At 47.5% G+C, this 70829-nt stretch overlaps 1 protein-coding gene across 8 annotated transcripts; it reads left to right on the top strand.

The window, feature by feature from the left end:
• Positions 1-17680: 17680 nt before the first annotated feature.
• Positions 17681-57754, top strand: PIGG (phosphatidylinositol glycan anchor biosynthesis class G). Of its 8 annotated transcripts, none has more exons than XM_029950005.1 (14): positions 17681-17970; positions 18784-18989; positions 24283-24492; positions 26085-26273; positions 27189-27330; positions 36074-36286; positions 39833-40050; positions 40418-40699; positions 42139-42596; positions 44787-44978; positions 47867-48176; positions 51943-52106; positions 56685-56845; positions 57500-57754. In XM_029950005.1, the coding sequence occupies exons 1-14, from the start codon at positions 17817-17819 to the stop codon at positions 57619-57621; spliced, it is 3021 nt and encodes a 1006-aa protein (XP_029805865.1). In that variant the 5' UTR covers positions 17681-17816; the 3' UTR covers positions 57622-57754. The 8 variants fall into 8 exon arrangements, with proteins under 8 accessions (XP_029805865.1, XP_029805874.1, XP_029805891.1 ...); XM_029950014.1 differs by having other exon boundaries at positions 56558-56845; positions 57500-57584; XM_029950022.1 differs by lacking the exon at positions 17681-17970 and adding an exon at positions 21722-21833 and having other exon boundaries at positions 18915-18989.
• Positions 57755-70829: the final 13075 nt, after the last annotated feature.

Genomic DNA, 70829 nt, shown 5'->3' with positions numbered 1-70829 from the left:
GCGATTTTAAAAACTTGGGCACAACAGCATCAAAGCCCATGAAGCTGTCGGGAGCCAGAGACCCCGAACCATCCACCTCCTCAGAGGTCACACTTCACTTCCCGTTTGAAATCAAGGGAACAGGAGAGATCTCAGAATTGAGTTCCATCATTCCGTTGTCCTCCATGGACTCAAATAATGTACTTGAAAACACCGCAGCTGTGCTGACAGCTCAGCGCCTGAAGCCTGCTTCAGGTCCTGGCTCCCTCTCTCTCTGCCCCTCCCCCAAGAATAAACATTAAAACAATCGTCACAATAAGACACACACATGTTGCCACTGTGGCTCAAAGGCCTACCCACTTCAGAGGTTGACCTGTCGCAAATGTGGACATCCCACCAAGCGGAAGAGAAAGGGTCACTGGAGGGCTGAGGCAAAAAGAAGAAATACCACTGGGACGTTCGGGCGAGGCCCTTGACAGCTGTGGGTTCAGGCACGGATCCGGGAAGGATCAACTCCTAACCCAGGAGGGCGGCGGCTGCGGCATCCAGTTCATTGTAAGGATTTCCACGACCAGAACAAGAACAATAAACGTTCTGGGGCATTCACGCACAACAATCAGAACTAGAACAACGACCGTTCTAGTCTAAACCAAAAGAGATAGAGAGAGAGAGAGAGAAGAATAACGAAAAGGAAAAAAGGAAAGAAAATAAAGAAAAAAAGAAAATAAAAGTGTTCCAGAAAAAAGAAGAAAAAAGGAGTCTTCCAGAAAAGAAAGAAACACAGAAAAGAAAAGAAAAACAGAATTGCTCTAAAGGAAGAGGCAAGAAAAGAAAAGAAAAAGAAATGTTCCACAAGAAACAAAGAACAGAATAAAAACTCTTCCACAAAAGTAAGAAAACACAGAAAAGAAAAGAAAAAGAATTGTGTTCTAAAGAAAGAGGAAAGAAAAGAAAAAAAAGAAATGTTCCACAAGAAACAAAGAACAGAATAAAAAGTCTTCCACAAAAGTAAGAAAATACAGAAAAGAAAAGAAAAAGAGAATTGTGTTCTAAAGAAAGAGGCAAGAAAAGAAAAGAAAAAGCAATGTTCTACAAGAAACAAAGAAACAAAAAGTCTTCCAGAAAAGTAAGAAAACACAGAAAAGAAAAAAAATTGTTCTAAAGAAGAGGAAAGAACAGTAAAAGAAATGTTCCACATCCAACAAAAAAATTTAAAAAATCTTCCAGAAAAGTAAGAAAACCCAGAAAAAAGAAAAAAATGGTCCAAGGAACGAGGAAAGAAAAGAAAGGAAAATGTTCCACAAGAAACTAAAGAAAAACAATTCTTTTAAAAAGTAACAAAACACAGAAGAGAAAAAAAGAATTGTTCTAAAGAAAGAGGAAAGAAAAGAAAAAGAAATGTTCCACAAGAAACAAAGAAAAGGAAAAAAAAAATTCTTCCAGAAAAGTAAGAAAACACAGAAAAGAAAAAATAATTTTTCTAAAGAAAGAGGAAAGAAAAGAAAAGTGTTCCACAAGAAACAAAGAAAAAAAAATTCTTCCAGAAAAGTAAGAAAACCCAGAAAAGAAAAGAAAAAAGAATTGTTCTAAAGAGGAAAGAAAAGAAAAAGAAATATTCCACAAGAAACAAAGAAAAGGGAAAAAAATTTCTTCCAGAAAAGTAAGAAAACACAGAAAAGAAAAGAAAAAAGAATTGTTCTAAAGAAAGAGGAAAGAAAAGAAAATGTTCCACAAGAAACAGAAAAAGAAAAAAAATTCTTCCAGAAAAGTAAGAAAACACAAAGAAAAAAAGAATTGTTCTAAAGAAAGAGGAAAGAGGGGCGCCTGGGTGGCTCAGTCGGTTAAGCCTCCGGCTTCGGCTCAGGTCAGATCTCACGTTTGTGGGTTCGAGCCCCGCGTCAGGCTCTGTGCTGACAGCTTAGAGCCTGGAGCTGCTTCCAGTTCTGTGTCTCCTTCTCTCTCTGCCCCTCCGCCTCTCATGCTCTGTCTCTCTCTGTATTAAAAATAAATAAAACATTAAAAAAAATTTTTTAAATAAAAAAAAAGAAAGAGGAAAGAAAAAAAAGAAAAAGAAATGTTCCACAAGAAACAACAAAAAAAAAATTCTTCCAGAAAAGTAAGAAAACACAGAAAAGAAAAAAAGAATTATTCTAAAGAGAAAAGAAAAGAAAATGTTCCACAAGAAACAAAGAAAAGAAACAAAAAGGCTTCCAGAAAAGTAAGAAAACCCAAAAAAGAAAAAAATTGTTCTAAAGAAAAGGAAAGAAATGAAAAAAAAATGTTCCACAAGAAACAAAGGAAAAAAAAGTAAGAAAGAAAAGAAGGAAAAGAAGAAAAGGAAAGAAGCAAAGAAACAAAGGAGTGACAGGAAGGAAGGGAGGAAGGAAAGAAAGCAGAAAGGAGGAGAGAAAGCAGCTTCCAGAACCAGGCCCCGGCCCGGGAGCCCAGCGCGGGGACACAGGTGAGCGCTCAGGGCGGGAGGCGGCGGGCTTGGAGGACAGGCCGCTCTCACAGAGTGCCAGGTGGGCTCCCCTGGGCAGTGTCACTGCCACCATCTGTGCTGCCCTCACTGGGGTCTGAGACCCCAGTGCCAACAAGAAAACTGGTCCCCGAAACCGATGGGGAGGGAAGGGACTGGAGGGAGGAGGTGAAGTTTCCAGAGCCCGGAACAGAAGCAGGGCCTCGTCACACCCCCAGGGTGGTCCCTCTCCTGGGCCTGGCCCCCCTGCCGGTGCCCCCACTTCCTGGCTCCCTCCTGGGGGGGCGGGAAGGCCACTCACCCCATGTGCCCGAGGAAGGACGACTCGATGCTGTGCGGTGCGCGGGCCCAGCTCACCCGGACCTTCTGGTCCAGGCAGTGAGGACGCAGCGGTCACCGGGACTCAAGGCCAGCGCACGGCAGTGACAGAGGACAGACTTGCAGGTGAGGGGGACCAGAGTCAGGACCCCTGCCCATGTGCCCCCAGGACTTGTTTCTGGTTCCCCACCAGGTGTTCTCACACACAGGCTGCCTGCACCAAACCCTCGGCCTCCAGCACCCTGGTCACCCTCCTCACCCTCCTCTTCCCTGTGTTCCCGAGGCCACCCAGTCACCAAGTCCTGGTGGTGTTCCTTCAAGAGCCCCTCCCTTGCTGTTCCTACCGATGGCTTCGGGTCCCACCTGGCCTCACCTCCCACTGGCAGCCCCCACCCTCACTGGGCCCCTGGGCGGGGGAAGCAGCGCCTGGCGGAGGGGCTGGAGGGCAGGGAGCTGAGGCCAGTAAAGCGTGGAGAGCAAGCTCAGGCTAGAAGACCTCCCCCTCTCTTCCCACAGCACCCCTCCCCTGCGGCTCGTACCCCGCTTGTCCCTGTCTTACGGGGCCACCCTGATGCCTCCTCACCTGCCTGTCTGCACCCACCGTCCAGGCCATCTTCCTAGGCCCCGCTCCTGAGGCCACCTGCCACCAGTCTGCATGTCTGCGGCACTACTGCTGAACCCACACCCCTGACAGCCTGGCTTGAGGGACCTCTGCCCTGCCCCAGTTGCCTAGCTTGTCACTCACGCACCACGTCCAACAGCATCGCAGGTGCCTGAGTTCCAGCTGGCCGTGTCCCTGTGGCTCCAATACCGAGAAGAAACCAACGTCTCCAGATTTGTCTGGATAATAAATAATAAATAAATAATAAATAAATAGCAGTAGATTTATTTAAGGGTGTGGCTGGGTCTGGGGGTTGGTGTTGGCTGATGCTTCCGCGAGTGTCCCAGGTGTGTGCCGTGTGAGTGGCCTGGCCAAGAGCAGAAAGATGACACATAAAACACACAAACACTGACAGTGAGAGGCACACTCATCCGAGTGAAAATGTGGGTTGGTTTAGAGGAAATGTCAGGAAAGCAGGAGATGTGGGGGTGCTCAGCCCATCTGGGCCTCGGAGGTGGAAACAGAAAGGGGAAAGGACGTCAGGGACACGGTGGACTCCTGCCCGGGCGTGGACGACAGCCCAGCTCCCCATCCAGACACAGACACTGAGGTCTGTAAAGTGTCCCTGCCCTACAACAACACTCTTGGGAAAATAAATTCAAGTTACTCTATTCCTCACCTATGAACATCATTTAAGAGTGTTTTATAGAAGGAAAAACCATACACACTGTTTTAACCATGCAAATGATGTCTGCGGGGTGGCAACAGCTCTGGAAACAGGTCAAGTTCACAGTCTGGTCACAGAAGCCCCTCCCCCCAATAAATAATCCAAATCTATGTTCTGGGACTTGGCCACCAGGGGGAGCCCCGAGGTCTTCCCTGCAATATGGGTGTGCGAATGTGTCTGTGTGGGTGTGAGTGTGCATGTACATGTGTGTGTGCGAGTGTGTGGATGTAAGTGTGCATTTGGGTGTGTGAGTGAGTGCGTGAATGTGTGAGTCTATGTGTTGACGTGGGGGTGGGAATGTGAGCGTGTGAATGTGTGGGTGTGAGTGTGCATGTACCTGTGGGTGGGTGTGAGTGTGGGTGTATCCGTGTGCAAATCTGTGTGGGGGTGGGGTGGAGGTGCGAGTGTGTGAATGTAAGTGTGCATGTGGGTGTGGATTAGGTGTGTGAGTGAATAAATGTGAGTATGCATGTGGACTTGGGGGTGGGGGTGCGACCATGTGAACGTGTCCGTGTGGAGGTGAGTGTGCATGTGCGTGTGGGTCCGTGTGTCCAGCTCGCTCGTGTATGTAGGTGTGTCTCACCATGTGAGTGAGTGCACACATGAGCGTCCATGAGAGAACATGAGAAAGCATGTGTCCACGTGCTTGTGGTCTGGGAGCCACGACTCCCACCAAACCCGGCAGCTGTTCTCACTGTGGAGCAGGGACCCCCCCCTCAGCCTGGGTGGGAATGGCCTTGAGCAGCAGAGGGACCCGACTGCCTGTAGGCTGCTGGCCCCAGGGACCACAATCTTCTCTTTGGCTCTGTGACCCCGGCACACACAGGGACCCCCCCAGCAGCTGGAGGCCGTGTGGCAGCGGCGCCTGGGACTGAGGCACCATCCACGGGCTCTCGGGACTGCTGTGTCCTCACTGAGAGGCTCAGAGAGGCAGGTCCCCACCTGGCTGAGCGCCCCCAAGTCAGAGCTCCCAGGTGGGGGCATGGTGGCCAGGGGGTCCTGGGGGTGAGTGTGGTCGATTGGGCCACCTGCCTCTCTGCCCGCCCACCCCTGGTCTGGGGGTGCCTTGGGAAGACCCCGAGGTGGTCCAGTCTGGGTCCCCGTGTGTGAAACACGAGACAAGCTGGAGGGAGGGGTCTGCCCTGGTCTCTCAAGGCCTCCTTCTGAGGTGTGGCGGGCACACCCCTGATATCACCCCACCTGCTCCCAGGCCGTGTCAGGTCTCAGGGTGGTGTTACAGGCAACGTCACGGGCGTGTGTCGCTTGTTAGACTTAGACTTCCTGGGACCTCACCTCAAAACCAGAGAGGGGGGCTGTCCCTCCATGGTGTATTCTGGGCAGAGGGGTGAAGGTCACGCCTCCCTCATCAGACATGCACCACTGCCAACTGAGTGGCAGTGTGGTGAATACACCCTTGGCTTCAGACCTTGATTTCAAATCCTGCTTCCTGGATGTGAGGCCCTAGACAGTCCCTTCATTTCTGTTCTGTAAAATAGGGGCACAGTTGTACCCCTGCAGGGTGGCTGTGAGGCCTCAGTACAGGACTGTGTGACACGTAGAGTCCACCAGAGAAAGAGCCCTCGAGACAGTGTCACTAAGCCTGGTCCAGTCCACATCCACATGCCCCCTGCTCTGACCACCATGCCTGGAACAGTCCATGCCCACACCCCCACCACATCCACTGTGACTGGTCCACTTATTGTCCACACCTCACCCCGACTACAAGGCCTGGTCCAGAATACATACACATGCACACCCACCTCTGACCCCTATACCTGGTCCACTCCATGTCCACACCACACCCCGACCACTAAGCCTGGTCCAGTCCATGCCCACTCCCCCACCCCAACCACTATGCCTGGTTGAGTTCACATACATCCACACCCCATCCCCATCAGTATGTCTGGTCCCGTCCATGCCCACACCCTGACCCCGACCACTATGCCTGGTCCAGTGCATGTCCACACCCCCATATAGAACTCAATGCCTGGTCCAGTCTATGTAAACAGGCCCCCCACCCGACCACTATGCCTGGTCCATGCATGCCCACATCCACACCTTGACCACTGTGCCTGGTCCAGTCCATGTCCACATCCTCAACCCAACCACTGTGCCTGGCTCAGTCCATGCCCACACCCACACCCCAACCATGATGCCTGGTCCATGCATGTCCACACCCCACCCGACCACTATGCCTGGTCCACGCATGCCAACAACTCCACCCCAACCACCAAGTCTGGTCCAGTCCATGTCCACACCAGACCCCAATCAGTATGCCTGGTCCAGTCGATGTCCACACCCACACCCTGACCACTGTGCCTGGTCCAGTTTATGTCCACACTCCCACCACAACAACTGTGAATGATCCACTCCATGTCTACACCACCACCCATACCACAATGCGTGGAACATTGTGCCAGTCTTCATACACATGCCCCCCCCCCCCCCCCGACCACTATGCCTGGAACAGTCCATGACCACACCCTCACCCCGACCACTATGACTGGATTTTGATGTCTGTGCCCTTCCCCAGATTAGGAAAGCTTTCTTTTTTTAATGTTTACTCATTTTTGAGAGGGAGAGAAAGAGAGGCAGAGTGTGAGCAGGAGGAGGGGGGTGGGGAGAGAGAGAGAGAGAGAGAGAGAGAGAGAGAGAGAGAGAGAGAGAGAGAGTCCCAAGCAGACTCCAGGAATGCCAATGCTGGACTCGAACCCATGAACCATGAGATCATGACCTGAGCCAAAGTCAGACGCTTAACTGACTGAACCACCCAAAAGGTACCTGCTATAATTTGTTGACATAAACCTTCTGCCCCTTTTTCTCTCTCTTCATCTTCTGGGACTCTTATGATTCAGCAGTTATTCCTTTTTAATAAGTCACTGAGTTTTCTAAGTCTTGTATCATGATCTTTTGCCTTTGTTTCCCTCCTTTTTTCTGGTTCATTATTCTCCATAATTTTGTCTTCTGTATCACTGATTCAGGGCCCTGCTTCACCCATCCTGCTGTCACGGTGTCCACTAGAGATCGCATCTCAGTTATTGCTGCAGACTGTGAGTCTGGAGTTCTCTCTTGTCCAGCAATAGAGCGGACACAGAGTTGAAGGAGAGAGGCTAATGTCTGCGAGGAGACAGGAGCACTGAACAGGGGTTTCATCTCTGTATTTATTACAAAATATTACCCATGTGGTGAGCATAAAGAATAAAGATCTTACACACATGAACATGGAGAAAACAATCAGACAGTAATCACTAGCTTGCATGTGTAAGAAGCAAAGGGTACGGGGGTGGAGGCCAAATGGAGTTTGTGATCAAAGTACAATAGTATAAATAGTATATTGGCATCACATGGAGAGAAAGTTCCTGCAGGTGACATGACAAGTTACCCGTGATCCCATCACATATCTCACTAGCTAACCTCAGGCACTTTCTCCCCGTGGTGGAGGACTTCTGCCCTAAGCTCTTTTCTAACTCATTTATGTAAACAGAACCTATCTCCCCACAGCTATTGCGTTCTTTGTTGTTGTTACTATTGCATTCTGAGTTTTGGCCTGACTTAATTCTATTTTTTATCTCAGCAGAAGGGACTCTCTGGGGTCTTCTATGCTTTTTTCAACCCCAGCTAATATTCTTATGATCATGGCTCTAATTTCTAGTTCAGACATCTCACTTGTATCTGTTTTTATTAAGTCTCTGACTGCCATTTCTTCCTGCTCTTTCTTTTGGGGTGAATTCATTCGTTTTGTCATTTTGGAGGAAGAAAAAAATTGATAAGATAAAAAATTAAAATTAAAAATTAAAAACAGAACAAAAAATCTAACAAAGGAAGCTAAATCCTAGATGTGTTTCAGTCTGTTTGTTGAAAGAAGCTTGACAGAACAGAGAAAAAAGAGAAAATAAAGAAAATAAAGTAAGAACATTTTTTAAAATTATAAAACAATATAATAAACTAGAATAAGATAAAATAGAATAGAATTAAAATTAACAATTGAGTCAAAGAAAATAAAAATAAAATTTCTTTCTGTATCCAAGAAAGAGAAAGAAATAGAAGACAATTTAATCAAAAATAGGAGCAAAGAAAACAAATAAATAAATCAACCAGCAAACAGAGTGAAACCCAAATGAAGTAACATCTAGTTTCCCCTAGAACTGAAACTATGCAGCCCTCTATGGTCCATACACTAAGCAGGTGGAGTGACTTGTGCTGGTCTCTTGGGGGATGTGCTTGGAAGGTGCAGTTGGGTGGGGCTTGATGTAGTGGCTCTGTTCTCTACTAGGTGGTTCTTCTTAACTTACTGGGGTGGATCAGAGTGTGTGTGTGCATGTGCGTGTGCATGTGCGTGTGCCAGAGTGGTGGAAATGGCTTCACCCAGCTCCTTAGTCTCTGGCGCTGGAGCTTGTTGCTCTCACCAGCACATGGTCATGCACCCCTCTTTGTCTCAGACTTCCATCCACTCCCCGCCTGCCAGGTGGTGCCTCCCTCCAGAGCCTTATCTCAGACAGGGTTGTGTTTCAAAGCCCCACACTTCAGAGACCCCCGAGGCATGGACCCACACAAACTCTTTGGGGGAGGATCTCACTGAATAATGGCTGGGTGACAGCTCACCCCAGAACATTCATGCAATCGCTGAATGCTGCAGTGGCAGAGGTCCAGAGATTATGGCACATCACAACACACAGGTGGTACCAGGTTTCGTGGCACTCTGGCATCTTTGTTTCAATACCAGAAACCGTAGTTGCCTTCTGGGGTCTGCTGGGACCATTTCCCGTGGGGAGGCTGTATGATATCTCCAAGCAGGAGAACTACTTCTCCTCATGTGGCACATGAACCCCTTAGATCCCGCAGCCTGCTCCTGGGGACTCACCCTATACTTCCTCACCGAAGCGCCACCAGGCACTGAGCTCCAAAACTTCAGACTCTGCACTCTGCTGTTTATAGAATCCTAGTGGTACTGAAGCTCTCTCCTTTTCCCTGTCAATGGTTTTAGGGGACACATTTCTTGCTCAGCCCCCTGCAAGTGTTTTCATTCTCTCTCTTTTTCTCCAGTTACTTTTGGGGGGAGGGGTGTTTTCTTGCACGATCCTGATACACCACGCTCTCCCCCTTTCTCTTTCTCTGTTTCCTCTACACAAAAAATGGCTCCCTACCCTTAGCAGGTTTTCTCTCCCGCAGTTCTCCTCTCCTCACTGCGTTCTGTGGTTCAAGTTAGGCAGATTGTTGGGTTAACCCTCAGACCAATTTCCTAGGTGTTCAAAATGGCTTGGTGCTGATCTAGCTGTGTTTCAGGGATAAGACCAGCTCAGGGCCTCCCTGCTGCTCCACCATGTTCCTTCTCACTCCTGGAGATGAGTTTTAATACACAACATCAAATGCTAATCCACAAACAATAAAAAAAATGATAATGTGAGGTATATAAAATTAAAACTTGTACTCAGTGAAAGATCTTGGTCAGAGAACTAAAAGACAAGCCACAAACTGGGAGATGATGTTTGTAAAACACATATCTGATAAGGAATTCATATTCAAAATATGCAAAGAAAAGACTAAGTACTCAACAATAAGAAAATAAACAACCTAACTGATAACAGGTAAAGATCTGAATAGACACCTGGACAAAGATGATGTACAGATAGTAAATAAAGATATGAAATGATGCTCGGCATCATCATTAGGACGTTATAAATTTAAACAATAGTGAGATGGCACTGCACACCTATTAGAAATGCTAAGCTGAAAAAAATGAGAATACCAGTTGCTGGAGGGTGAGGAATGATAGCAACTGTCCTTCATGGTGGGGAGAATGCCCAAACAGCCACTGTGAAATCCAGTTTGGCAGTTTTCTTCCAAAGCTAAATAGCTCTTAGGATCTTAGGATCCAACACTTGTGCCTCTAGTGTTTAGACAACTATTTTGAAAAATCATTTCCAAATAAGAACTAGCCTGCAGTATGCACAGCAGTTCTATACATAATGATAACAACACTTAAAGAAATCAGGATATCCTTCAATCGATGAATCCATAAGCAAATGTGTGCGTGCATGTGAAGGAATCAGAATATACCACCCAAAAATATGCCTCTTTGGCACAAGGACGATTTGCGCTGATTAATTTTAGGAAACAGCAGACACATGGGGTGCCTGGGTCGCTCAATCAGTTGAGCGTCCAACTCTTGATTTCAGCTCAGGTCATGATCCCAATGTTGTGGGATTAAACCTCACATAGGGCTCCACGCTGACAGTGCAGAGTCTGCTTGGGATTCTCTTTCTCTCTCTCTTTCCTCTCTCCTTCTCTCTCTTTCTCTCTCTCTCTCTCTCTCATAAAAAATAAAATAAAGAAACAGCAGACAAAGGAGACTCTCTGAAAACCAAGTCGAAGTTGCCATTTAGTGAGAAAAATTTACACTTACACTTATAAAGGAAACCTCCACTTGTAAGGGTGTCTCCTCCTCTAGAGCAAGGACAGAAGAATCCGCAAATCTCAAAAAACTCTTATCAAAAAATAAGGCAGACACTTAAATCTGCATAACGACCATACCCTCTTCTACTGTGCTTAGTCTGGTAATGTCAGTTAACTAAACTGTCCTTCCTACCACCCAAAATCTTTTGGTATTTAGCTGATGGTAGTATATAGAGTAATGGTTTGGGCCATTTTGGGGAGTCACTCTGTTTTCCTGGGTAGCTCCCATTTTGCAGAATGCATAAATGTGTTAAACTTCTGTTTGTTTTTCTCTTGTTAAAGTATTCAGCAAAAAAAAAAAAAAGGAAGGAAACTTCACTCCATACAAAGACATGAATGAATCTTATATGTATTTTGCTAAGTGAAATAATCTAGTCTGAAAAGGCTACACACAGTATGACCCCATTTATAGGACATTCTGGAAAAGGCAAAACTAGAAATGATAAAAATGATCATGGAGTGGGGGATAAAATACTGCACACAATACTTTAGTGATGCATACCTGTCATTGTGCATTTGCCAAAACCCAAAACTTTTCACATCCCAAAGAGTCAATATTAATCTACTAAAATTCAGTTATTTGGGATGTGGGACTGTCACAGGATGGGATGGGGCCAAGGGTGAGCTGCCCCAAATGTGCTGCTTTAACATATTGCTTTTTTAAAGAATTTTTTTTGAGAGACAGAGAGAGACAGCACGAGCAGGGGAGGGTCAGAGAGAGAGGGAGACACAGAATCCGAAGCAGGCTCCAGGCTCTGAGCTAGCTGTCAGCAAAGAGCCCAACTGACGCAGGGCTCAAACCCACGAACGTGAGACCATGACCTGAGCCGAAGCTGGAAGCCGGATGCTTAACAGACTGAGCCACCCAGGTGCCCCTGATTTTTTAAAGAATGTTTAATGTTTATTTATTTTGGAGAGACAGAGATAGAAAGCAAGGTTGGGAAGTGGCAGAGAGAAAGGGAGACACAATCTGAGGCAGACTTCAGGTTCTTAGCTTTCAGCACAGAGCCCAATGCAAGGCTCAAACTCACAAGCTATGAAATCATGACCTGAATTGAAGTCGGATGTTTAACTGACTGAGATGCCCAGGCACCCCACCATATAGATTATCTTAATGCTTTTTAATGTTATTTGTTTTGAGAAAGAAAGAGAGCTCATGCACAACCGAAGAAAGGGCAGAGAGGGAGAGAGAGAATCCCAAGCGAAGCTCAGAGCTCTATCTGACAAATCCATGACATTGTGACCGGAGCAGAAATCAAGAGTCAGATGCTTAATCTACAGAGCCACCCAGGCACCCCTGGCATGCTGTTTTGAATAAAATTTACTTGAGAGACACCTATATAATGAAGATGCTTAGACCCTCCTCTGTCACTCTGCAAGCAGGAAATCAGTCTCCCCATGTGAAGATCTTCCCGTACCAGGAGGTAAAGAGACTCCTTTATCACCAAAGATGGGAAATTTCGAGACAAGAAGTCTGTATAAACAACCCTTATTACTTCTTACTAATTTACTACCCCAGCCCAAATTCTCTTTAGAATTCCTTAGTAATTGAATCTCCCGAGGTCTTCTTTGTCCTGTGAATTTCTCACATGTTTATTTTTCTCTTTATCTAAAAAGTATGAAAATTGCCTGCCTCGGTCATTTCTATAGGTCTCAATTTCATTAATTGGCCCCATGTGCATGTTATTACAATTGGGTTTTGTTTTTCTCCTGTTAATCTGTATCAGGTCAATGTAATTCCTAGTCCAACTGGAGGAACCTTAAACTGAAGAAAATGTCTTCCTCCCCTTCAGTGGAATACAAAATGTGGCAAATAATCTAACTGTAGGTTGTATGGCCAGAAGTGCTGACCTAAGTAACTTTGGAAATGAATGGAATCTGGAAACTAAAGAAAAAATGTACCGTGCATAAGGAGTGGACTCTATAAAGTTCTTTCTCACCAGAGTGGTAGCTAACAGCTCTGAAAACCCACATCTTTAATCTGGAACGGAACGATGAATGACATACATGGCAGGTGGCAGGAGCCAGGTTTCTCACTGTTGCAGTGAGAAGTTACAGATCAGCAGAGGGAGAAGATCACAAAGTCCATGTAATGATGGACCGGGTTGGAGACATCAGTGTAAACTCACCTTTAGCCTTAATATAGATACAGATGGTGCCACATAGAAATCTTTACAGTTCTGTGTGTATACAGAGGTTGGAATATACGCGTACGTTTCCTTGCATTGTCTGATGAGCACATTTAGCTCCCACATGTAAGACTTTACTACCATTCTCTAATAGAAGGGAACAGGGATCCTTGAAGAAAGTGCTGACACCGGGACTGAGACAGTAAATATAGGGGCCAGGATAACCTTAAATATCAGAACGTAAGGAAGTATTAAGAAAAACCCCACAAAGATGGACCGATGTCAAAGGAAAACAGGAGCCAATGGAAAGTGCTCTCAACAGCCTAAGCAGGAATGAACCAATAGCCAAGCATTGTGGTGCTGGAGTATAACCAACAGCCTAAAATGACTACCCAGGTGTCCACACAAGTAAAAATAAATTGTTTTTAAAAGGAAACCACAGGCCCCAGATATATGTTAAGAGTCATTTATGTCAAGAGACCCATGTTAGCAATCCCAGCCTTAATATTTAACCTGACTGCAGTTTCACACTCCCCCATCTCCTTGTAAACTTTAAACAGTCCACCTGGAACATGTGCTGAGCAGCCCCTTCTGTTCCTCTAGGAGGGCAACTTTGCCTAAAATTATGCATCCTTTGTTTGACCCCCTCTCTGCCTTTAAAAGCTTTCCCTTCCCTGCAGTTCAAAGAAGCTCCTTTCCATTCATTAAATGGAATGCTGCCCAATTAATGAACTGTTTGATGACGGTAATATAATCTTTTAAATTATTAAGTTGCATTTTATTAACAAATTACATATTTTTATTAACAAATGAGATTAAATAGACCTCTCCTATAAAAATTCCACATAATAGATGTAGACACTCAGCCATCCATCAGTAAGGTGGCGCTAACTCCCCTCTGCTAAGTGTAGAAACAAGACATGGAAACAAGGTCATAGAAACACGACAAGTATGAGGGACTGTCACAGTCAAGAAGAGCCCAAAGAGACATGATGACCACGTGTCATGTGGTGTCTTTCATGGGACACTGGAGCAGGAAAAGGTAGAACAGAGGGAATCTGGATAAATTATGGAGTTTAGTTAACAATGACATATTGATATTTGTTCATTAGCAACACTTCTGTAGAAAACTAGAAAGAGTAGAAATTAAAGGTCAAATAAGAGAAACCTGTTGCATCTGACTAGAAACCTAGAGAAAATGGATTATTTCTTAGTAAAAATACACATCAACAAAATTGACACTAAAATAAGGGGAAGAAACAAGCAGACTAATTAGCCATCAAGGGGCCTCTTCCTCCTGCTGGTTCTCCCCTCACTGCTCTGGGGTTTTCCTCTCCCGGGACAGAGCAGGAACAGGGACAGAATTGTTCTGGAGCTCTTCTGAGCCCTGACCCCACCCATTGTCTTTGTCTCCCCAGCCATGTCTGGCCCAGTAAGGACACCATGAATAGGGAGTCTCAGGGATTAATGATTCTGATGTGTTGGCTAGAACTTTTTGGATTGCAAGGGACTGGGCACACTTACTAAAGTAGAATAAAGTAATATATTTTTAAATGGTGGGAAATAAACTAATACTTGCAAGCAGCAAATTAAGAGTGGGTTTGAACCTGACAGGCCCAGGGGCTCATACTCTCACACTGTGACCTGGACCCTCTCTAACCTTCCATCCTGCCAAGTGCCTTTGGGATAGCCCATTCACTGACACAGTCTCTCTCATTGCATCTGGGGCCTCCAGAAATTCCAGGATGACACTCATTCACTGTCCATTCTACTGGGAAGGGTTTCTCTTTTTCTTGGCTTCCATGAAGAGTCATGGATTTAGCCATGTCTTTAGCCTGGCTTGGGTCACATTCTCAACCTTGAAGCCATCAGAGCATCCGGAGGATGGAGTGTGGGGTTGGCTAGACTTGGGTCATATGCCCATCTTCAAGGTAGGTAGAACGTGGTGGCTGCCTTCTGAAACTGTTTGGATGGGAGGCAGGTGAGATGTAGTCCCCAGATGAAAGCTGAGGTGCTGGACTTGGACATGAGAACAGATGCCGGGCTGGGAAAGCAGCAAATTCTGCATCACTGATGGCCAACTGCACAGCTGTGGAATCTGAAGCCCAAGGAAGGAAGGAAGGGGTTCACCTAGGGCTGGGGGCTGCAGCCATCCATCCAGTACTCTTGTCATTCTCCTACAATGGCAAGAAGCTCTTCCAACAGCTGAAATAGCAACTTTGCTGTAGGTGGGAAACTCAAAGCTCCTGCCTTGGACATTGGGTCCTCACATCTCAGAGACTAGAAGCCACACAGACCTCACTCATGACCCTGGGAGAAGTGAGACCAGGAGACACACCTGTGACCTGCCCCCAACACCACAGTAATCACTCATCCCCAAAGAACAAACTGGTACATTTTCCACTCTCTTCTCTCTCCTTTACAAAGAGCAGAGACCAAATGCAAGGACAGTAAGGAAATTATTGCTCAATGAAGCAGTGAGAAGCTCAAGGATTATTCCACAGCATGTAATCCACACATGGAAGGCTTTTCAAAAGCCACAGACCCTGGGCAATGCATGTAGCTCTCTGAGACCATACAGTCTCAGTGAGAAACTGCCTACTGGGAGACACAGTTGCTCCCATATCCTTTATTCTGAGAGTGTGCATGCCAAAGGTTTACATTACAACCAGGAGGCCACGGGACTCCAGAACCAGCCTGCTTTATGCCTCTTGTGGCCAGGGCCATGTTCTATGTTTGGAGGGTCATTACCTCTCTTGGCAAGCTAGGAGGCACTTGTCTCAACCACACAAAAATTGGGAATGGAAATATCCCAAAGGGCTGACTACACTGTCCATGGACCTGTAAAATTGCCATGAGCACAGTCATTCGAGTCATTGGCCGTGGGACTTGTGGAGAGCCAGACTGGTCTGAGCTGGAGGACCACAGAATGCCTTCCTAGATGACTGGAGGCCAAAGGCTGTCTATCTGAGACCTGACTGTCCACTGCTGATCACTGGGATGAAATGAAGGATCCAGCTGGTGCCAGTAGGTCCCCATCACCCCCCAAGAAGACTGCCCATAGGGGCTGGTAGGCTGCTGCAACTGGACCTGTATAAATCCACATATGTCTACTGAGTGCCCTCATAGGTCAGGGCTGTGCTGGAATCTGGGGCTGCACAGGTAGAGTGGCGCCCGAAGCACCCTTCCTAGGAGGGTGGCTGGAAGCGACCTACACAAGCTCTGAGGCCACCCACAACCCTTGATTCTGGTTGAGTTGGATTTGAAATAGTGGCCAGACAGATATTTCATTCTTCTTTTAGAGCCCAACACTGCAAAAAAGCAATGCTGTAGCTCAACCTCTAAGGCAAATGTGACCACAGGTGAGTCCTTTCCATCCTAGAGGTTCATAGAGATAGAGGAGATATAGAAGATAGGGAAGAGGGCCACTTATACAAAAATCAAACCCTGACCCTGACCCTGGCCCTGATGCAGAACATGAACCTGATGACTCAGACCTAGACCCAGAGATCTCAAGCCTGGCATTGACCCCAACCCATGACCCTAACCCTAATCCTAACCCTAATCCCAAACCCTAACCAGTTCTTTTGAGACAGCAATACTGTTATTGTAACTTTTAATTTTTGCTCTTTTGCAAAAATTTCATTGGCTATTTCATGTTCATACTTGCACTGTATCTTCCAAAATGCACTCGGTTAATTCTTTTGATGTGTTCTTGCGGTGTTTACTATTCTGCTTTCATGGCTGCTTTAGGCAGAGTTGTGTTTCAGCAGCTTTGACCCTAGAGTCAATTCAGCCCATAACAAGGACCCTTGTTGTTTTAATTTGTTTTTCTTGAAAGTGAACAAAGTGTGGAGATTCGAAGCACAGGCTGAGTCAGACTGATAGCTCTAATTCTTGGCTCTGTGGCTGTTTAGCTGTGTCACTTTAGACATGTTATTTCAACATTTCTTTGTCTACAATAAAGAATAATGACCAACTACTTTAAGTGTTGTCATAATCAAATGAAATAACTTAAAGGGCTTGACGTAGCACAGGGCAGGTGATAAGCCAGATACCCCCCAGCTGTTGTTTAGCAGTTATTCTTAACATTCATGATGAGTGAGCACTGGTGAGGTGGTAGAAACCTAGTCATCAGAGCTTGAGGTGACCAACTTGTTTAGAGACATCACATCTAAGGCCTGGAGACACAACTTGAAGTCTGCCTTGGGCATAGGAATGGGGTTTGGGTACATGCGATTTATCCAGGCAAGTTCTCAGAAAGGTGACGGTGTGAGGCGAGCAGGAGAAGGCAACAGGGATGCCATTCGAGCTGGAGAGTAGCTTCAGCCTGATTGATACCAGTGGCGCTGTGACCACTGACTGCACCAGAGTCAACCTCCTCTGCGACAAAGCGGCTGGGCTTTAGCACTGCAACCTCAGTCAGACACGGGGGTACGTGGCGGAGCGGTAACCTACGGAGCTCAGCAGCTCCCAGAAGCCTGGGGCTATTCTCCAGAGGAGGGGGCAGCTGTGAGCTCCGGGCCCCCAGCGCACACGTAAGCCGAGGGCGGACAGAGGTACCGTCCACCAAGGGGTCTGGCCGGGGCCTCAGCAGTGTCTTGGAGTCTAATCCGCACAGGGACACCCTAGTCCTGGAAGTCGGCTTCATCTTCTCTAGGTCACTTAGCCCTGTAATGGCGGCCCAACTTGAAGCCCAGCCCAGGGAAGGTGCCCGCTGCTCGGACCTGCCCAAGAAAGGGAAGGGTTTTGAGCGCGAAGGCACCGGACTCAGAAGGCTGACGTGACACACGTGAGGGCTCCTAGCAGGAGGAACGGCCCACGGAAGGGTTCCCGACCCACCGCCCCCGTCAGGACCGCGGGGGGGGGGGGGGCCTCGCGGAGGGGAGGCGATGCGCAGGTGCGCGCTCCGGAAGGACTTTCCCGAGGACTCTGGGATTACCCGCACCCGGAAGCGCCCGGCCCTTTTGCGTATTTCTGGCGCGCCGGTGACGTTGTGACACTACGCGTCGGAGCCTGTCGTGCGCGCCGGTCCACGCTAGTTCAGGGACTGTTCCCGGAAGCGGCCGGCGCCGAACGGGACTTGTCCGGGGTGAAGGAGCGCGGATCCTGGCCCCGCGGCTGGGCACGATGCGGCTGGGCTCCGGGACCTTTGCCGCCGGCTGCGTAGTGATAGAGGTGCTCGGGGTCGCGCTCTTCCTTCGGGGATTCTTCCCGGCCCCGGTTCGCTCCTCCTCCAGGACGGGGCACCAAGCAGAGCCCCCGGCGCCCGAACCCTCCGCTGGTACGGACCCTGCCCCGGCCGTCTCCGCTCTTCTGCCCCCGCTCTTCGCCAGAGACCCCTTCTTACGAGCCTCGCCTCTTGGACTTCGCGGGGCTCCCGAGTGCTCGTCTCTTTCATTCTGGTCCCCACACCCAGGAGCCCCCGTTTTACTGCCCCAGCCTCTTTCTGTATCGCTTTGTGGCAACCACTGCCGCTGGCCCACTTCCACCCTCCTCCCTGGTCGCCACAAAGAAGCTCTCCACACCCTGGCTCCTGCCTCCCCTCCAGCTGTGCTCATCCATCGTCATCCCCGTCCCCTACCCTGGACCGGCCTTTGGGTCACTCCCTTTTCTAGGCACCTTTTTTGCTTAAAGATAGATGCTGACCCCTCGCGTTTTCTTCTATGACATTCTTCCAGGAGCTGCTTTTTTCCCCCTCCCCAGGAGCCCTCACCTACCCAGCAGTACACATTAAGTAACGGCTCTTTCGCTTTGGACCAGGTTCATGCACTACTAGCCACTGTGTAAACACAATTTGTAAATGCTTGCCTATCTCCTGCTGCAGCACTGTTTTGGATCAATCTCCCTAAATGTCCAACATTCAGGACCTTCACGAAGGGACCCCCCCTTTCCCAGTATTCACCATGCAGAGGGCAATTTAATACTTCGTCACCCCTCACACGGTCTACCAGTAATAGGTCCTTTTCTTTGGGTTGAGGTAGGTAGATATGACAATATATATGCTGGAGAAGTAGGCCAAAAGTAGATTATAAGGTGCTTGGATGCTAAATACAGTTTAAAATTCAATTTCCTTTTTTCTTTCAAACATTTTTAGGAGCCAGTTCCAACTGGACCAAGCTCCCACCACCCCTCTTCAGTAAAGTTGTTATTATGCTGATAGATGCCTTGAGAGATGATTTCGTGTTTGGGTCAAAGGGTGTGAAATTTATGCCCTACACAACTTATCTCGTGGAAAAAGGAGCATCTCACAGTTTTGTGGCTGAAGCAAAGCCACCGACAGTTACTATGCCTCGAATCAAGGTAAATACTTTCACTTAATGTGTTATATATGGTTTGGTTTTTGGGAAGCGTGAAGGGGCTCTCTGTACTCTTTTACTTGGAGTCCCAATTTTTACTAAGTAGAAGTTAGTTTAGTGTTGTCAACCTGGCTGGGGCAATAAAATGCTGAAGAAGCCTGGCAAGGTAGGCTAGAACTGAGACCCGTGATTTATACCCCCTGTCAAATCGCCAGAGTTCCCACTTATGGAAAGCATAAAGTATTTAGAGCCAGATCGTTCAGGTTAGCCTGATCCAGGAGCTAGTGTCTTTGCTAACCTGGTCTCTTTAATTATCAGTGGGTCACTTACATTCTAGAAAGGAGCCTTTAGGGTTAATCCAGTTCATTCTCTTGACTTTATGGATGGGAAAGCCAACTCAGATAAGTTAAATGACCTGTGGACAGTTGTGGTATGCCCGGTGATCAAACCTGCATGATCTGGCCTCCACCATTATCACTGATTCTAGTGTATAACCTCCTTTCAGGTATTCAGCCCAGTGAGTATGGCTTTGAAGCACTTAGCGCTTTACCCAAGAACTATGAGTAAAACAAAACAAAACAAAAAACCCACCGTCATTGGTTGACTCAAGAACTGTTTATTAGGCAACTACTATGTGTCAGTATTGTAATGGGTGTGCAATTGGGGGAAAACAGTATCTGCCTTCATGGAGCTTTCAGTCACTTAGGAGAGACCTAGCCATTAAACAAATGAGCAGACAAATTGATGTTCAGTTTTCAAATGTGATGAATGCATGATGAGAAAGAATAGGATGTGATGCTCATTCCTGGGTGGATTGGGAGGGGCCTCAATTTAGCCTGAGGGTTAGAAGAGCCTATCTGAGGAAATTACATTAACGTTTAAACTGAGGATGAGGAAAGAGGAGGCATCAGAAAGGGACAGAGGAGCTTAGAAGTTTGTGACTATGTTGCTAGTATGGTATGAAAGTCCCTAGCTCTCGGCCTTACATCTGTGGCTGATCCTGTGGCGCCTCAATCTTTGATGAGAAGGAGCCACTTCTTGATTCAAAGCCAGGGGGTGGGGGCGGGCAGCATTTAGCAGGTACTCAGTAACTCTTTACTGGGTGAATAAAACATTCTGGGATTGTAAGGATTAGTGTCACAACCTTCGTTGACTCTTTTTCTTGAGTTTCTCACTCTCTGCCACGTTTGGATGTAGTGTGTCTTTCATTCAGCAATATTTATTGAGCATCTTCTGTGCACTACACACTGTTTTAGAAAAGAGGGATTCAGTGAAGAACAAGACAGCAAGTGTCCTATACTCATGGAGCTTAATTTCTGATTGAGGGGACAGAAAATATGTAAGTATACAACTAATCAAGAGAGTTTCAGAAAGTGATCAATGCTGTGGAAGAAATCAGGAGGAGAACATGATGGAGTGATGAGGGGTGGGAGGTGGGGAGCATTTTAGTCAAGAAGCTCAGGATGGTCTCTCAAGAGTACTCCTGCTGAGACCAGTCTTGTGAAAGCTGGAAGAACAGCATCCAGGCTCCTTCCCATCAGGAGCACGGTCTTCTTTATCTGTTCTATCAGAGCTATGGAAGGAAACTGTCCCTCCTTCATTCTGGTAAGAAAAGTATGACTAGGAATCTGAGCAGGTTTATAAGAAAATGTGTAAGTGGGTGTGCAGGCTCCAGGCTGTGTGCAGACCTGTCTGTTGGGAGAACCACTGTGGCCAACAGGTCTGCACATAGCCTGGAGCCTGCACACCCACACAGTGGTTCTCCCATCTCCAGCCCATTTGTGTCATTTCATGAAACTGATGTTTTGTTTCATTTTGTTTATTTTGTTTTCAGTCCTTTGGAGGTTCTTGCTCCTCATTCCTCACCCAGGAGGAGCTAGAACAGGAAACCCACACTGGAGTTAGGATTACACAGCTCTAGCATTTGGAAGGATTGGGTAGTGTCCCCTTCCCTGCCTCCAGTTAGAGAAGGGGCTCCATTAATCTTGAGGTGTTGATGCAGTTAACACAAAATGCTGACCTTCGTGACTCAAGACTAATGTGCCTCATAACGTTTTCTCGTGTTAACTAGTATGTGACTGCTTTTCCTTTCTTCAGGGAATTTATAGTCACAGTAAGGAACAGGTACTGAACAGCTGACTACAGTGAGCACAGAGCACAGGATTATCTCCTGTGCTGTCAAAACAGCCCCATAAATAGGCTCCGTGAGGCAGGCACTGCCATCCTCCCCATTTCCCAGATGAGGAAACAGGCTTGAAGTGGTGAAGCCACACAGCTGACATCAGAAACCAAGCCTAAGCCTATGCGCGTGTGGTTCCAGAGCCTTTGTTCGTCACAGCAAGTTTACACAGCAGTACTGCTGGTAGGGTGAGCAGGCCTCTTCCAGTAGTCTCTGCAGAGCCCTCTTTCATTCTCAGAAGGCAAGAAATTACTATTCCCAAGGCCACAGCAACCACAGGAAGACCTCCAAGGTGATGGCAGGCTTGGGCTCTCGCTTAGACTTCCCAGGGCTCCCAGCTGCCTGCATGCTTCCTGGGATGAAGGGTACTAAGTAGTCCCTGCCCTCTGAAAATGTCAGTGGAAACCCAGCCTAGTGTGAGAAGGAGGCAAGCGCCTTATAAAAGCCCCCTGGGAAAAAGATGCACAGATTAGATCTCATGGCAACAGAAAACCTTTATGTGGTGGAAGACACTATAAGTCAACTGACAAATGATAAACTGGAAAAATTATTTGCAGTTGACATCACAGACAAGATGCTAAGCCCATGATATGTAAAGAGAATCTGACCAGGGACGACAATCCAGTGGCAAAGGACATAAACTACTCCACAAAGGAAGACGTTGAAATGGCAAGTAAACATAGGAAAAAATCTTTACTAGTAATCAGGGCAAGGTGAACCAAAGCAATCTGTAGGCCCAATTTTGTCTGTCCCACTATAAAAATTTAAAGATTGGTGATGACCTCCTCTTCACATGAGTTAAAGTGGACAGGTCCTCTGAACACTGAGCCAGCGCCTGCCCTGGCCGTCCGACAAAACAGGTCATAGCGCTCCTCTTCTTCAGACCCTGCCCTGGCTTATACTCCAGGTACTAACCCAGGCCTCAAGGCTGCAGGGCCTGTCCCTGTTTACCTCTCCCCCCTCATCTGAGCGGCCTCTTCCTGTGTCATTCATCCCCAGGGACCACCACAGCTCAGTGCCCCCAGTGTGCTGCCCTCCTTCAACCTTGGGGCCTTCGCAGTTGCTCTGTTCCCCTTGGAAAGCCCCACCTCCCCTCCCCTCCCCTCCCCTAGACAACATGGCAGCCTTTAGATCTCAGATGGTGCTTCCATTGGAAACTTTTTGAAATAAATGTGCATTAAAATGGTCTTGGTCCAAATACTGGATTATTTTGTAGGTACTAAAAAAAAATGAAAAGAAAATGAAATGGTTGTGTGTTTTCTGGGGAAAGACGTTCATGACGTGTTAGTATTTGAAAAACAAAACCAAGGTGTGGAACTATTTCTATAATTTGTTACCATTTTGGTAAAGAAAAATATATGTCTTTGTGATTGTACACATACAGGAAAAAGTATGAAATGATACTCACCAAAATTAACTGGTTACCTAGAAGTAGTAGAATTTCAGGGAGAGAAAGGCTCATATCAAAAATAATAATAATGTCATTGAGGTAGAATTTTCAGATGATGCAGCACATACACTTTTATGTGCACAGTTGGGTGAGATTTAACAAGCGTGGTATATCCATGCAGCCGCCACCACAATGCTGGATTTGGATCCCCTACCCCAGGAGTGGTGGTGGTTGATCTCGTTTGTTGGTTCGTCTGTGTAGTTACGTGCCTAAACTCCTTCTGTGGACTGTGTCTCCCCTGGAGTGCACAGTAACTGGGATCTGCTCGTTTTGGTTCTAAATTTCTTGTTTTTATTTTTAGGCTGGTCTTCTAAAAGGTCACCCCTTGGTCAGCATAGTTAGTGGCTAGCCGATTATTGGTCAGAGGTTGTGCTTAAACACATTATGCAGTGGGCCTTCCACCCTTTCCAGGGCTCTGTGTATGGTTTGTTCTCAGTGTTCAGGTACCTGATAAGTCTGCCTTCTCACTTTCTGTGGAGGTCAGAAGGCCCTGGAAGGAACTGGAGACTAGGCACTGTCTGATCTCTCCTGAGTGCACGCTCAGCCCCGTGGGTGCATCCAGATTCCGGGAATATGTGGGAGCTTGCAGAAGTAACGCTGGGGCTGTCTTCTTCCCCAGATGCCATTGTTAGATGTTGGGCATTTCTCTTAGCACAAACAGCACTGACCCCTCAGGCAGCTGTAATGTTGGCCTTCTGGCTTCCAACACCTCACTGGCATGGGACTTCTCTGAGCAGCTCCAGGTCCCCGTGGCTACTGAGTTGCAGGGGTAGGAGAGAGGGAGCAGGCTGTGTCAAAACAGCACCGAGACTCGGCTCTTCCTGAGCTCCAGTAGTTTGTCTTAGATAAGGACTTCTCAATTTGTTGTATATCTTTGGTGAGTTTTCAAAGTCTGGAAATGGTTGCTTTTGGCAGTTTTGTCCCATTTATCATTGCTCTTATGGGAGAGGATAGCCGAGCTCCTCTGGCATTCCAGAAGTCAAGTTAATCCATATTTACATTTTTGGCTGTTAAAGAATAAGTATGCCTGGCTTACTTTTGGTTTGCTCTGTGTAATGAGCAAACATTTATGTTGGCTGCAAAATAAGTATGCCTGTTGGCACTGTCCAGATTTGTTTATTTTCAGTGCACAGGTCCCCGGATGCCAGTGTCATGGGTTGTTGGATAACTCCAGCTCACGGGAGACACATGACCTGTTACAATGGCCTCTTAGACTCTGTGCTAAAATGAGAGAGGTTGTTGACATAACTCTACATCAGAAAGGTATTGGGGATGTGTGACCACCCTTTTTCCTCCTAGAAATTATGGTGGTGTGTGTGTTAGGAGCAGGTGTGGCCCACCAGCAGCCGGGCCAGTTTGCTGTGGGAGTTTCTGAGAGTTCTTGCTCAGAGACTGCCTTCCTCCCAGGGTGTGTGAGAAGCTGCTCGTCCACTCAGGGTGGACATGAGAATCGCTGTGTTGTGAGACCAGTACATGGAGTTTGCTCGTTTTGCCAGAACCTGCGTGCAGCTTTCTTTCCCCTTTGTCCTCACACCGACCCAGCCTCCAGGATGGAGGGTGCCCTGGTTTTGTGCTTTCCTCTTTCATCTGTAAGATGATTTTTGGCACCCCTTCCCTCACAGTGCTTTGGATTCTGTGGTCTAATTTCTTGGATGTTTCCTCCTGCAGGCCTTGATGACAGGGAGCCTCCCTGGCTTCATCGATGTTGTCAGGAACCTCAATTCCCCTGCACTGCTGGAAGACAACGTGATCACACAGGCAAAAGCAGCTGGGAAAAGAATGGTCTTTTATGGAGATGAAACATGGGTGAAATTATTCCCAAAGCATTTTGTGGAATATGATGGAACAGCCTCATTTTTTGTGTCCGATTACACAGAGGTCAGTTTTTAAAATAAGGAAATTGTGCCCTGATAGATGGAGTCTGATACCCTCTTAAGGCAACGTTGTTTTGTATGTGGCTTTTATTAGTATATCGGGAGTAGTATGAAGAGGTTGTAAAAATTATTCAGTCATTCATATAATCAGTTACAAGCCAGGGACGTGAACCCTGATGCAGGTGTGAGCAAAATTCTCTTAGAACAGCTGAGCACCTGTTGATGGAGTACAGAGGATCAGAAAGGGTTTCCCTGCAAGGAGCCATTTAAGCTGAGTTTTGAGAAGTGAGTGGAGACTTCACAAGTGGACAGAATGGGTGTGGCAGCATCTATAAGAGGCAGAGCCTGAGGACTCCGTTGCCTCCCGGGGATCCTTGAGGCTGTTAGTTCTCCTGCTAGTGCGGGTGCCTCCCCACTGGTGGACAGACGGTGAGCTGCCCACCGTCTGGGCGGAGCCTGGTCCTGAGGGACATTTCCCTGTGCTGGGAGTGCAGTCTCCAACAAGAAAAGGGGCTTGATTAGACCCACAGTTAGAGTGCTGACTCTGGCTTAGACCCTACCTCCCCCAGGTGTCTCAGTCAGTTGAGCATCCAACTCTTGATTTCAGCTCATGTCATGGTCCCAGGATGATGGGATTGAGCCCCGCATCAGGCTCTGTGCTGAGTATGGAACCTACTCGAGATATTCTCTCTCTCTCGGTGTCTGTCTCTCTCTCTCTCTCTCTCTCTCTCTCTCTCTCTCTCTCTCTCCCTCCCCCCCTCCCCCTCCCCCCCTTCCCCTCTCACCTCCCTCTCCCCCATCTCCCCACCCACCCACCCTCTCTCCCTCTGCCCCTCTCCCCCCACTTGTGTGCTCTCTCTCTCTAAAATTAAAAAAATAATTTGAAGCAAGCTGACCCTGGCCAACCCAGAGGGAGTCCCCGTAGAGCAGGGCGCACCAGCAGCAGCTCAGTCTGCCGGGCCTCCTGCAGCGTCTGCACTCTTGCTTACACTGCTGTCCTTTCCTGAGGCTGACATCTGTAGATGAAGTGGTTTCTGAGTCTCCTTGTCCTTCCCTTTCTGGTGACATTTCAGGGGGAGGGAGGCCGGCAGGCGAGTGGTCAGGGCTGACCAGGCTCACGACTCTGTCTGCGGCTGCTCAACTACTAGTTGCTGAGAGCTACACCTCTTTCCTCCCAGAACAGCCTTAGCATAGGACACACTTCGATGCCCTCAGCTTCCCCCCACGGGTCACCTGGACTCCGGCACCTCGGTGGCCGGGTTATCTGCTTAGTGTTAGTTAACTCCCAACAGGGATTCTGCAGAATGTTTTTGTCAGAACAGTACTTCTCATTGAAATTATCGTGTTCTGTCTGTAACTTAGAAATGTGAAACAGTATTAGTGAAAGCTTAATCTAATGCTAATATTTAATTTTTTTATGACAGGTTTTTCTGTTTGTTTGTTATTAGGGGTTTTTTTTTGCTCTTCTCAGACTCTCAGTCCTGTTACCTAAAATAAATGCTTAGATTTTCAAAGGACTGTGTCACTTTTCTTTGGAGAGTGAAGATCAAGGGAAATGAGGAAAGTTATCCGTACATACTTTTTCCCCCTTTCCAGGTGGACAATAATGTTACGAGGCATTTGGATAAAGTATTAAAAAGAGGGGATTGGGATGTGTTAATCCTCCACTACCTTGGGCTGGACCACATCGGCCACATTTCCGGGCCCAGCAGCCCCCTGATCGGGCGCAAACTCAGCGAGATGGACAACGTCCTGATGAAGATCCACACCTCGCTGCTGTCCGAGGTGAGGCTCACGGGTGTGTGCTGAAGTCACTGTGCCGGCGTCTCCTAGCAGAAGCCAAGTTCCTGAAGTGGACTTGGGGCCTCTGTGAATGCCACACCCACCCACATTCAGTTCACCTGCAAGCACAGAGCACAGGCTCAGCCTCCACCAGCTCTGATTTTGTCTACCATTTACCCATCTATCCAGCTACTAGTTCCGGAACGCCTTCCATATCACTGTTCCTATCTGGGCATCTGTGGAGCTTATACTCTTGCCAGGAAGGACAAACAAGGGGCGTAATAAATGAGTACATAAGTATACTGGGAAGCGATTAGTGCCAGAGGAGAACATAGGGCAGGAGATGGAAACAAGCATCTGAGAGAGAGGTTGTGATTTTAAACTGTGCGGTGAGGGTAGCTGTCCTTCAGGATGTGTGACATGTGGGCAGAGCCTTGATGGGAGGGAGGGGCAGATGCACCTCTGTGAAGGTGCATTCCAGGTGAAGGAGCAGCAAGGGTAAGGCAGAGCCTGCCGGGCAAATCCAAGAGCAGCAGAGGCCCTTTGCTGGAACGCAGGGACTGAGGGGCAACCCCGTTTGGCACACAAGACCGGCATGACAAGGAAGGCGCTTCGGCTCTCACCACTCGACAGTGACAAAGGCAGAAACCAAGCTCAAATCCTCTGCCCTCGGAGGCCCTAAATATGACCCTCCTGGGCTCTGTGACCTCCAAGTGATTCTGTTTGTTTTATTTATGATATTCTTTGACTTTGAGCCTTTGATCTTGTAAGCTCATAGGTTTAAAAAAAAAAAGTCTAACGTGTTTAGAAAGAACTACTCTTTATAAAGTACAGCTAAAATCTAAAGTTTCTCCTCAGCAAGATCGTGTGTTCTCCTCAGTCTGAATGCAACTGAAATATTTGTCCTTTGCATTGTAGGAAAGAGAGAATCTTTTACCCAATTTGCTGGTTCTTTGTGGTGATCATGGCATGTCGGAAACAGGAAGTCACGGGGCCTCTTCCATGGAGGAAGTTAACACCCCCCTGATCCTGATCAGTTCTGCATTTGAAAGAAAACCAGGTGAGGATTTAGGAATGTTTACTATTCTACTTTTGTTTTTAGCATCTAGTTTTAAAAGAGAGAACAGGAGAAGGGTAGAAAGGGTGTGGACAGAGGATCCAAGCAGGCTGCATGCTGACAGCAAAGAGCCCGATGTGGGGCTTGAACTCAGGAACCGTTGAGATCATGACCTGAGCTGAAGTTGGACACTTAACCAACTGAGCCACATGGGTACCCCGGAATGTTTGCCGTTTAAAAACTGTATTTTATATAACTTCTTTCTGTAGTCTTATTTTAACTTTGAAAATCATTTTTTGGAAGCTGGGTATATTTGAAATACCGTGAGCAATGTGAGGATGAAAATTAATGGGACGGGGTGCAGCCAGGATTTGGAATTTATGTTTCTTGCCCCGATTCTTAAAATAACAGATACTCTTTGTGGGAATTTTGTTGTGTGAATGTCACTGCATGGATATCTGGAAGTGTTAATGAATATTACCAGCAGCCTATAGATGTCTGAACACATACATGAACTAAAAGAAAGAAACGTTAGCAATTAAAATTTTTATAAACTATCCATCTTTGGAAACTATTAGGAGTCAGAGCAGGACTACCTGAGGGCCCACTTTCGGCATTAAGACACCCAGCTGTCCCCCCCAAACACACATAGGCTACTCTGGCCCACGTAGGCCGGCCCACCTCACGGCCGTCCACCCTCCCTCTCCCTCACCCTGCATTTTAGCCGGGCCTCTGCCTCTTCGCTTTGCCACATGCTCACACTCACTCACCAGTTAGTTCTGAGTTGGACACTCTGTGGCTTCTTCAAGTGACCCTTCTGTACCATCTGGCACTTCTGACCCTGGTTCTCAGACCTCCCATTTGTCTGGTTTTCCTCCTAACTCTCACTTTGGTGTCTGGTCGTTTGTCTTCTCCTTTCTGATCTCTCATCTCCGGACTCTCTCCTCAGCCACCTGTCTGACACCTCCACTTGGGTCTCCCACAGGTAGCATGACTGTGACAGCTTCACACCCTAAGCGGCCCTCACACATTGCTCTGCCAGCAAATGGCACCTTCACGTGATTCTTCCAGTCGGAAACCCCGGTGTCTCCTTCACCTGCCTTCTCCCTTGCTCCTCACATTCCAGACCATCCCCAATCTCCCATACGTAAAGCCTTTCAGTAGCTAAACTTTGGGTCAAGTAAACCATACACGAGGCTGCTTTCCTACCTCACAGCTTCACCCTGAGCCATATTCGCATTATTCACTGTGTCCTGGCCTCTGCCCTTCCCACGGGCCCTCCAAGTGACAAGCTCTTCCGCTTGTGCCCCGACTCCGTCGTCACCGTCGTCGTCAGATCTAGTCATCCTTGGTTTCAGCTGACATCACTCACTCATCCCTGAAACTAAATTGCCTTCACTCTGTTCATCTTTCACAGCTCTCTGTGCATTCTGCCATCATTCTTTGCTTAGACTGTAATTAAAGACTTGTTTTATTTATAAAACAAGTAATATCTGCCTCCTCTCCGCACTTAAGCTGTAATCAGGCATGACCAAATCTGTTTTGCTCATTGGTACATGCCTGTCTTGTGCCTAAACGTTGCCTGGCATATGATCAGTGCCAAAAAGGATTGTTGAGTGAATGCACCTTCCACTTGCCTGCAGATTGGTTGGGGAAGAATCCACTGACTTCTTTCTGTCTTTTAGTAACACTTTCTCCCCTCGCACGTCTGACCTCCTAAGATATAAGTTCCTGGCTCTTGTGACCTGAGCCTTTCCATTCTAGGTGTCTTGCCTGCCTTCCACTGAGTACACCCACTACTCGCCAGAGCACCGACTTCCTACACACCTGACCTTCCCACACTGTGTATCCAAAGCAGGGTCCATGTGGCTCTCCTACCTGAGTGAGGGCCCCATGCCAGAAACACTTTCCACTCATCCATCCAGCAGAGGTATGCTGAGTACCTGTGCTAGGCCAGGCACTGTGCTGGGCACTGTGGGCAGCCTTCATCCTCAGAGACCTGTAGTGTGGGGAGAAAGAGAGACAACTAAGTTGGTGGTTTTTATTGTGGGTTGTTAGGGCTCTTGTTGAACCACAGCGTTGATATTTCATCTTCAAGGTGGGCATTTAAGAATCTCCTTGGGAAGCCTGGCTGCGTTTTCAGAGCCAGGAGCAGCCAGGGCAGCCGCACGTGCAGGACGCCGGAGAGGGTGGCTCAGGTAACTGACCTCAGTGTCAACAGTGGGTTCCAAGCTGTTTGTCTTTTGTACTTTGTTTCAAGAATGGTTGGGGCATTCACTTTTGAATGACCTTTCTCGATAAAGAGCATTCATACAATGCTTACCTTTTGATCTTACACTCTAATAAACTTTTGCCTGCTGCTCAAAAAAAAAAAAAAAATCGTTGTGTTCAGTGGTCTCATTCTGCTGATTTTATGAGCCAGGACTGCACTGTGTCTAGTTCACTCAGAGTCAGTATTAATGTTAGGACAGTGCACCTCCCGGCCCCAGTACTCTGTAGATTTGCCTCTTATGGACATTCATGTACATGGGCCGGCGGCCTTGCACGGCTGGCTGCTTACGACTGAGGGTGATGTTTTCAAGGTTCTTCCACATTGTAGCGGGTGTCAGGCCTTCACTCCTGAGCAGCTGACTTCGGCTGACTGTGGTGTGGATAGACCACGTCGTGTATCCATTCATTAGTTGATAGATACATGGCTTGTTTCCACTTTTCAGCTGTTGTGAGTAATGTTACTGTGAGCGTTTGGAAAGAAGTTGTGTGAATGGATGTTTTCGTATGGTGTTGTTTTCTTTTGCCAATACAGCTTTGCCCCTACATCCCTCCTCTCTGCGGTTATTGTCAAACACATTATATTTCTACATGTTATAAACTGAAGAAATGACTGTATATGTTTTATATAATAGTTTTTTTAATCAGTAAGACAAGAAATATGTTTTTATGTGTTCTGTAATTGTATAATTACTTTTACTGATGCTCTTGCTTCTTTTATGGATCAAAATTAACCCTGAAGTCACTTGCTTTCAATATTTTTTTTAGTGTTTGTTTATTTCTGAAAGAAAGAGAGAGAACCAACATGAGTGGGAGATGGGGCAGAGAGAGAGGGAGACACAGAATCTGAAGCAGGCATCAGGCTCCAAGCTGTCAGCACAGAGCCCGACGCAGGGCTTGAACTCATGAATGGTGGGATCATGACCTGAGCTGAAGTCAGATGCTTAACCAACGGACCCACCCAGGCGCCCCTAGTATTTCCTATAATGCAGGTTTGCTAGCAATGAATAGTTTCTTTTTTATTTTGTTTTTGTTTTTACCCTGGGATGTCTTAAAAAAATTTTTTTCAATGTTTTATTTATTTTTGATACAGAGAGAGACAGAGCATGAGGGGGGAGGGGCAGAGAGAGAAGGAGACAGAGGATCTAAAGCAGTCACTGCGTTAACAGCAGAGAGCTCAATGTGAGGCTCAAACTCACAAACCATGAGATCATGACCTGAGCTGAAGTCGGACGCTTAACTGAGCCACCCAGGCACCCCCAGCATTTTTATTATTCTGTGTATGTTTTGTGTTTATCCAACTTGGGGTTCATTGAGCCTTTTGGGTGTGTAGATTAATAGTTTTCATCAAGTTTGGGAATTTTTCTGTTTTTCAGATTATATAATTTTTATCAATTTGCCTTTAAATTTGGTGATTCTTCTGCTAGTTCAAAATCTGTTATTGTCCAACTATAGTGAACTTTTCATTTCAGTTATTATATTTTTCATTTCAGTTTCCATTTGGCTCTTTTCTTTATAATTTCTTTTTATTGGTAGCCACTATTTGATGACACACTGTCATCAGACCTTCCTTACTTGTTCATGCATAGTTTCCTGTAGCTCTTTGTACATATTTGTTGTGGCTACTTGAAAGACCATCTGTTACCTCTAGCATCGGGGCCCTTCACTGGAAGGTTCTGTTGCTTTTTGTTCTGAGTTGTACCTTCCTATTTCTCTGCATAATTACTCATAGTTTTCAATGAAAACTGAACGTTTCGAAAAACAGATTGCAGCACCTCTGAATGCTGCAGGTCTGCGTGCCCCCCACCCCCAGGCCCTGTCTTTGTTGTCACTGAGTGCCGTGGCTTGACCAGTGTCGTGGTTGACCAGTTCAGTGAAGTCTTCCTCCCACAGCACGAAGGCTGCTGTTGCTCCTGCACAGGCACAGCAGCAGGCTCAGTGGTGCTCTGCCTGTCTCTGCGACGGCTCTGTTGCTGTCACACCCAGCTGTCGGGCTCCACTCATTGCCAGCTGACTGCTCTATTTTAGACAACTTGTGACAATTTTGCTCCACAATCTGATCTCACGTTGATCCCCTTTGTGGGGTTGTTTCCGAGGCCGTTCTCTGAGGTGGTTCTGACTCTCCTTGTCGCCTTCTCCCCGGCCCTCCTCTCTCTGAGCACTTCATTGGCCTGTGTTTCGGCTTGCGGCTGTCATGAAGCTACCAGGCGCCTCTCAGCTGCCCACCTCCAAAATCGCCATTGATTTAAAGAGCATTCCTAGGCTTGAATTCACTACCTTCTGTTTCAAACAAAGTCCGTTCTTTCGTGGGGAGCTTTGCTCTGTTTTGTGGCCTGTCCTGGGCAAAATCTCTGAGCCACAGTTTCTAGTTATGGGTGGTAACAAGGGTCCCCTTCTCTTGGGGGCTCTGTATAGTAGCCTCTGTTCTTTTCTGCTAGCCTCTTCTGAGGGCAACCTCCACCCTGCAAGCAGAGTGGAGTAAAGGTGAGTGGGCCCCAGTATTGTTGGCCTTCTATGGCTGGCATAGAAAATTCTGGGTGGGGCTGGGCAGGAAAAGGGAGCTCCCAGCCACTCACCTGCTATTATAGTTTATTGTCAAGTTGGTTTCTGTGTAACACCCAGTGTTCTTCCCCCACAGGTGCCCTCAACTCACCTGCTACTGAGGGTGTGCACCACATAGCTAAGGGGCACGAGCAAAGCTGGCTGCCTGGCCTTCGTGGGGAGAGCACAGAGCCCTGCCCAGGGGAAGAGGGAGCCCTGTGTTCTTCAGGGCACCCTCTCAGAGCAGAGTCTCTGTCTCAGTGAGCTGCAGGGGGCGGTGGGGGGGGGGGGCAGTGGGTCATGGTTCCTCACGTGCCTCACACTCTCCCGTTCTTACCAAGCTTTAGATTTTCTTGTACAAAGGCTTCTGTATTTGCCGTATGCCCCTAGATGGTTTCCAGAGGCTATAAATCATTGTGCTGGTGGTGGTTTTTATACTTCTTACCTGTTATGCTTGTTCTCCTGGCAAGCTGACCCACAGAGCTCCTCAGAATAAGTCTTTGAAGGCTTATTTTTAGCTTACAAATTCATATGCATTTTTGTTGCTTGTCTCAATAAAAAGAATCTTAAGGTGTTTCTTGTTCTGAAATATAAGCAGTTTGGGACTGTGTACCATGTGATTTCACATGCCCCCAGCCTGCTACTGTCCACCCCCAGAGTTCCCACCTCCCAAGAAAGAGAAGCACAGATCTGAGTCCATCCAGGGTCAGGGGGTCCCAGAAGGAGACCATGCTTGTGTTTGACCTCCACATAGGGCAGAGCAGGCGCTCCCCACGAGGGCCAGGCTGCCAGCATCCCTCCTACTACCAGGATATAAACCCCATGAAGGGAGGGACTTTGCCTGTCCTTCCATATTCTGTCCCTCACGCCCGGAGTAGGGGCACATGCGGCTGTCATATTGATTGACCGTGTGAAAGGTGGCTTGCTGTACAGAGCATGTTGCCAGGGCCAGTGGAGAGGAGGCGGGTGGGAGAAGGCCTGGCTGCTAGCTGGGGAGAATGGGTTTTTGAAATGCTTCTCCTTCTTCTGTGAGATAAAACCCACTCTGTAAGGTGACCTGCCTTGTATTACAGAATTACCGTTAACAAAATATTGCTGACAAGAGCTAGTCACACTGATCAATGGAGCAAAATCAAGAGGTGAAAAATCGATTCCAGTAGCATTTGGTGACAAAAGGTGGCATTTCACAGTAGTGGAGAAAAGACCATTCCAAAAGTGAGGTCGTGACCTTCTAGGAAAAAAATCATGCTAGGAATCTACCTCATTCTTTAAACCTGTGTAAATCCCAGATCAAAACATGTTCATCTTTTTTTAAAAACACTATCATGTAAGTTTTCAGATATACAAAAGTAGTCAAAATAGTGTAATAACCCCGAAGCCCACCACGCAGTTTCCGTGTTTCTGGGCTAATTACAGCCAGCCTTGTGCCTTCTGTCCCCCTGCTCATTTTCCTCTCTCTTGCTTGGGACTATGTCTCTAGAAGACGCATGCTCTTCTTTATTAACGTCATCTTGATACCATCAACACCTGTAAAATAGAGCATTACGTCCTTAATTCATCAAACGGTCAGTGTTCAACTTCCCAACGTCTGTCCCCCTTTTTGGTTGTTTGAGCTGAGATCCCAGTAAGATGCACGCACTGAGGTTGGTTTGATACGTCCCTTTACATTCTCTTTCATGTGTAGGTCCCCACTCCATCCTCTTTTATTTTACCACAGTTTACTTGTTGAAGAAGCCTGGGTATTTGTCCTGGGAAGTCTCTTTCTGCACTGTCCGCTAACATAGCCTCTGTTCCTCTGTGAACCCGTCTGACCAGGAGGCAGATTCAGACCCCCTTGGTTTGTTTGGTGGTCGTAAGGCTGTTTCTAGCACGAGGCATGCAGTGTCTGACTATTCACTGTACTGTGAAGCCAGTAGCCATTGATGACCAGCTAGAGCCCGTGATTCACTGGAGGTTGCAGATAGTGATATTTAATTGTATAATTCTTTATTTCATTAATGAACCTGAATTATTCTGTAAGGAGGCTATTTCCCAATCTACTTTTTGCTTACCTACCAGTACCATTTATATAACAGAGATAGGATTAATGATGAGTTTTTCTTCCCACTTATTTACCAACTTCAGATCAATGATCTAGTTCACTGTGATTCACTAGCAGGCTTCATCTGTGACCAGTTAGGGTTTTGTGTTGTTGTTGTTGCTGTTGTTTAGTAGCATTGTGAACTCATGGATCTAAGCATATTTTGTTGCAATTCATGATAAATAATATTCTTTTTGATACTCAAATTGTCCCATCTTTGGCCATTAGGAGCCTCTGATTCAGATAAGCTCCTGAGTCCTTCCAGCTACTGAAGGTCTCAGACACCTCAGCATCTCTGAGAGCTCTGTCGCTGTCTGGTCTGATGATGTGTCCAGCCTCCTGGGCACAGCTCCTTCCCAGCACCTGGAATCGGCTGCTTTTCCAGGATTCCCGTGTTCTGTTCATGGGACAGGGATCTTTAAGGACCACTCTCTGGATACTTGCTTATGTATCATTTCTGGACAAAGCAAGGAAATCTTTTTAAGATAAAAATGATCTTGAGTTTATATTTATACTTGCACTTCACATTCACTACTGTAAAATGAAAGTCTGAGACCTTACATCTTTAATGTCTTCCTCCTAAGCTTAGAATCCTGGTGGTCAACTACCCCGGATATGAGCATCACATAATGACCCAAAGTAGTCTCAGAATAACACCAGCGCCACAACCGATGTCCGTCCCAAAAGCAGTTTAAGGTGGGATTTTTTGGGGGGGGTTTTGTTTTACTTCAGATCAAAGCACTTCATATAAGAAAATACTAGAATAAAACAAATGATAACGTTGGAACAGAAAGCTCTTTCTAAGTATAACCCAGAAGCCATCAGTGGAGGGTTGGTCAAGAAAAGATTAATATATTTGACCAAATTAAAAAGGAAAATTCTATACAACCAGAAGTACCACCATCAAAGTAAAACGTCTGCAGGCCCCACTACAGGGTCTAAGGACCTCCCACCAAGCACCACCCACCTCTCCTGGGTAGACTACCCGGCAGCCCCTCAGCCCGCCTCAGACCTTCATTGTGGCTTCTGGGGTTGGAGGCTGGGTTTTCTCTTTACAGATGAGAAAAGTCTGACTATGTTGAGTTCCTGTCTAAGGCATCAACTGGATAGTGGCAGAGCAGGAGCCTGAGCCCAGTGTCCTGAGGTTGCACCCATTCTGTCTGCACGAGTTAGTAGGAGAGCGGGCGTTACGGAGGTTCGGAGCCCTTCAGCTGATCAGGCCAGCAGTAGGCAGATGTCTTGCTTGTTGGAGTTGGTTAGAGAACTAGGCTCAGCTGAATCCAGCTTCATTCTGCTGTCCCCAGTAGAGGTGCCTTCCACTTCAGGAGCTGATGAAAAGTCTCTGTCTATTTCTCAGCAGTGTGTGTGCCTCTGAGTCCACAGGGTGGGGCTGCCACACATCCTGCTGTCCCCGTTGTTCAGGAGGCTGACTGTGTACCTCAAAAAACCCAGGAGGTACTTTCTCAGTGAATCTGCATAGAATGGCTTGAAGAGATGGTTAACTGGTTGTAGAAGGTTGAGGAAATGGGGTGCCTGGGTGGCTCGGCCGGGTTGTGTCCGCCTCTTAATTTTGGCTCAGGTCATGATCTCTCAGTCCTGAAATCGAGCCCCGTGTCAGTTTTTGCACTGGGTGTGGAGCCTATTAGGATTCTCTCTCTCTCCCTCCCTCTCTCCCCCGCTCCCTCCCACCCTCTCTCCCCCCCTCCCTCCCTCCCTCCCTCTCCCCTTCTCGGGCTCACACATGCCTGCATGTGCTCGCTCGCTCTCTAAAATAAATTTTAAAAAAAAAGGTCGAGGGAATGATGACTATATCACACATCCGAGAGCCCCTCACGCAAACCATTTTCTTTTCTCTAGGTGACATCAGACATCCAAAGCACGTTCAACAGACTGACTTGGCTGCAACCCTAGCAATAGGGCTCGGGCTGCCAATTCCAGAGAACAGCGTCGGTAGCCTCCTGTTCCCCGCCGTAGAAGGCAGACCGATGAGAGAGCAGCTGAGGTTTTTACACTTAAATGCAGTGCAGCTCAGCAAATTGTTGCAAGAGAACATGCCATCGTACAAAAAAGGTAATTCCATTAATACACCTGGTGTTTTCTTCCGTTTTGATGGTGTGGAGGTCATCAGTCTCTGTGCTTCTGTTTTACTAGAACCCTGAGGATCATCACCATTAAACACCCACACATACAGTTACCTATATCAAGTTCTTTCATTCAGCAAATACAGAATTTTTTCTACAAGTTCCTATTTGGCTGGGGACTATTGCAAGCACTGGAGACACAGGGCTCTGCCCTCATGCAGTTTACCTTCCAGAGGAGAAGTAGCAGCGGCTGTTGGATGGATGTTCGGGGGAAGGGGTGGGGAATGGAGGTAGGTGCGGGCTGTCGGGGCAGGTTCGGCCTTTGACACCAAGAGAGAACATGGCGGCAGCTGCAGAATTCTGCAGTGGGGACATGCGTACACATTCAAAGCAGGGCCAGGGGATGGAGTGGCTGGGGCAGGTGAACGGGGGCAAGGCAGAAGGAGATGAGGTCAGAGGGACAGGAAGGCCTTCGAGGCCTCGAGAGGCTTTTGCTTTCGTCATGAGCTCGGCGGGGAGCCCATGCGGCCTTTCATGCAGAGTCTGAAATCTCCAAGCTGCATGTTCAAAGGCTCTCAGGTGCCCACATGGAAGGTTCTGCCTTGTGTTGCAGGAGAGTCTGAAGGCGCTCCCGTGCCTCGGTGAGAGGTGGGGGTGTGAGGTCTCAGGCAGCGGCAGTGCAATCCAGAGCGAATGGCTGTACTCTGGGTATATTTTGAAGGTAGAGCAAGCAGGATTTGATGATGCACTGGATGTAAGGTGCAGATGAACCTGAGGCATAAGAGATGACTCGGGGTTTTCATCAGAACAGTGGAAGAATGGAGTGACCATTACTGAAATGAGGAAGGGTGTGGGAGGAGCAAATTGGCAAAGCCGGGCGCTTGTGAGGTGAGGGGGTTGGTGTTGAGGAAGTCAAGTACAGGAGGAAATGCAGGAAGGGAGGAGCTATGTTAAGTGCTGCTTAAGGTGAGATAAAATGAGGAACCAAGACTGGAGCATTCATCTGGCAAGTGAGATTGTCGGTGACTTTGTTAGGACCAGTGCACAGAGAGGCCTGACGGAAAGCCAGGCTGGAGTGGGAGAAGGGAAAGAACTGGGGCATGGAAATGGCTGTTGGCTGAGGTGGGTGGAGGCCGACACAGGATATATTGGTTTTATTCTTAAGCTGGGAGAAACTAGGGGTATTTATACGCTGGTGGGAATGATCCAGAACAAGAGAACACATCGCCCCAAGACCATCTTTTCATATAATTTATCTGACCGTCAAGGTGTATCAAGGACAGCGTGTCTGGTGCTGGGACTGGGGCTGGTTTGGGACCTCAAAGGTCGGCTGCTGGTTTGAGGTGACATTCAGTGTGATGGTGGCAACGTACCCCGCTTGACATAGTAGAGTACTAGGGAGTAGGGTGATGGCGGGGAGCTTGCACTGAGGTGTAGACTGGCCTCGAGTTGCTTGTGGATGACAAGCCCTGCAGGGACTAGCGGGGAGCCAGGCCAGGCCAGGCGCCCTGAAAGCTGGGAGAACTGGGAGAGCCAGCCCTGGCTGGCGAAGGGCCCCCGGTGAGCAACTGTGCGACAGTCTGTGTGGCTCTGGTGCACGTTGAAGCCCAGGCTAGAGACAATGGTTACTTTGTTTTCAAAAATAACTTATTTGGTAGCTTTTGCAAATTTGTTATTGGCAATGTGTGTGCTTTTTCCTACACTAACAACCGGTAAAACCCCAAACAAAACCACAGTGGTGGTGGTTTGCTTATTTCCAGAGTAGCAGGGAGGGAGAACTAAGCACTGCAGTGCGTGGGTGGGAAACAAGCCCATGAGATGAAATCAGTCCCTGCAATGGGAAAGCGCTCTTGGGGCCTTACACCCCTAGGGTGCTTTTTGTCTGTACCAGCAGTGATCCTATTTCCTGAGACGAAACTGGGTAATGTGTCTGATGCTGGAATTGATTTCAAGGCCGCCCCTGATATCCAGCCCAATCTGATACAGCTTGTCCGTCGCTCCCCTTTCATTCCAGTGGGCCAGGCTTTTCTCACCCCAGGACCTTTGCATGTGCTACTCCCAGAGAATGGATGCTTTTCCCCACTGATCACCTGGTAGATTCCTGGGCCACCCTCCACTTCAGCTTCAGTATCAGGCCTTACGCTCCCCCACCCTCAACCTCAGAGTTCAGTCGGCTTCCTCAGTGTTGCCAAAATTCTCCCATATTCCCCCACTTGCCTCCATGGCATTTTCCACAGTTTGCACTTACACGCACTTGTGAGAACCCAGCTGGATCACAGGCCCAAGCAGACAGGGACTATACCTATTTGCACATAGCATATAGACAGGGGTCAGCAGATATTTGTTTGGATGTGTATGTATGTGCCTCTATGGGTGGTGGGGTAGAGATACCAGTGCCCCCACATCTCTGTGGGGGAGTGTACCAACTAAGGTTCTTACCCTGGACCCAGGCTAATTGAGTTTAGGTCCCAGCTTTCACACCTGCCAGCCCGGGAGCTGGTGGTGTCCGAGCGCCTCCTCTCTGGAGTGGGCATCCCTGTCTGAGGGGCTTAGAGTCGTGCCTGCCGTCAGCACTTGGTCACCTGGTGCCTGCTGCAGTGGTGGCGGGGCTGCAAGCATTTGGGCCGTGCTCAGGGTTATATAACAGCCTTATCCCTAATCCTGAAAGGCCTGGTCTAGATCACCTTAGACTGGCTCTGCTGGAAGTTAGAAGAGCACGTTAAGTACCATGGAGTCTCAGAAAGGAGGTTCTTGCTTTTGCAGACTAGCTGAGTCACCGGTACATCTGGTCCAGCTCCAGATGGGAGCGAGGCAACTTCCTGAGGCTGAGCTGCCTGCCACTGCCATCCCACAGGGGGACCTGGCAGCAGCTGGGTCTGGGTGTCACCCAGCACCTGTTCTTCCAGCCCTAGCTTGGCGTTGGGGAAGATCACCTAGCCCGGCATCATGGCAGGAGGGGTCAGGACTGCTGCCCCTTCCTGGAGAGGACTTGTAAAGAAGGGAAGCAGGTCCGAGATGGGTGCTGTCAGTAAAAGGCAGGAAGTGGATGTGGTAGAGGCATCAGGCCACTGCCTGCCCAGTCCTCACAGTGTTTGAACATCGGAAAGATTTTTAACACAGAGGCCTATTAATGTAGTGCATTTCTGGGTTGTTTTTATATTGCACATTAAAGAAGAAAGGGATGGAGGGAGATCGGGAGAGAAGGGGGAGGAGGCGGAGGAGGCAAAGCCAGGTGTGGAAGGTAAGGACAGAGAGGCAAGCGGTGGGCACACGCTTCTGTCCACGTGGGGTGCTGCTTTGCACCTCTGGCTGTGGCAGGCTGGCAGCAGGCGGGGTGTCAGAAGGTTCGCGAGCATCATCAGCTGCTAGTTTTACTGAAGGCATTGCTGGCAACCCCCCAAGGATTAGTCCATCTTCATTAGGTATCGGGCTTTAAGCTCACACCCTATGCACATGAATAATGGAATGCTTTGAAACGATATATGCGTCTTCTTGTCCATGACTTGTGTATGTAACCTTGTCCTCTTCTTGGTAGAGCCTGGATTTGAGCAGTTTAAAATGGCAGAGAGGCTGCATGGGAACTGGATCAGACTGTACTTGGAGGAAAATACCTCAGAAGTCCTATTCAACCTGGGAACCAAGGTTCGAAGGCAGTACTTGGATGCCCTGAGGACCCTGAGCCTGTCCCTGAGCAGACAAGTGGCTCAGTATGACATCTACTCGATGCTGGTGGGGACCGTCATGGTTTTGGAGGTATGGCTGCTTGTGTGGAGTTATAGCCCGGCTATTAAACTGATTTGATAACCCAGCCAGAATTTTGTAGCTTAAAGTATGTAAAATGTTATTTTCTCTAAAAATGGAAAAATGCCAGTTTCCGTATCCGTTGAACTCTCTTGTTATGTGTCCTCATGCCCAAAGTACTGTCAGGCATCGAGTATGCGTGCATTCCTGGCCATTCTTTACGCATCATGCTTATTGTGCTTTCTTCTTCTGTTTCCAATATTTCCAAAATTCCATTTGAACAGCTGGCACAAGGTCGGGGGCGGGGGGGCGGGCTTTTTATGACCAGTTCTCTCTGAGCCCCTCAGTCGCGGACACCGCTTCTGTTTTTCTCTGCCAGGTTCTAACCCTGCTCCTGCTCAGCATCCCGCAAGCACTGAGCAACAAGGCTGAACTGGAAGTTCCTCTATGGTCACCTGAGTTTTCTCTGCTGTTTTATCTGATGTTTCTGGCACTTTCTGCTCTTCACATCGTTGTGTGCACCTCAGCCGATAGCTCCTGCTATTTCTGTGGCCTCTCGTGGCTGACGGCGGGTGGAGTGATGGTGCTGATCTCTGCACTGCTCTGTGCCGTCGCGTCTGCTCTCGCCAAGACGTTTGCCAACGGAAAGCTCCTGAGCAAGGTGAGGCCGGTTCCTGCGCATAGGACACTGTCTGTCTGGGTAGGCCTTTTCCTCTGTTCTCAGCTGAGCTTTCCTTCATCAGACGCTGGTTAAACCCCTTGCCGCGTACCTGGCAGAGTTGAGGAGTCAAGGAGAGGACCCCACACTTCAGAGGCCCAGTGTCTGAGCACCTTGACTTCAGACACTCAGACCTGTGTTGTCACGTCACGTGCCTCATCTCTTCGTTGTAGAGACAAGGGTCCTGTGATTCTAAACATGGGACTGTTCGGAGCTGCTGGCCACAGACAAATAGGCAGTTGGCTGATGGGGCAGTGTGAATCAGACATCTCTCAGAAAGTGTTCAAGTTTAGCCAAGGGAAGAACATTTCAGAGAGGAAGGAGTCAACTCATTAGACCTTCTAGAAAGGCCAGCAGGAGGCTGGGACCCTCTCCTCATCCTGCCTCATCAGGAGTCCATCTGCCTCCCAAAGTGCAGTTTTCTTCTCAGGACTGATGTTTCCTTTACATTTCTTAGAGTCTTTGGCCTCTGTCACCTATTTTCCTCATCATGGTAGCAAGGTGGTGCAGCAGAGGAGGGCACCACAATCGGGCCATGGTGCTCGGAGCCTAAGGGGCCCAGAGAAGCCCCCGCAGGCCCCCAGGGCCATCACGCGCCGTTCCCTCCACGCCTGGGTCTCGGGAGCTTGTGTACGGTCCTGTACAACATGCTCCTGCTCCCCATTAGAGCAGTTTCCCTCAAGCCGCTCCACTCTCCAGGCCCTAAATTAGGGTTTATGGTATCTCTCCTTCTGTCTCTTACAAGCTGTGCACCACAAACAGAGGAAATACTAAGAATTTATCAAATGACAGTCACGAAGTCCTAATCTTTAATTTTCAGTCGGATCAGGATATGGAAGGGATGGTACTGTGATGCCAACTCTGTAGTTTCCCAGAAATTGACCTAATGAAAATTTTCTGGATTTTTGGAAAATTTAGAATTTTCCAAAGAAATGTGGAAATTCTAGTTTCGTGGAGAAATTCGATGTCTGGTTTGGTGGGGTATATCCTGGGGGCTCTTTGGTTTCAAGCGCCAGGAACCGACCGCGACCCCGGAGGCCGTGGCTCAGAGGGAAAGGAGCAGGGCACAAGATGGGCCCAGGCCAGGAGCCGGTAGGTGTGCTCTCTGCGCCGCAGCTCTGCCCGGGCAGTGTGGGGCTAAGTGTCTTTGTTCTCTTTGTCACTCAGCTTAGGACTTGCAGTCCGGGGTGACAGTCTCCTTATGCTGTTTCTGTGTCCACTGGCTGTGCCCCAGGAGGACGGGGGAGTGGGTACACAGCATGAGGGGCCACAAGTGCCTGTCCCAACAGGTTATGCTCTGTGAGCAAGAACCTCAAGGGCCTGGGGTGGGATTTGTGTAATTTTCATATTTTTCCCTCACAGAACGCATTTTCCTTTTACAGAATCCAGCCCACCCGAACTCACGGTGGTCAGAATTGGACGTTGTTATCTTGCTGGGGACCGTGGGCCACGTGCTGAGTCTGGGCGCCAGCAGCTTCATCGAGGAGGAGCACCAGACCTGGTACTTCCTCGTCAACACCCTGTGCCTGGCTCTGTGTCACGAGATCTACAGAGACTGCTTTCTGGAGGACGACCGTGAGCCCCCGCAGCGCCCACCCCAGGAGCTGGGCTTTGTCAGCGCCGCACCAGCCGTACAGGACGGGAGCGCCGGCTGTGATGCGTTAGAGCCCCGCAGGGTGTCGAGGGGCCCCACGTCCCTGTACACGCTCCGAAGCTCCGAGAAGTGGATGGTGATGGCAAGCCCGTGGGCGGTGCTCGCCTGCTGCCGTTTGCTGCGGTCACTAAACCAGACGGGCGTGCAGTGGGCCCACCGGCCCGACCTGGGGCATTGGCTCACCAGGTGAGAGAGAGTGTGAGCCAAAACCTCAGGCGCTTGCACGGCTGACTGGCCACAGAGTCTTCTTTCTAAAAATTAGGCCTATTTTTTATATTCAGGACGGAAGTGGTATTTGCAATCTGAAGAAATGGAAAAATAGACTGTAAGCCAGAAATTGATATTGAAAGATGGATTTATTTAAGGCTACCCTAACATGCTTGGGGCTGTTTTATTGCTGAGTCACCATAATTATTTACATTTGAAAACCTTTGAGTTTTAAAATTACAACTGCATCTAGGATGTAGTTTTGTTCCCTGCTGCCTCCTCACCGACAAGGTGGCTCTGGGACAGGGCCATGCTCCCTCCGTCCTTCCTCTCCTCTCTCCCCACCCTGAGGCCACTGCCTGGACAACCGAGTCCAAAGTGAGGTGGATGGGGAGGGTCACAGCAGAGAGAAGAAATAGGGACAGAAAAGGTCAAGATTTGGCTGTATTACATATTCTCATTGTGTGTCAGTGAACACTTAGAAAACTAAAGCAGAAGGAAGAAAGAAAAATGAAAATTTACTTCCTGTCGCTGTGAAGGACTTGTATGAAAGTCACCAGCAGGAAGGGGGCTCAGAACAGTGACAGACACATTCCTAAATGAGGGAACGCCAACAGAAGGAAGGGGGATGTGCTCACTGTGCTAGTGGTCAGGGAGCGTGGGGTGAAACAACGAAGTGTGATTTCACTCACAGTCAGGCAGACACAAGAGGAAGTGACAGAACGCAGCCTCGGTGAGCAGGAGAGGACCCTGAGCGTACACTGCCCTGGTCCTTTGGGAAGATAACCTGGAAATATCCATCACAGGCTGTAAAAATCATTCCTCTGGTCAAATAATTCTTGAGGGAAATTTCTCCCAAGTATTGACCTCTTAAATACTTGGCAAAGCTCTGCCAACCACGGGAGCCACGGGCAGCTTCTTTCGGGTGCCGGCCGCACACCTGCTCGTCTCATTTTTGCAGCAAGGCTGGAGAAGAACTGCGGGCCTGTCCCACCTCAGGCGAGGAAGCAGAAGGGAGTCACGGCATCTGCCGGAGCGTGTGAGGTCGGGAGAGCGCTGGGACAGCCCAAGAGCCTCACTTCTTACTTTTCTGGAGAGCTGAAGCCCTGCAGGGGACTGTGCTGATTCCCACCCCTGGTGCCCGGCCCCCCTCTCCGGGGGGCCGCCAGGCCCACTCCTCAGTCTGGACCCTCCTCTGGCACATGGAGCCGGCCTCTTCCCGTTGGAGGCTCTCCTTCCTGCGTCGCCGTCTTCCCCGTGCCGCTGAGCTGTTCCCGTCAGTGTGTGAAGAGCTGCCACGTGGCCCCATCTCTCCTTCAAGCAGAGCCGCTTGAGAGACATCTCCACTCAGTTTCTTTATTGCTGTTTTCCAGTTGTTACAGTTAACAGTCCAGGAGAGTGCGTGAAACATCCAGTTTAGAGAACAACAGTGAATGGACACCAGGTGACTGCCTCCCAGAGCGAGCACCAGAGCAGGGCCGGGCCCAGCACACCCGCCACCTCCTGCCGCCTGCAGGCCCGCGTCCTGACACTGGCTGCGTGGTTCCTCGGAGGCTTCTCCAAGTAGTTCTTCCACTGACGTGTGTTTACCTCGGCAGGGTAGTCACTCATCCACTTAACGAGTGCTGAGCGTCCTGCCTTCCAGCGCGCCGCTCCCCGAGCTCGCTGGGTGGTGGGCCAGGGCCAGGCGGAGACGGGCGCCCCGAGCTGCCTGCAGGGTCTCCTCACCTGGCAACGGAGCAGACACTCTCGAGCGAGTCGGTCTGTGTTAGTGAGGGAATGTGAGAGGATTGCGCCAGGACGCGCTTGTCTCCTGTGAGCAGGGTGTACACTGGCAAATACACGCTTTGCCCAGAATCTCTTCGCCTGCGGTTGGGGAAAGTGGGGCCGCCAGGGGAGCCCGTGGATAGAGGTTTGCAGATCACTGCCCTGGCCAGTGCAGACCTGGTGGCAGAGACTGTGTGTGAATGAGAAAGGAGAGTTCAGGTTAACTCATTTGTCACACTTCTAGAACCTTTGAATTTAAATCACCCATCATTTTCTTTTCTTTTTTGCTTTTCAGAAAAATCAGCTGTTTTTAATACAGTTCCTAGAAAGCCGCTTGGCGTAGATACATGACATCGATAGCTGTGTGTGTTAGCATCTTGGGGATTTTCCGTCTCGTTTCAGTTCTGATCATAAAGCTGAGCTCTCCGTCCTGGCCGCCTTGTCGCTCATCATGATTTTTGTGCTGGTGCAGAGAAGGTGCTCCCTGACGTCAAAAGTAGCCATGGCACTTGGCCTCCTGGGCGTCTATTGCTACCGAGCAGCCATTGGAGACGTCCTGTTCCCATGGCAACGAGACAGCAAAGACATTTCAAAGTAAGTGTACTGGCAAATCTGTTTAATGTTTTATGTACTAAAACATGCCGTGTAGTCTTTAGAGCTTTGGAATTGGTTTCTGTGAATTGTGATCTCAGCAGTTACTAGAGCCTGGACAAGGAACGCCTCAATAAACTCTTTTAGCTTCTTTCCTTTAGTAGGAGAGAGACAGATAACAGAATAAAGTCACTGGGGGTTTATTTTTTAAAATAAAGGAATCTCTAAAATTAGGAAATGGAAAGGATTCGGTTTTGCTCGGTCAGGAAGCAGTGACAGGAGTCACAAGGAAGATACGTTTCCAGGTGGTTGGGAAACAAAGCACATCAGAAAACTCAACTCTCCCATAATTTAACAGTGAATTCCTGGGGTGGGGAGGGCCCCCCATGCTGTCCGAGGTATGAATGCCACTTTTGATGTGTCAAAAACTGGCAGCTTTTCTTTTTTTACTGGCAGTGTGGGGTGGGGGGAGCAGAGGCCATAAAACATGTTGAGAACCTTGAATGTAGCCAACCCTGTGACCTGAGGAATTTATCTCAAGAGTAGAACCAGAGATGAGGCCTGAAGCCAGGACGTAGGTGTGGTCCTGAAAAATTATTTACAGGTACACAGTACAAATCAAGATAATGGGCCAACAGTAGTGGGGTAAAACTCTGAGTGATGTTAGAGTTCTGTGCTGAGTATTGTGTTTTCATAGAATATGAGAAGATGTGACAAACTATCATATGATCCCAGCTTATGAAGTAGATGCATATTTTTTCATGTTTGTATGAAAGATTCAAATATGTAATTGGTTGTGGTTATATTTAGGACACAGAGTCACAGGTGGCTTGTGATCTTCCTTTTCATGCATTTTTTTTTTTTTTTTGCTCTTCTAATCAGAGAAAGGAAGAAAGTGTTCCCATCTCAGAAAGGGTCAGGGTGTCAGCTGAGGGCTGTGGCCAGAAGTCATGGGGCCACCTGAAAATAGGACCTGCCAGCAGTCTGGGCAATCGAGGTGATGTCCAGAGCCTGGCTGAGGTGACGGCAGGGTGTCGGGCCTTCACCTGAGGCAGGGAGGTCACGTAAGGGAGGATGATATGGAGACATCTCAAAGGCTGTTCACTTTGGAGTCTGAGACTCTGGGCAGATGTCAATCAAGGTGGATGTCACGCTTGAGGGTGTTCACAGGGGCGTTTAAATCTCAAAGTGTGCTACATGAATACATTCCTCATTTCCCATCACTTGTCTCGAGACTCGGATCACTTCCCTTTCATGGGTACTGCAGCAGGTACCTTCCTGGTGTCCAAAACATAGGCCAGTGCACCTTCATTAACCTTCACTGCTTGGCTCACCTGCTTCCTGTAAAATGCTTCCATTCCCCACCCCCATCTGTCTTGATTCTAGATCCCTCTCCCTTCTAGATCTACTCCAGTTCTGGAGCTATCTAGATTTCCCTAACAGCTGCTTCTGTCTGTTCAGTCTGCTGCTGTCCATCGATCTTCTAAAATCTTCCTTTACATTTAGCTCTGGCCTCTCTCCTCCGCTCTGTCGCCTGGGCTTGCCTGGAGTGGAAGGCCAGGTTGCCATTGTCCTGGATGGCACTGAGTGGCTCGGGGCAAGGAGGTGGACCCCCTGAAGGCATCCACTGGTGCTCTCTTTCCTATTCACCACCCAGAATGCATTCTCCCCCTGTGGTGACTTGGGCCTTGGCTGATCTCTCCTCTTCTAACCCTGCGGGGTCTGTCGTCAGCTCTTTGCTTAAGCACACACCCTGCCTAAGGGCGCTTCGCCTGACGCCGGCTCTGTGGCTGCTGCCTGGCCCTGTGGCAGGAGTCTGCACACTGGAGGCACAGAGCAGACAGAGCTTGGGCTGCTCACATTACACTAAATGTAGTTTAAAAACAGGAATTTTTTAAAAATTTTTTTAGCTTTTCCAAAGAAAATCTGAAATAGGAATGTTAAGTTTTTCAAAACACATACGTTATTATGATAATGATTTCACTTAAAATTTTATTTATTTAACATTACTTTAAGTGATTGGCTTTTCTATTATTTATAAAATACTTGATATATGATATTTATTTAAAATATGTTTTACGGATATATGTGTTTCATTAAGATGAAATTTTTTGGTATGGTATCATAAATTATATTCTTTATAAATAATTGTAAATGAGTGATTAAAATAATTCTTAATAATCCTTAATATTTATTATGTGCCAACCACTTTACTTCTATTCTTTTGTTTAACTCCCAGGACAGTCTGTGAGGTATAGGTACCATTTCTCTTCATTTTAAGAACAATGAAGCGAGTGTTGGAAGCCTTGACTAACTTCCCCCAACAACAGAGCTAGTAAGTGGTAGAGCCCAGGAGCATTGGCCCTGCCCTTCTCCAGGCCCCACAGTGCACTCTGCACCACTGTGTATGTGTGTGTGCGTGTACATACACAAGTACTTACGGTTGTGAGCACAGCCAGTTGTATCTCAGCATCATGAGCTTACAGAAATCTCTGGTAGAGCTTGACCTTACCCTGTTGCAGTGCTCTTTCAGACTAGCCGTGTGAAGCAGGCGGGCAGCTTTCCTGGCACCCTACAAGTGATGGCTCTGGTCTTGTGCCAGGCCGTCCTCGGGCCAGGTGAGCAGGACTTCCCATGATTCCCATAAGCCAGTTCCGTCAGAGACGTGCACATAGAGAGGACAGGCCCGCCAGCCTCTGAGCAAGGGGAGTCCTGGAAGGTCGATGTGCAGAGGCAGCCACCCCCTCTTCCATGGTGTGACCCAAGTGAGCGGGTGCTTGGCTTCTTTGGTCAGCTAGGTAGATGCATAGTATTCATGGAAAAATATGTTTTGAGTCTTTCGAGCTGGTGGTGCTAATGAATCAAACTTTTTTGCTTTTTTTTTTTTTTAGGGGTCTTATTGAAGCACGTTTTGTTCATGTCTTTGTCCTGGGCATTCTGTTCACGGGCACCAAAGACTTGCTTAAATCTCAAGTCATTGCTGCAGACTTCACAATCAAGACTGTGGGTTTATGGGAGATATATAGTGGATTAGTTCTTCTGGCTGCTTTGCTTTTTAGACCACATAATCTTCCAGTTTTAGTATTTAGCCTCTTGATTCAGACTCTAATGACTAAGTTCATCTGGAAGCCCCTGAGGCATGATGCAGCTGAGATCACTGTAATGCATTATTGGTTTGGTCAAGCATTCTTCTATTTCCAGGTAGGTTTTCATGGTTATTGCGGGTAGAAGCCTATTAACTTTTTATGTCATTTCTCTTACAGTTTTACTTAGAGAAAGTTTACCATCAGTTGGGAAGTTAAAAAGGCTATTTAGTGAAGGAACTTCAGTATGGTGTGGGGGATGATGCTTAAATTCGTGTGTGTATTTGATAGGATAAAATTTAGTTAGTTACTTAAGTCTGACACGCTCAGTGTGGATCTGTGAGTGCTTAAGACAATGTATGGTTGTGGCTTAGATCTATTTACCATGACCGGTTAGGGAGGCACATCACAGTTCCATTGCTTTATCTGATGAAGTGATAAGTGAAGTCTCTATTCCCTTTTCCCTGGCCATGCTGTTGGGTGTCTTCATGTGGTTATGAATGTCCTGGGATCCTGGGGCCATCATGTCTTCTCCCCAGTGTTAAAGGGCCCGTCAGAAGCAAGTCCAAGCTGCATCTGGGATGAACCTCAGTATTTTCCTGGCCCACCTCCTGGCCTTAGAGGGACTCAGTTCCACCCCAGCCTTCCCACATCTCTGCCCAGTTTGAGGGGCCACACCCTCAACCTAGTTGCTGCCTCTAGGACCCTCGAGGGTGGGCACAGCTCCCCAGCCTCCCCTGTTGGCTCCGTGCCCTCTGGCGGAAGAACTGTGTGCAAGCCTGAGTGTCTCAGCTGTGTTTTCCCACCTTTACAGTGAGGATCCATCCTTCCTCTGTGAGCACCAGCTCCTCCCTCCTCTTCCAGACCCTGGGGACTTGTGTGATCTGTGTGTCCTGATAGGTGGGCCTGGGGCTCCTTCCCTGACCTTCCTGTTTCCCTCCTGGTGTCCTGGTGCTCCTGGCAGCCCCCCGTCACGGCTTTCCATCCCTTCCCTGAAGCCAAGAAGGGGGTGGGAGGAGTTTTGGAAATCTCCTGGAGGATGTGGCCTCACCCTCCCCTTGTTCTCCATCTCCCGTGGGGGACTCCATACTTCTCTCTTCAGTCCTGCACTTGAGTGGCTTCCAGAGTCACTGTTCCCAGCAGAAAAGTGGGTAGCTGCAGCCCTGACACTGGTGTCCAGCACTTTTAACCTACATGGCATCTGGCAGGCACCTGCTGTGCCCTAGTCTCATCTATAAAATGGAGTAACAAACAGCTCGTGTCTTCCTTGGCTGCTGTGAGGATTAAAGCAGTGAGGAACGGGAGTCTCCTCTGCAGGGGCTCTCACTCCCTGCCGGTGTTCCTCAGAACCCACAGAGAAGGCATGACTGGTGTCTGCAGGACCTGGAGAAAGATTGCACTTCCCTGGAGCCGCCACCTGTCCCAGGAGATGCTGATGTCTGAGCACCATGCTGTCAGTCAGTCAGGTCCACCTCTCACAGGCTGGGCCGCACCGTCTTTCAGTTGTGTGTGTCTCCATGGTGTCAAGCAGCCACATTTCAAAGACCACAGCATTTCTTACCTATCAGAAGAAATGTTAAAAAAAAAAAAAAAAAAAAAAAAAAAGCCCTGTGGAAGTGAGGGAGCACAGCCAGCCCAGGAATTCCAGAGCACCAGCTGGAAAGGCGAAGAAGATGAAGGAAGCGTTTGACGCACTGTGAGCCACAGAAGAGAGAGGCGCAGCTTGGAGCCTCTGGATGACACTTGCTCTGCTTTGTTGGCAGAGACACACCTGTGTTAGGCCTCTTTCACATTTGGCCAGTCAGTGTGACTGATGTGTTGCTATAGAAGGACTTTAAATTTTGCTGGGCATTCCAGAAATTTCTAGATGGCCTGTCGGCCTCACGATCCTCTCTCTGTCTGAAAGTCATGCACAGGCCTGTCCCTGGTCGTGGCCTCCATATGGGAGTTCCATCGTTGACAGCCCCTGTGTCTGACTACGGGTGCCTTGCTGGAGAACGAGAATACCATCACCATGGAAAATCGCCCGTCCCCCTCCCTTCCTCAGGCTCCCGGGGGCCAGGCTGCATCACGAGTGTGTCTGATAGGCACTGAAGGCTCCTGCCCCGGGGGCACAGGGACAGCCGGGGCTCCGCACAGGAGTGACTTTGGCGTATCCGCAGATGTCTCGTGGTGCTTGTGGACTAGCCACACCGTAGACGCTGCCGCCGCAGGTGTGGAGACTCACGCGGGCTCCCTCCGAGTGGAGATGGAGAGAGCGGCTGCTCGCTGGGCGCACTGTCCTACGCTGAGGCCTTGGTGCCAGGAAGAACGACGGAGCCACGGACGTGCCCGAGCAAGGAGACAGCCCTCACGTGCGGCCTGCGGCCACTTTCCACAGGGCAGTGAAGAAGGAGCACGGGGATCGCACGTGGTGGTGGTTCTCGTCGGGTGCCGGCCTCCTGGTGCTCCGGCAGCAGCACCGCGGTGTGTGCCGGGCCCGTCGGCGCACAGACCCAGCACAGACCCTCGTGCGCAAGCCCTGCAGCATGTCGGACGCTGACCAGCAGCAACGTAGGGCTCCCTCGCCTCTCCCCTCCCCACAGCCCTTCCCTCAAGGTCATGGGACAAGACCTACAGGCTTGCTGCCCCTCCTTCTTGCCCTCAGCTCAGTGATTCCTGGTAGCACCTGGCCTCCTGAGTCTCTCTGCCTCAGTTTACCACCTACTCACTGAGGGTCACGGTGGCACCACTTCAGGACTGTTGAGGATTGAATGAGTCAATGCAAGCAAAGCCCCAGAGCAGGCCATCTGTGCCTTGGCTGCAGTAACAGTATTGCAGTCAACGCTCTCTGGATATGAGTGAGTCAGCTTCAGTGCGACTTCCCGCCACTTCCAGCGTCAGATCCACTAATCCTTCCTCATCATGCCTCCCTGCCTGCAAGGCTTGGGACTCTTCCTCCCTCCTCTCAGCAGCTCCGGGGTCTCCTCAGACTGTTGCAAGGGGCTTCTGAGTAGGAATTACAGGATTGGGAAGGCTCAGGCGGCCCCTGGCAAAGTGGGTGAAGGGGCGGCTGCGCAGGGGAGGTTGCTGTCAGGGGAGGGGCCCGTTGTGAGAGGTGAGGACGGGAGTAAGTGCGTGCCTCTGAGGTATTTAGGAGGTCTGCCAACATGACCCAGTGGCCACCTGGAATGACACAGCAGAGGAGGCACTGGGGTTCCACTGCCAAGTTTGTGAAGCCATGAACACCTGGCCAGAGTTGGATCCTGGGCCATCAATAAGCAGTTCTAGGAGGGACCTTTGCTGGGCTGAGACAGACATTTGTGCTGTCAAACTCATAAATGTCCTGAGTAGCGAAGGAAAGGTCACCAGCAGTAATAAAGACTGGAAGTAGAGAGAGGGACTGAATCTTTGGAGACCCTTCCCCTGGATGTAGACCCTACCCTTTTGTGCAAGATGAGCCATGTGTTTGTTACCCACCAGGGCTGGATGGTGACCCACTAGGGTCTCCAGTCCACCGCGTAAGCTGGATGCCAAGCGGCCAAGCCCTCCCAGTGGCCAGTGTGCCCTCTTCTTCCCAACAGGAACAACCATCCATTGAAAGAGCCATGTGGCAACACCACCTCCAGCCTCTCCTTGGCTACCTTGCCTCCCAAGGCCAGGTGCAGCCCTCAGGGTCTCTGTTGTAAGGAGGTCGGCGTGTCTGTCTCATGTAAACAGATCTGAGAAGTTTGGAATTTGCCATAATTCATCAGCAGACGTATTTGTTCCTCCCCACCTGGCAGCGAGGTGGGAAAGGAGTGGGTGGGCATGTGGGGCTCCTGGGTGTCCATGTCACCATGACTGTATGCAGCTTTTTTCGGTTGCTGGTGGCCGTGTCAGGGCTACTTCTGCCTGTGTTCCAGGGAAACTCCAACAACATAGCCACAGTGGACATCTCAGCGGGCTTCGTGGGCCTAGACACCTACATGGAGGTCCCAGCTGTGTTCCTGACTGCATTTGCGACGTTTGCAGGACCCGTGCTGTGGGCCAGCCACTTAGTGAGCTTCCTGAGCTCAGAAACTAGCAGGTGAAGCTCTTCCTTTGTCTCTTAGCACAAAATCTGATAGCAGGTTGACCATTTGAAGAGAGCACCTTATTCCAGATACAGGGTTCCAAGCTCTAAGGGCCTAAAAATCTTCATGCATTCTCTTTTTGTTAAACAAGAATGAACAGTCCACAACGTGTGAGCCAGAGGCAGGTGCGGGTCAGGTCTGTGGCCACTTGGGCCCTGTGCTGGGTGATGGGGCGGCCGCTGCTCTCCGCCAGCCCATGCCAGGATGTGGTTTCCAGGGGCCCTTCTCGGTTTCTTTGCTTGCTGGTGGCCTAGTTGGCCACCCTTTGGGGTACAAAGACAAGACATGCTCTCACCTCCAGGACCCCTGCCACTGAGAGGAGCCTGCACAGGCCTGAGGGGATGCCCTCAGTGGGTACACGCTCTGTGGCTATGCCCTGCCCTGCCACTGAGAGACCTCCTCGGGCTCCACCTGGTGCCCCACCCCTCTCGCCAGTCCACAGGGCAGCCTGCCCCACCCTCCTGCCCACCACGTTCCTCCATGCTTCCATATCTGCTTATGCATTGGCCCTCCCGGAAAGAAGGCTTCATAAGGCAGGGGTTTCAGTTTGTGTGCCATGGTATCCTCAGAGCCTGGGTCCAGCCTGGCAGAGTGCAGCCAGAGTGGTATGTGGGCTGCCTGATTCTGCACTTTCCAAATAGGTCCGAACTTTCCCCTCTAAAACAGTGTGGTAGTATTGCCTTCTGGGGTATGGGGCCTATGTGAGGAGTCCCATGGGTGCTAGAGGTGGTTTGAGCAGCCATGCAGTGTCTGTCGGGGCTCCTTCAGTGCCCGCTCCCAGAAGTACCTTTGCATTTCTTAAGCTACTCAGCAACAACTCACGGGCATGGTCTCCGCTCTGAATGCCAGCGTCTGGCTTGGGTGCAGGACCAGCCCCAACATGCTGAATGGGATGTGGAACATACAGGCCAGGCCCCAGAAGGACACTATTCCTGCCAAATGTCCCACTGTGTCCCCAGTCCTACAGAGAGATGTTACTTAGGAGAGGTTGGGGCCTCCTGTCCCTTTTACCCCGCTGGACCCCCACTTCTCTGCCCCCTTTTAAACTGCAGCCCTTGCTGCGGTGACTGCTGACCCCATATCTGAACTTCCCAGGACATGTTCAGGTCCCAGCTCTCAGGACAGCACATGCTTCATGAGATGCCTCTCACCCTCTCCCCAGACCAGCTCCTGAGACTCAGGCCTCAGGTGCCCTCAGTTTCGGCCCCCAGGTTCATATCCACAGGCTACATCTTCTCTCATTCCACAGTTACGTAAGGGGTGGAGGGGAGTGTAGGTGTGAGTGGGCTGATACCCTCAAGTCAAAGTTTAGAGCAAGAAAGCAAGTAAAGGCTTCAGCTGTGGAGAGCAGGCTTCCTACCCCAGAGCCCTTCTGGCCGCCCCTGTGAACTGCCATGGTTGACGTTTGCCTTCTCAAGTGTGAGAGTCTCATTTCTCCAGCTCGCTCTAGGTTTCCTAAGGAGAGATGCTGACAAGTCACAATGTTCCTCAGATGCACAATTTGGGGCCGTCTATGTGTGGACAGCCCCTGCTGGTCTGGTGGTCGGTGCCTGCAAGCCGAGGCGTGTGGGGGTCTCTGCACTGCCCCAGATGCCCTTCAGGCTCTTGTTCTGCCTGTGGACCCGTGTGGGCCACAAGCCCACTACTGACCTGTTGACTCTCCCACCAGCCTCCTAGACGTCTCTGTGACCAGGGTTAGGTTGGGTGGGGACGTCTCGGTCCTCGTCAGTGCCATCATGTGTTGGCAAGGTGTGCTTGCCTCTGCCTTGGAGAGCTGAATTGCCATAGACACCATGTCCGGCCCGCAGACCAGCTGGACAGGTGGCCGGGAGGACGAGGGCCAGACAGCGGGAGCCTGGGCTTCTGCCAAGGGCACGGCTTCCCTGGTGCTGAGACCACCGCTTGATGATCCTGGTACTTTTCACCTATCCGCACTGGGGAGAAAAAGACAACACTTTTTGTTTTAAGTAAGCTGAAAGCATTTTAATTGACTAGACGGTGTTATATGATTTGTTTTTCCCTAATTAAGAAATACTTTTTTATTTTAGAAAATATTCTTCTTTTTGTTTTTTAAAAGCTTAAAACATTAGGTTTTACTCATTGGTTTTTGGAGTTTTTTTTTTTTCAATCAAGTAAGAAAATTAGAGCCACATTAAAATATTGCTAGAGCTCGAAAACTGGGCCCTGGGTGTTCCTGATCCTTGGCTACAGGGGCTGGCTTCAGGTCTGGAGGCTGGTGGCATAGACAGCCATGCTGAGCTAGGCTAGGAGGCCTGCAGTCACTCCCTACAATGCATGTCACTCTTTGCTGAGGTTGTGGGAATGGTGACCCCCTGGATATTGCTACGGAAGGAAGAAGCCAGAGTTTTCTAACCAGGTCATGTTTACTGTGTGTGAGATTGTGGCAAGCTCCGGCTTCCATGCCGTCTGCTCGAGAAGGGGCGAGGTCTGCAGGCTCTTCGCTGAGCACGGACTCCATGACACTCCCCAGGCCAGGGGTAGCAGAGCCATGGGCCACAAGTATTCATCCAGGAAGCTTTTCCAGAGTTTCCCTCACTGGTATTGGTGCCGTGGCCCTTGAGGGACATAATGAGGTCATGCCTCAGGGCCCGGCTCCCTGGAGGTCCACTGTCTAATGGACTGGATCTTGAATGGGACCCAAGGTGCAGGAGCTCATGGTCCGGTGGTAGTAACAGAGATGGGCCCATTACTTGTGGAGCACACCGCAGAGATGATGTCTCCCTGAGTCTGCTGGTGTTGGCCAGGACAGCTGCCCAAAGAAGAGCATGTGGGTAGGAGTGATCATGACCAGTCAGGGAGCAGGAGAGGAGCACGTGCAAAGGGACGAGGCCACAGGATGGCCTGCAAGTAGAAGCAGACCGAGTATGTTTCCTGCGGGGCTGGTGGGGCAGCTGGGGAGCCCTGCAGGGAGGAAGGGTGGGCACGAAGGCCCACGGTGGGGAGCCAGTTAGGGCAAGGCGAGGGCACAGAGGTGGACAAAACTGTGAGCACGAAGGGCCTGGCACCCTTCAACCCCTGAGTGGCTGCCGGCTCCTCTCACTGGACAGTGAGCACACCGGGGGGCATCTGGGAGTGGCTCCAGACAGTGGTGCCTGGTGGACAGGCCTGAGGAGCCCCTTCGTGGAGCACACGTGTGCACACTCTCCCTCCTCTGCCTCCCAGCCTTCGCTCCCCCTACACAGAACTCCTCATGGCTCACCTTTCATGTCCAGACCCTTCAGTATGAGCCTGGCACCCCGAGACTCCCTTGAACACACAGGTCATCTACTCTGGTGGGTGTGCTTGCTCCCCACCTGGAACTCCAGGAATCCCAGGCCTGTGTCCCCCTACGAAGCAGTGCTGATGGGAGTCCTACCCAGTGAAGATGCCCGTGTTACTGACAAAGGCTGCACTTCAGGAAGAGCGGGCAGCAGTGGTGGGCGGTACAGAATGACTGCAGTGTTTGCAGGGAGGCGGCAGAACTAAAGCTTATCTTCTTTTTCTTTTATGTTTGTTTGTTTATTTGTTTCTTTGTGTATTTATGAGACAGTGGGGAAGGTGGAGAGAAAGAGAGAATCCCACGGAAGATTCCATGTTGTCAGCACAGAGCCTGACACAAGGCTCTAGTTCATGAACCGTGAGATCATGACCTGAGCCAAATTAAGAGACAGACCCTTATACAACTGAGTCACCCAGGCGCCCCAGAACTGCAACTTGTCTTTAAGCAGAACCTGGAAAGTCTGGCCTCCGAGGGTTGGCAGGGTGAATGAGCAGCAGAAGTTGCCGGATGATAGAACTTGTCATTTTGGAATACACACATTCTCAGGAAATCACCTTCAAGAATAGCTTACATTTATATAATGATTCTGTTGAGGATTGGAAAAGAGAGGGAGGACATTCATGTGCCTTGAGTGCTTTTTCGTGTTTGAGTGTGCTCTTCTCCGCTGTTCATTTGGTTAGCAAAACTCGCAGCCAATGTCCCCAGACCAGACTAACCAGATGCTCCACTGGACAGCACAAAGCAGAGCTCAAAACCTGTATCTCATCCCGTGTGGTTTTCTCTTAATTCTGTTTCATAATATTTGTGATGTATAATAGCACATGCACGTAATTTTTACACATAACTGCCAGAGCTGGGGGGTGCACTTTTCAAAACTAGTTTGCAGGTTGTGATGCGGACGGTGACAAGGCAGCCGCCGCAGCTGCTGTCCCCACAGGCAAGCTGCCACCCGCCAGACTGACCACACACAGATGTGGAGGGCGGGGCGCGGGTGGGGTGGGGGCGGGCAGGAACAAGAACTACCATGGCCGTTTTCAGAGTAAAAATATCAATTACATCTCTGTTCGTGTGTTGTATGGTACAGAGGTGGCAGATACTAATACATGTTTCCTTTTTTATTAACAGTGGCTCCGCACTGAGTCATGCTTGCTTCTGCTACGCACTGATCTGTTCTTTTCCAGTTTCTGCATATATCATTTTGGTGACATCCCTGCGTTACCATTTATTTATATGGAGTGTGTTTTCTCCAAAGCTTCTTTATGAGGGAATGCACATCCTCATCACGGCTGCCGTCTGTGTATTCTTCACAGCCATGGATCAGACCAACACAACGTCCTAGACACTGGGAAAACAATACATGTTTTAAGTCTCTTCACGTCATGCATTTGAGTAATGAAAAAAATCTGTTTAAATGTAAGAACATTCTAAAAAATATTGCGAATTCTACAAAGTTGATGAATAGCTTCAGTGTCTTTCACTGCTATACTTGGATTTAGATTAAATAGTAAGTGGTTCAAAAGGTCACTTTAAAATACTTTGTTTGAACATGAATCATATTCCCTTGTTGATGGTAACTCCATAGACTTCTGAACTTCTGATTTCCTTGGATAAGTTAAGATTTGACTCAGATATATGTGTTATTGTTGCGTTTAGTGGGCTGAGGAGAGCCTGGGAACTCTGGGAAGAGGCTTGCCCACTGCCAGAGTTCACCTCTCAGAGCTCAGACCCCGTCATGACCCTAGAAACCGCGGGAGGTCTCAAGGAGCTCTGGGTTTCATGGGTGGGTTGCAGCTGTCCGCGTGAAGACATTTCAAAACCTATTCATTGTAGATAAAGATGTAAATTCAGTACATGTTAACAGCAAATTTTAAAGAAAAATTTTTTTCCAAATGAAAAATACATATGAGGAGTGGCATTGTTTTACGTTTTTGCAAATCTCTTTAGTTTCTCATGGTTAGACTCTGCAGTCAGTCTGTTGTGCTATGTGTGTGGTTCAAGTAGTCACACGTAGTTGGGAGAGGGAGGAGTATTATCCTCTTTCTAATCCTTGTGGATGTTCTTTTTCAGACTCCATTAAAACACGACAAACAATGGTTTCTTACAGGCTAATTGGAGAAAAAGCAAGTGCATGTAAAACAGGAGAAGCCCTAGGACGGTCTACACCTGAGTTAACAGAATTACCTGGTTGAGAAATTCTGGGTCTGTGTAAGATATAGTTGGGGGAGCTGGGTGAACTGTACGTGCCTCTTTCTGTACTATTTTTTGCAACTCTTGTGAAATTTAAACTATTTAAAAATTAAAGTTATTTTATGAAAGAAAAGATTGCAGTGCCTAGGTGACTCAGTCAGTTAAGTGTCTGATTCTTGTTTCGGCTCAAGTCATTTATGATCTCACAGTTTCGTGATTTCAAGCCCCGCAGCAGTCTCCATGCTGACAGTGCAGAGCCTGCTTCAGATTCCCTGTCTCCCTCTCTGCACTCCTCTCTCTCAAAATAAATAAACTTAAAAGAGTAAAAATAAAAATAAAAGATTGGTTGCAATGTGGAATCTGAGATTGTGTCAGTGAAACTCTATGCTCTGCTTTACTAAAATTCACTGATCAGGGGCACCTGGGGGGCTCAGTTGGTTAAGCGTCCAACTTTGGCTCAGATCATGATCTCACTGTGAGTTCAAGCCCCGCATCGGGCTCTGTGCTGATGGTTCAGAGCCTGGAACCTGCTTCAGATTTTGTGTCTCCCGTTCTCTCTGTGCCTTTCCCCCACTTGTGCTCTGTCACTCTGTCTGTCTGTCTCTCTCTCTCTCAAAAATAAAAAAACATTAAAGTATTTTTTAAAAAGAAACATCTTTTAACAATGTTTAACAATGGCAGAAAGAAGTTTTCTAAAACTCACTCATTTTAACTTACATAATGATTCGATATTTGTATATACTGCAAAATGGTAAACACAGGAAACCTAGTTAACATCCATCACCACAGAGTTATAATTTTTTCCTTGTGATAAGAGCTTTTAAGATCTACTCCCTTAGCCAATTTTAAATATATAATATCTTAAACTATAGTCATGCTGCACATTATATTCTCAGGATTTATTTTATAACTGAAAGTTTATACCTTTTGATTCCCTTCATCCACCCTCATGCCCCGCCTCTAGCCACTACGAATCTGTTTTCTGTATCTATAAGCTTGGGTTTTTTTGTTTGTTTGGGATTCCACATATAAGATAAATCATACAGGATTGGCCTTTGTCTGATTTACTTCACTTAGCACAGTGCCTTAAAGGTCCGTCTGTGTCGTCACATATGGCGAGATTGTCATGCCATGTTTTCCTTCAGTGGACACTTAGTCTGTCATATCCTGGCTCTTACAAAAAAAAAGGCCATTATGAATGTGGAGGTATAGGTACCCTTTTGAGTTAATGTTTTTATTTTCGTCAGATAAATACCCAGAAGTGCAATTGGTGGATTATATGGTAGTTCTATTTTTAATGTTTTGAGGAACCTCCAGATTGTTTCCATAGTGGCCACACAAATTTATATTTTCACCAACAATGCCCAGGGGCTCCTTTTCTCCACGTCCTCCAAACAAGAAATAACATCTTTGTTATTTCTTGTACTTTTCAAGAAATTTTTAATGTTTATTGTTTTGAGAGGCAGAGCACGAGCAAGGAAGAGGCAGAGAGAGAGGGAGACACAGAGTCTGAAGCAGGCTCCAGGCTCTGAGCTGCCAGCATGGAGCCCGACACAGGGCTCGAACCCACGAACCAAGGGATCATGAGCTGAGCCAAAGTCAGATGCTTAGCCAGCTGAGCCATCCAGGTGCCCCTATTTCTTGTCCTTTTGATGGGAAAGTGTTTCTTAATGTACAGTTATTTAATATTTAATTTACAAATATTTTAATATTTTTATCACTCTCTAAAATTATTTTTTCTAGTTACAGGACATTTCCCACTTAATAATCCATTCTGAAAATCCATTGTTTTCATTGGGAATCTATTTGTCATTATTTTAAATAGAAAACCATGAGGATGCAATTCATACCCAGGCCCCTAACCAGTTTCCTAAAATGTAGCCACACATAGCAAAACGTCTACATGTAGGCACATGCTATGCTATCATGTTAGGGTGCAAAATGCTTAAAATCAGTTTCTGTCCATCAAGTAGTTAATAGAGTAATTAACAACAGTTGCTCTGTGTCTTTTTTCCTAGCTTTTTAAAATAAAAACTTAGAATCATTTTAAGCCTTTTTACTTCTCCAAAATAAGCATTTAAAACTATAAGTTTCTCTGTAAAGTTTATTTTCACTGTATTTAAAAAATGTCTTATGGTGTATTTTTATTATCATTCAGTTTGAAATATTTCCTGCTTCACTTTTTGGCCTAGCAGTTGGTCCATCTTGATGAACATTGCATGTGCAATAGGAAAAAAAGTGTAGTTTCAGCTCTTATTTACTGTGATAGCTTATACTTGTTGATTAAATCAGAGAAGCTGTCAACCAGACCTGCACCCTTACTGTTTTGTTTGTCTGCTTATTCTTCCAGTTACTGAGAGGATAGCTAAAATTTCCAACTATGATTGTGGATCTGTGTGTTTCTCTCTTAGATATGTTAGTTTTTGCTTCATGTATTTTTCATTTCTATGCAATAACAAATGAGGCAGCCAAAAAGATAAATTAAGAAAACAGTTTCATTTCCAATGGCACACATACAAAAATAAAATACCTACAAGTAAATTTAGTGAGGGGGGTGAAATACCTGTACTCTAAGTAAGACATTGATAAAGAAAATAAAAACAAATGAAAATATATATCATGCTCATAGATCAAAATAATACAGTCAAAACGTTCATATTGGCCACCCCCAAAAATCTGTGTATTTAATGAAATTTCTATCAAAATATCAGTTGTATTTTTCACAATACTAGAAATCCTCATGTTTGTATAGAACCGCAAAGGACCTCAAATAGCCAAAGCAAAGTTTTAATAAGAGTATGGTACTGGCACAGAAATAGACACATAAATCAATGAAACAGGATAGAGAGTCTAGAAATAAGCTTATATAGTCAATCTATCACAAACAAGGCAGGAATATACAGTGGAAAAAAAGTCTCTTCATAGATGGAGTTGGGAAAATGGACTACTCCCTTACATCACACACAAAAATAAACTCAAAATGGATTTAAAACCTGATTGTGAGACCTGAAATCATAAAATTCCTAGACGAGAACATTGGCAGTAATTTGTTTATTGGCTGTAGCAATGTTTCTCTGGATATGTCTTCTCAGGCAAAAAAAACAAAGGCAAAAATAAACTATAGGGACTATAGTGCCAATAGCACCAAACTAAAAAGTTTTGCACAGTGAAGGAAACCATCAGCAAACAAAAAGACAAGCTACTGAATGGGGAAAGATATTTACAAATGATATATCTGATAAAGGGATTGATCTCCAAAAGATAAATCATACAACTCAATAAAAAAAAAAAAGTTTTAAAATGAGCAGTGGACTTGAACGGACATTTTTGAAAAACACAAATACAGATGGCCAACAGACACGTGTAAAGATGCTCAACATTGCTAATCATCAGGAAAATGCAAAACAAAACCACAATGAGATATTGCCTCACACCAATCACGATGGCTAAAATAAAAAAGACAAGAAATAACAAGTGTTGGCAAGGATGCACTAGTGGTGGGATTTATGATTGATTCAACTACTGTGGAAAATATGGAGTTTCCTTGAAAAATTAAAAACAAATACCATATGATCCAGTAATTCCACTATTGGGTATTACCCAAAGAAAACAAAAAACTAATTCAAAAAGATAAATGCACCTCTGTATTTATTGCAGCTTATTTGCAATAGCCAAGATATGGAAGCAATCTAAATGTCCATTAATAGATGAATGGATAAAAAAGATGTGGTATATATACACATTGAAATGTTACTCAGCCATAAAAAGAATGAAATTCTGTTATTTATGACCTACAGGGTACTAAGTGAAATAGGCTAGACAAAGAAAGACAAATACCATATGGCTTCACAAGCAGAATCTAAAAAACAAAACAAAACAGAAACAGACTCATAAAAACAGCGAACAAACTGGTGTGTCAGGATGGGAGGGTGTAGGGATGGGTCAAATAAGTGAAGGAGATTAAGAGTACAAACTCCCAGTTATAAAATAAGTCATGGAGATGAAAAGTACAAGATAGGGAACATAGTCAATAATATAATAACATCTAGAGACAGATGGTGATTACGCCTACTGTTGTGTTACATAATGTATTAATTGTTGAATCACTATCTTGTACATGTAAAACTAAAGTAACATTGTATGTCAACTATACTTCAAAAATAAAAAAATTTTAATGATTTTTAAAACCTGTTCTTAGACATGTATACATTGATATTTGTTATGTCTTCCTGATATATTTACTTTATATCATTATGAAACATACCACTTTATCTCTGGTAATATTCTGTCTTAAAGTCTATTTTTTTCTGATATTAATACTGCCACTCCAACTTTCTTTTGATTAGTGTTTGCATATAACTTCTTCACCCTTTTGATTTCAACCTACTGTGTCTTTAAAGTGTACTAAAGGCTCTTATAAACTTAAAACTTAGGTCCTACTCTTCTAGCCAGTCTAACAATCTCTGCCTTTTAATTCGGAATATTTAGTTCATTTACATTTGGTGTAATTATTTGTAGTGTTGGATTTAGATCTGTGATTTCTCTATTTGTTTCACTTTTTGTCACTGTTGTCATTCTATTTCTTTCTTGCCTTTGAATTAATTTAAGTTTTCAGTAGTATATTTTATCTTCACCATTGTCTTTTATTTTTAAAAAGTGACTGGCATTATCTTTTAGAATAGTTCTGGGTGTACAGAAAAATTCATTGGAAAGTACAGGGAGTTCTCATATTACACCCCCCCCCACAGTTTCCTCAGTTAACATCTTTCATTAGTGAGGTACACTTGTTATAATTGGTGAGCCAATGTTGATACATTATTATTAGTTAGAGTCTATAGTTTACATTAGGGTTCACTCTTGAATATTTTATTAGTTCTGAGAAATGTGTAATGTCATGTATCTACCATTAAACAGTTATACAGAATAATTTTGCTGTCCTAAAAATCCATTGTGCTCCACACATTCATCCCTCCCTCCCCAAACCTCTGGAAACCACTGATCTTTTTACTGTTTCCATAGTTTTTCCTTTTCCAGAATGTCATACAGTTGGAATGATACAGTATGTAGCCTTTTCAGACTGGCTTCTTTCACTTAGCAATATTCATTTAAAGTTTCTCCGTATCTTCTCAGGGTTTAGCTCATTTCTTTTTATTGCTGAGTAATATTCCATTATCTGGAGGTACCAGTTTCTTTATCCATTCACCTACTGAAAGAGCTCTTGATTGCTTCCAAGTTTTGCCAATTATGAATAGAGCTGCTATCTATAAACATCTGTAACTGGCCAATGTCACTTAGCAAGAATTCAGCTCCACTTCCTGCCCATGAAGATCTTGAGATACAGTGTGCAGCTACATGCAGGGATCTGAGAGGAGTAGGGTGAGATCCCTAATATTGGTTGTGCAGAGACCCACGGAGCCCAACTCAGGAGAGGATGGAGACCCACGAAGGGATGCCTATATGAAATGAAATCCTGGATTGCTTGGCATGTTTGAACGCATGAACATGTTTTCATTTCTGTCAAAAGTTGGGGATGGAAAACATCAGTCAGTTGTTAATTTCAAGGAAAACAAGAAAGATAATGTAGTCATGGAATACTGTATACTTCAGGGGATGATGTTTATGATCTTAATAAAGTAGAATACTGATTTGGAAAAAGAAGAAAGAGGAGGAGGAGAAGGAGAAGCAGCAGCCAAAACTATTGGCAGTGTGAGGAGGAAAGGTTGTGTGTTGTGTTGGGGATGTAAGGAGACTAATCCCAAAGTTCAGTAGTAAGTCAGTAATCACACCCAAAATGGAAGTAATCTGAATAGCAGTGTAATCATTGTTTTCCATAAATATAGAGGCATATTACCGAAGAAAGTGGTTGCTTATGGGGGTGGAAATATGGAGCAGGAGGGCAAAACAATAGTACAACTGACTGAAATGATGCATTATTAGCTTGACTTAAAATTGAAACATAGATGACTGTAATTTACCACAGTAACAGATTAATTGAAAAAATAAATGACCATCATGATGAGAGAAAAGCACTGATTGAATTCAATACCAATTTATGCAAAACTAAACTAAACTAAAAATAGAAGACAACATGCTTAATGTGTCAAAGGGTATCTAGCAAGAGGCCAAGCAAGCCCCATACTTAATGACTTCAGTCCTGTCATCCCCACCTCTACTCAAGTTTCTGTTAGAGATCTTAGAATACCTGAGGGGGTGCCTGGGAGGCTCAGTTGGTTAAGCATCGGGCTCTTGATTTTGGCTTAGGTCATGTTCTGACAGTCGTGAGATGGAGCCCTGCATCAGGCTCTGTGCTGACAGCAAGAAACCTGCTTGAGGTTCTCTCTCTCTTCCTCACCCCCACCACAAATAAACAACAATAAAAAGCTTCTTTCTAAAAAGAAAGAAAGAAAGAAAGAAAGAAAGAAAGAAAGAGACGGGGGCGCAGGGAGGGAGGGAGGGAGGAAGGGAAGGAGGAAGGGAGGGAGGGAGGGAGGGAGGGAGGGAGGGAGGAAGAGAAAGAAAGAAAGAAAGAAAGAGAGAGAGAGAGAGAGAGAGAGAGAGAGAGAGAGAGAGAGAGAGAGAGAGAGAGAGAAAGAAAGAAAGAAAGAAAGAAAGAAAGAAAGAAAGAAAGAAAGAAAGAAAGAAAGAAAAGAAGAGAAAAGAAAAGAAACACATGAGCCAGAAAATATGGCAGACGGTTTGGAGAGCAAGAAACAAAACCAACAATAGTCACGGTAATACCGGAAATAGGTTATTAGAACTGGAAAGAAATGTTTGTGATGTTGCTGGGTACAAAATCTGTATACAAGATCAGTAATAGTCTTTAAACCAAACAAGTAGAAAATGTAGTTTTCAAAAAGCACTGACAATAACCACAAAACTTGGGGAAAACCTGACAAAAGTCATGGAAGACATTTACAGAGAAAGATATTAAGCATTATTGACAAACATAAAGGAAGACCCAACAAGTGAAGAGATAGACCTACTCAAAGATGGATGAACGGGCTCACAACTGGGGTGGCATTGCACTCAAATTAACATGAAAACCCAATGTGCTTTCAGTCCTGGTCCTGGCAAGGCTCTGTGCACGCCGTGACAGCCTCATTCAGTACCAGGTAGAAAGGGCCAAGAGCAACGCAGAAGAGGGCTCTGAGCAAGCAGTACAGACACCGCTCTGATAATAGTGGAAATGCAGGTGAAGACAAGCAAACACAATTTCCTAACTAAAAAGGAGAAGACAAAGTGAAGGGGGTGCTGAGATGGGGGGCTGGGGCCATGTGCTGCTGGGGGTGGTACTCTGTGTACCCCTATCTCCACACCGCACTGTGCAGTGCCCTGCAGCTCCTGGCAGAGCCGAAATGCACACGCCCCACAATGACACATGGTGTGGGACCCACAGAAACAAGAAGACAGATGAAGAATTTTCCTTGCACTGTGGATTATGAAAGCGAAAAAGCAAGTAATCCAAGAGTGACTTACTCTCGTTTATCTACACAATGGAATAAGTCAGTTAGAGTAAATGTCCCACAGGTACAGGGAGCACCTCAAATCAATTTCAAACACGTAACACTGAGTGCAAAAATGTATATTGCATGAAGATTAAATATAGTATGATACCATTGTGTATAGTTTAAAAACATGCAAAAACAGTACTGTATAATGTGCATGGACACACACTTTCGTGGTAGAAGCACAAAGATCCAGGGGATGATCCAGAACCAATCTGAGGTGAAGGGTGGCCTGAAAGAGGAGGCAGAGGCTCTGGCCGCTCCGGTCGTACTTTATATATTTGAGAAGAAGAGAGAAACATGGACCAAATATGGGAAATAACATTTTAAAATCTTAATACTTTAAAGTTTGGTGTTTTAGTTGACATTTGATGGCAATGCTTACTGAATCTAAATGCTGGATACATGTGTGTTACTTATATGCAGCGCTTTATGTTTAACATTTTTCCTGATCAAAATAAAAGAAGTGTGCAAGAGAAGAGGCTATTCTCTCCACATGAAGCTAGTGAGCTTTTGAAATGCAGCTGGTCCAAACTGAGATGTGCTCTATGTGTAAAATACAACCAGATTTCTGGACTTAGTGTGAAGAAGGAAAAAAAGACTGTGAAATCTCTTTGCCTCCAGTCCTCCCGAGAGCACGTGCATGCACTAGGATCAGGGGTGAGTGGCAGGCCAGGGAGCGTGGGGTGCCCTTTGGAACTGCCGGCATCTGGCCCAGCTGATGGTTGTTGAATGAAACACCAAATGAGGTGAGTTAGCAGGATGCTGAATCGAAAAGCTTGGAGGTGGGTGTGTACAGGGCACATGGGTGGGTTATGGGAATCACTCAGCCAAGAAGGGGAAGATGTCAAATTTGGGGCAACAGCTGAGTTTAGGGCCCTAAGGGACCCAGAAGCGGGTAGTGAGCAGGTGGTTGGCTGTAAGCACCCAGAGGTCTGAAGGGAGATGGAGGTTATCAGACTACCCACCCCGTGTCTGGGTTTATAAAACTCTCACAGATGCTGCTTAGAAACAGAAAATGGGTCCTGTGCTGTGTGTGGCTGGACTGAGTTCAGACGGAAGCTCTCATACCGGCTCTAACCTGGGCATGGAACCAAGTTCCCAAAGTCTCAGTTTTCCCACCTGTAAAGTCATCGTTTTCAAGATTAAAGAAGGCAGTGAAACTGAAGTGCCTGGCCCATGCCAAGGGCTCCATACAAATTAGCCATTGATCAGGTGACGCCCATGCCAACGACAAAGACGATGGTATGTGCCCCAGGTAGTTTAGAAATATGCAAAAACTATACTGTATAATGTGCACGGACAGACCCTTGGCATCCCGGGGACTGGCCTGCAGTCTTTATAAGTGCTTGTTGGATGGGCAAGTGAGGGCGAGACCTCTGGGCGCTGCCGGGGCCTTCTTCCCAGGAACGGCTGGAGCTGGGAGAGAGGTGAGGGCGGGCACGTGGTGAGCAGAGCCCACGGACGGGAGTGGCTCCACGGTGGAGAACTGAAGTAATCCATTTAGAGCAAAATAACCTGAGTTACGCCAAAAAGGCAAGAGGGGCCCTCATGGGCACGCCCTCTGGGACAAGTGAGGGGGTGCAGAGCAGACACCGTCTTGCAGGGGAGTGAAGGGAAGTCTCAGCCAAGGTGACACCACAGCTGAGCCAGGACAAGAGGACACATGGTTGGGGACAGGGAACGGGCATTCTCACAGAGGCTGGGAGGTGAAAGAGCAGGCAGACAGAGAGCTCCTAAGATGAACAAGATGGAGGCTGACCCAAGGTCCTGCAAATGCCCTGAAGTAGAGAGGCCTACAGGAATTCCTGTCGGAGGGAGAAGGTCACTTTGAGAATAGCCTGGGATCCTGAGGCCTTTGTCTCCCAGCTGGACTGGCAGCCCCTCCCCACCTCCCAGGCTCTGAAGCCACTCCTGTCCCAAGCCTACACGAAGAAGAGAATGACATGTGCCAGTCTGGATTTGCAAAATAATTCAATTAGTGTAGCTGTTACCTCAAAATATTTGCAATAAACCAAATACAACTTATTTTCAGAAAGTGTTTCCCCTTGGGCAATTAATTTTAAAGTTTCAGCTTTTTTTAGAATATTCATCTGGAAGAGCCATTCAGCTCCTTAAACACCCATGGTCTGATGAGGGTTCCAGCAGGCTTGGTTCCCCAGCATCACGTCCCAGGGAAGGGGCGCCCGACCTCTGAGGTCCTCAGCAGCTAGACCCGTCCAGAAAGGCTTGAATGCTTCCTGCAGAAAAGAATGAGCAAACCACAAACCTCAAATGAGCCCTGCACTGAGATCAAGGTTGTCCCCCAAAAGTTTGGTCCATGCACAGCATGGCCTTATTTGCAGATCACACTGGGTTAGAGTGGGCCTAAACCCAATGAGAATGTCCTTGTAAGACACACAGAAGGGCCCCCAGAGACAGAGGGGAGGGCCACATGAAGGCAGAAGCAGAGATTCTCTCTAAGCCCAGAAGCACCAAGAAGCACCAAGGAGCACCGCCAGCAGCCACCAGAAGCCGGGAGAAAGGTCTGGAATCGATTCATCCTCAGAGCATCCAGGAGGAAGCAACCCTTCCAACACCTTGATCTCAGACTATGAGAGAATAAATATATGCTGTTTGAAGCCACTGTGTTTGTGGTGCTTTGTGAAGAAAGCCACAGGAAACGAACTTGAGCCCCAGGCACCTGAGTGGTCCAGAGCCCCACTGCCAGCCCCACGCTTTACTCCAGAGGCACGCCCTCCTCCCTCAGCGGTCAGCACCGCGGCTAGTTCTGCTCTCCCACTGCACATCCTGGATCCGATGTTTGCCACACTGTTCATTCAAGGGGCCCTATAGATAGGAGACCCTCATCAGACTGTCCGCAGCCCCTGGTGGCTCACAGAGAAGGCTGCAGGGTCAGTCTGGGCTGGGTCCGTGAGATTTTGCTTCCCTTCAGAAAAAGGACAGCTCTTGAAGGGCAGTCTCTGAGTAGGGTAACACAATCTGACTTGTGTTTTAGGGAAATGTTGCATCGGGAGGCGAAGAAAGAAATTAGGCTGGTGGTTTAGGAATAGGGTAAGGACCACAGCAGGTGCACCAGGTTAGATCTGGTGCCTGAGTGCTGGGGAGAAATGCAGGGGAGGTGGGGCACCCCTCCAGGTCCCCTCAGCAGTCGGGGCAGCTCCTGTCCATCCACTTACCTCTTCTGCACATTCCTGGTAGGTCTGGCCACACTCAGGCACAGTCTTCAGGGCCAGAACAAGAGCCACGCAGAGACAAGGAGTAAAGGACTTTTGGCCTGTTGAAAGGAATGTGTTGTGCTTTCACACAGATTTTATTGACCCTAAAGTGACAAGACATATTATTGACATTGTGTTGAGGATAGGTGGCAGATAAAAAGGCAAAACAGAGGGCTTCTCTAGGTGAAATTCTCAGGTGTAAATAAATTCCCCTCGAAACATGGAGATTCTAAGGAAACTATTATAAACACAGATCTGTGATAGGAACCACCAGGCTTTCTCCTGCCACCCCAGGAAGTCCTTAGAGAATTCAGATTGGGGACATGACAATATACGAATACTATTTTCCTAAGTGAATTTTTCCCATTTTGTTGGTGTTTTGTTTCTGTGTTGGTGTTTTGTTTCTGTGTTAAAGAGTGGCGAATTAGCAAATATTGGATCATCTGGAAGGTAAAGCAGCTGACGTTAGGCTGCGGTCTCTGTCTCATATAAAAAATAGGTACGTAAGTATACAAAGTTTATACATATTTATATACTAGAATTCATTTTTATTATGGTCTCTATCATTTATTGATGTTCCTTCTTGATAAGAAAGCAATGATTTGGGGATAATGATAACCTTGAGGGCACCATGGGATAGCGTGGCATTTGGCAGCCCTTGCTCATTTCGGGGGTAGACCTGAAGGTGACCCAAAGAGGTCAGCACCAACCAAGCTATGACAGTGTCTGCACAACACAAACCCACCTAGGTACCCAGGAGCTCAGCCTACCCCACGGCACTCGAATTGATGCCAGCGTGCCTCCAATGTGGCTTGCTGTGCTCTGCGGGCATCCTGGCCAGGGGTCACCCCGCTGTCCTCACGATAGAGCGTGCAGACCCGTGCAGATGTCTGCACCCACCACCTACCCTCCACAGCGTGCTTACCACATGCATACCCTCTATGCTCAAGGGGACACGCCAGTCCACAGTCAGGCCTCTCCAACTCAGATTCTACCCGGTCACCTCAGGCAGGCTGCCAGCATGGCCCTCGGACACTTCTCATGAGGCACTGTGTGTGTGTGTGTGTGTGTGTGTGCACTTGCGTGCATGTTGTAGGTCACACACACGTGCGTGTGCATGTGCAGACATACACACATGTATAACTTGCGGGCACTTATTCCTACTCATGCCTGCTTGTGCATTTGTGTTTGTGTGTACTCCTTGTGTACATGTCTGTATGCTCATGTGTGCCTGTACTTGTGTGTACATTCGTGTGTGTGTGTGTGTGTGCGCGTTCAAGGCTTCTGTCTGTACTGTGTCCCGACACCAGCCAGGAGTAACATCTTTACCACCAGCAGTTAGAGCTTCATCACAAACACTATCTGACTGGTTTTTTTAATTAAATGATTGTTTAATTGAATTTCAGTAAAAACTTCAGCTGCATGGTTCCGATTTGTGTTGCCAGGGGCAGAGCACCCCCTCTAACTAAGGAAAGTCCTGGAACCCAGATGCCTGCAAACCTGGGAGGCAGTCTAAGAAAACAAGCCTTGTTTGGTGGCTGCCCCCTGCGTTACCTTAATTAAATTATTCCCTTAAACGTAAACAATCTTTATGTTTAAAATAATAACTTACACATTCAGCATTAAGTCATGTAACAATGCAAAAAATGTGTTCAGTTTAATTCAGGTACTTTGTCATAATCATAAACTCTTGATCTGGCCACCACCAGGCCAGGCGTTCATTACTTATTATTCTGAGAAGCAGCGTAAGACCCATTTTAGGAAAGTTCCAAGAACTGGCATTATGTTCTAGAGCACAAACAATCAGTTTTAAACAACTAAAACTTACAGGAAGTAGAATGGATGTGATTAAGAAGTGAGGCCCGAGAGGCAGATGCCCTTCAAGGGGTGGGCGTGGTCTCAAGGAAGTCAGTCCTAATTCAAAGGAAGTTCAGTAGCTTCATAATTTTCCACTCATTTCCCTGAGTACTGATCTTTGGAACAATGTGAGTTGAGGGAGATTCGATTTTATTTCCTCTCATAAACTCTAAAAAATAAAACCCTGGTAACCCACATCACTATATCAGCCTCTACAAAGTGAAGTTAACAACATCTGTGGAGTTAGGAGCACTTGCGTCTTTAAAAATCCCATCTAGTCTGGTGGGCATAGAGAGGTTCCCCAGGGGAAGCATCTGCCTGCACTCCCCAGATGCTGCCTGCCGCGCTGTCCGGATGACCACCCGGACGACATGATGGTCCTGTCGGCCCCTGCACTGGCCCCACCCACCTCACCTTCTGCCTTCTGTTCCGTCCCAAGAAATGTCTGAAAGTTTAGAGAGGTCACTGATTTGGATTGCAAAATTTAAAGATTCATAAGGCATATAACATTTTAAGCTGTGCAAGTCATGTAAGATGAAAGAAACTTCAGAAAACAAGGATACTGGGAGGTCTGACATCTTGTGTCCATGCTGCCCACATGTTTGCTCTGTTGGGGTGGCCCCTGCCCAG

The sequence above is a fragment of the Suricata suricatta genome, chromosome 1 (genome assembly GCF_006229205.1).
Source record: "Suricata suricatta isolate VVHF042 chromosome 1, meerkat_22Aug2017_6uvM2_HiC, whole genome shotgun sequence".
Taxonomy (NCBI): Eukaryota; Metazoa; Chordata; class Mammalia; order Carnivora; family Herpestidae; genus Suricata; species Suricata suricatta.
Note: the sequence above shows the minus strand (reverse complement) of the source record. Positions and strands in the feature narration are given on the sequence as shown.

Coding starts and splice junctions, on each gene's coding strand:
- PIGG (XM_029950005.1), top strand. CDS start 17,817: ATGCGGCTGGGCTCCGGGACCTTTGCCGCCGGCTGCGTAGTGATAGAG. Junction 40,700..42,138: donor ACGGAAAGCTCCTGAGCAAG/GTGAGGCCGGTT, acceptor TTCCTTTTACAG/AATCCAGCCCACCCGAACTC. Junction 44,979..47,866: donor GACAGCAAAGACATTTCAAA/GTAAGTGTACTG, acceptor TTTTTTTTTTAG/GGGTCTTATTGAAGCACGTT.